The sequence below is a fragment of the Cryptomeria japonica genome, chromosome 7, assembly GCF_030272615.1.
Source record: "Cryptomeria japonica chromosome 7, Sugi_1.0, whole genome shotgun sequence".
NCBI lineage: Eukaryota > Viridiplantae > Streptophyta > Pinopsida > Cupressales > Cupressaceae > Cryptomeria > Cryptomeria japonica.
Genome location: NC_081411.1, coordinates 235,974,726 through 236,046,814, shown reverse-complemented (window position 1 = coordinate 236,046,814; position 72,089 = coordinate 235,974,726). Strand labels below are relative to the sequence as shown.

The window sequence follows — 72,089 nt, the reverse complement described above, 5'->3', positions numbered from 1 at the left end:
TCTTTTTGGCTTTGATGGAGGAGAGCTACTTCTTAGGGGGAGTAGTTGGTATTTGTAATTAGTTCTATGAACTGGTTGTATATGGTTTTTGTATTGCTTTGGCATTTTATGTCAAAGGGGGAGAGATATCTATGGACAAACTTTGTATTTAGGAATCACTATCCTAGGGGGAGAGATATTTTGTATTTTGATTTCTGGTAATTGATCTCTTCAGGAGATTGTTGGTTTTTTTATTTTTTGGCATTCTAACTTTGGCACTCAGATGTTTTTCCATCTTGTGTTGCCATCAATGCCAAAGGGGGAAATTGTTGGTATTATGGATGTGTTCCATTGGTTTTTTCATTGATGTCAACACTTATCGACACTTATCTTTGTAGAGATCTTTGGTTATGTTGAACCGACACATTATGTTCATTGGCATGTTCAGTGACTTATGCATAGTCACTAGTATTTATTTCATTGGCAGGTTTTATTGTTCACCAGCACTGATGATGATCTATTATCATCTTGAGATTACTTGGCTATGTCGAAGACATGGTTTGGACACTTGTTTTGGTAATTTGGTTATTGGTCTAATCGAGTTGGCACATTTCTTGTAACTGGCAAATTGATCTAGGTTATGGACTGGCATGTGTTATCTATTCTAGATCAGCACGACATGTTATGGAGATGATTTATTGATCTGTTATCCTTGTAAATGCATTAAGCCGACATGATGCATCGCATATTGATACATTTCTAATTGATTCAATTGTAATATTCTTAGTGAGTCGACCTACACATTTGGTATTAGGTTTTGGTATATATGTAAGATCCCATTTGTGAGATTATGTGAAGAGTGGAATGTAATATGGTATGGTAAGGTTGGGATATTTGGTATATGAAAATATAAGTAGAGCTACTCATGCAGACATCATTTGAAGATTCAAAGAAGGTATGAAGGAGATAATCAGAGCTTAGCTAGTACTAAATCCAGCATAAGAAGATGCTATTTTGAGCAGTACATTATCTAGGATTTAACCATCCTATTGTAGTCATTGTGATTTGCATTTGAGTAGTGAGCTCTAGGTAGTTGGCCTTTTCTGCTTGTCCAGACCCTATTTGTATACACATAATATCTACAGTAGTATCATCTCATTGTAGGTAAGGTTTCCCACCGTAGCTTTTCCCCTTATAGGGTTTCCACGTAAAAATATATGTGTTATGTGTTGTGGATGTTATTTATCTTTCTGTTTCATGCATTAAACTTCACCGATAGTATTATTAATTGTTAAATTGTCAACCGACAGTAAGTTTGGTTTACTAGTATTATACATCAAGGTTGGTTAAGTTATATTTGGGTTGAAATTAATAAACAACTGATTCACCCCCCCCCCCCTCAGTTTCCTCCAGGTCCTAACATTCGCTATCTACTGGTCACCAACATAAGGTTTCAAAACCCTAGCTAACACCTAGTGTATGGCCGCGATGAGGTTCTCTTCTCTTTTTGGGATCGGATGGAGAATTTTCTTGGAGATCTTGCCACTCTCTTTTGGTTTAACATGTAAGTCTTTGCATATAATAAGTACCAAAACTACAATAGCTTTAAAAATCTATATATATTTGACCGTCCATTTTGATTCTTGTTTAAACTCAAAAATCACTGAGTTCATTCAAAAAATGCGATCATTTTTTGCTATCTTTCAATGATGTATCTCAAAATATTCGTAAAATTTTTATTCACTACCCATGATAGAATGGGTTCTCTATTTATCATGATTCGCGACCCTCTATTCTTTGCACAATTTTACGGTATTTTTTGGGGGTTTTGGAGCTCGAAATGTAGCTTTACTAGGTATTTGGATCTTTTCCTCTTTGATGAGATTATGTCTACTATGTGTATCTTCATGGCATTGTGATACCATTCTTTTGAGACTGCACTATACGTGTATGTGATTGTTATTTTTATATGCTTGTAACAAGTTCTTTTGTATTGACCATACTAGGTATACTAAAGCATGTTTGTTATATTTTTACTTTAGACTTACCACTGTTGTCATTTGGTAACTTGTGACTGCCATTGTAGACTTGCAGTAATTAAGTATGAGCATCATCCTACACTCAACTCACAGTGATTGATGCCAATATCTTCATTTTGTAATTTTTCCATTGATATTATTCTATTACTTAAAACTATGATCTAAATTCTTTTCATAACCCTACAGGGGTTGTATTTGCATTTACTTAGGATTACACTTTTATTTATCACTATTGAGAATGCTTTGTGATAGTCAAAATGACTGTTCTCTTCATTTAGCAGACCCTCTAGCTTATGATTGTCTATCATATTCATAATGGCTCTTCATTGCAAAAAGCATCGGATTTCTTTTAAGATGGCTCATCACTTGAACTGTGAACTATCCTCATTATGATCTTGAGGTTTATAAGGCGTAAGATCTTGAATGCTTAGTGATGCAAATTGTATTTTCTTAGACAATGATCTTCCTTTTGGAGCTATTTCTTTGAAGACCATGACAATGAAATTACCTTGGAAGACCATCTTTTCATGGCTGCACTATGCACATTGTTTAATAAAGGTTACCCTCTTGTATCAAGATGTAAAGAAAAGGTTAGCATTTGTGTCTTATACCTGTAGCTATCTATTTTCTCATATAGACCCTTCATTTCCTTGTCTTCCATGGCTTGGTCTCATTGATCCCCAAGTTCTCCATTGATTCCTTCATGGTCATCTAAAAATTTATCTATGCATTAAGTGCTCTTTGTGTTTTCATTGACTATTGATAAATATTATAAATTTTTCACAATCCCTTCCTAGTAGGCTACAAATATGCCCCTTTTGTCCACTGTGTATGACTGCTAACTGTGGGACAGTCATTTCATCACTATATACTCTTCTTGTGTACATATTAATCACAAAAAAAAAATCTCTATCAAGTTGATAACCTCACCAACCTAGCATGTCCCAACACTTATTATCAAATTTTCAATAATGATTGTCACATAACCCAGCTCACTGACCTCTCATGGTCATAGCTTTAAAATTGTTATATTTAGAGAGTATGACCTTTAATTACTCTATCATTGTACTTTTCCATGATACCATGTTATGTGCCAGCCTCTTCATTAAGCTCAAACTCTATTCACTGTCACTGGTTGACATTCATTGCTAACTGATACACTCATGTAGCTCATGATTGATGTTATGAAATCACTGTAACTGAGATTGTTGTTATTAAATCCTATAGCTATCTCTTGATTATCTTTACACAAATGACTGAATTGGTTGTAGCATTATGATTATGAATCAATCACAACTATCTGGCTTTGACTATACTATGTCTTGATATAATATCTTCCTCTATGATTCCTACTTTGAATATGAACATGCTTACAATCTACGAGGTTAGTGTATACTGTCTTTGATATCATATTATCATACACTTGATGATTTATCATTCTATTAGTCTCATATCTTGAATCAACATGTTGGGCTCAACCCTTGTGGTAGCCACACTTTACCCCACATACTTAAATAAACATGATTGCACCTATTACTACACATGAAACAAAACCAGTTAGAAAATAAAATGCACATAGGGGCTAGCTTATGCATGTACGTGTAAATCTTCATGTTTACTGTGTAACCTTTGATTGCTTTGAACCTTTCTCTAACTCATTATTCACACTCTATGTAAGAAACATGAAACCTAAGGACCAAGGGAAGCTAGGAGAAGTGAGAGAACACCATCAGGAGGAGATCAGACAAACTCTACCAGTCATTGATGAAATGACTAGTTACATCCTTTACATGTTCTATTTCTTAATGCTTACTCATTCATGTATAAATAATCCTTATATGCATTTATTTGAGTAAATTCAGTCTCACGACTTCTTGTGTGAGACATGTATTTTATCATCTTCAATAAAGATTACATTTCTTCAAAAAGAAATTCGATCTTTTTATCCTTCATACATTTATATCAATGAAATGAATTTATTATTCAATCTTTTTTTCTATAATCTCTTAAGTTTATTTCATTGGTGCACTTGTATGCTACGTAGAGATGTTATAAAATGTACCATTTGCTTGAAAAACTTGGTGGCTCTACCTGATTGAGCCTGTAGGTTAAAATATGGTAACATTTTTAGTGATTTCGGCTAGATGTTTGCCTACTAAATATCAGAAGTTGTAGCCTTGTCTATACACTGAGCACAAATTCACTTAGCAATCATGACTGAAACTCAAAAAACTTAGCTTAGTGAGGGCTATTTCTTGCATTAGGGTAACTCAAAAAAATTCTTGCATGGACTGCTGCCATTTTCCTAACTTATTGGATATGGATGTAGGATTTGTGACAATAAAACACAAGTGTTACTATCATAAACTGTATCTGTATGCTCAATTAGTTAGTAAGGGTGACAACAATATAACTTAACAAACCCTTACAACCTGACAGATTGAAAACTTGGAGACTTGCTAAAAACATGAAACCTAAACTAAGACTATTCTAATGTGCATGGTGACACTCAGGAAAAGGAAACATGCGATTATAACCTACCCTAAACTAACAGCAAGGCAAAACCATGTAAACAAAACCATTTACTCAAAGACTAAAATAAGTACCCTTCCACCTCAGAATGCAATGATTTACATGCATGATGGCATTTAGGAAAAAAAAATATACTGAGAAATGGTCAACTAGTTGATGCACCAACTTATGAAAAAGATAAAAAATATTCACTTACCTTCCTAAACTGATCATATGCAATGTTATTGAGGGGAGGATAAGTGAGTTGATCATACTCTTGTCTAGCTATTAGTGCATCAACAATACCATCTCCAATTAAAACTTCATGTGTAGGTATGTTATTGGGCTCCATACTATCTAAATATCTGATAGGGAAGCCTCTTGAACAAATAAAGCTTGGGATCTCCTTGATTATCTCTTGGTTCTCAAACAACCACGGCACATGCTCACACACTTGCTTTACATATTTCTGCTCCAAATGATCACTCATTCCTTCATTAGAGGAAGGAAAATATCCAAACAACAAAGTAACTTCTTCCAGCACACTTTCATTTAAAACATCAACCTTAGGATCTTTTATACACTAGAAAGGAAGTTGTTTATGGTCCTCATTCTCACTCAAAGGACACTCTAATTTAGGATTATCTTCCTCAATGAAGGAAGGAAAATTCTTAAACAATAAACTAGCCTTTTGAAACCAACCTTCAATGGGTATATCAACTTCCAACTCTTCTGTATAGTAGAAAGGAAGCTCCTCCAACTAGCTATGACCTTGCAACTCATGTTCGTGATGTTCCACTTGTTGTTTCATTACCTCTACAAGTTGTTGTTCTATATTATCATAACTATCAACCTTTTCTAGGTCTTTGACATCCATCTTAGAAAAAATATGCTCAATAATGTCAGAGCACAACTCTTCATAGAGCTCAACATTAGATTTCTCTTTTGTAACATGCTCAAAGACATCAAAACTCATATCCTCGAAGAATGTATTAGATTCAGTTCTATGTTGTTCCTCCAAGTCTAATGCTCCATTGTCCTATTGATGACCATTGGTATGTTGGTATTATGGATTTGTTGCCTTAGTTTTGTCATTGATGTCAACACTTATCCTTCAGGAGATGTATGGTTATGTTGAACCGACACATTGTGTTCACCAGCAAGATCAGTGACTTATGCATAGTCACTGGTATATTGTTCACCAGTAGGTTATATGGTTCACTAACACTAACCATGACTTGTTATCATCTGAAGATCAGTTGATTATGTCAAAGAAATGGTTTGGATACTTGGTTTTGGTATTTTGGTTAATGGTTTAATCGGGATGACATATTTTCTGTTACCGGCAGATTGGTTTAGGTTATGGACTGGTATGAATTATCTATTCAAGATCAGCAAGACATGTTATGGAGATGATTTATTGATTGGATATTGTTGTAAATGTATTGAGATGACGTGATGCATCACATCTAGACTTGTTTGTAATTGATTTAATCATAATATTATTAGTGAACTGACCTACACATTTGGTCTTAGGTTTTTTATAAATGTAAGATGAGATATGGTATGTTATGTAAGGTTATGGTATGGTATTGTAACATGGTATGTGCGAATATTGAAGATCATATCAGCAAACCATAAGAGAACATTCAAGGAAGGTTTGAAGATGTTTATCAGAGCTTAACCAGTACTGAATCTAGCATTGGAGATGCTATTTTGAGCAATACATTATTCTAGGATTTAACCATCCTATTGTAGTCAATGTGACTCCCATTTGAGCAATGTGTTGTAGGCAGTTGGCCTTTCTGCATGTGCAAACCCCATTTGTATACACATACTATCAGCAGTAGTATCATCTGATTATGGGTAAGGTTTCCCACCATAGTTTTTCCTCTTACACGGTTTGCACGTTAAAATATTTGTGTTATGTGTTGTGGATGTTATTTATTTTCAGTTTCATGCCTAAAGTTTCACTGGTATTGATATTTACTATAAATCCATTAACCAAAATTAAGTTTGGTTTACTCGTATCAAGTATTAAGTTGAAGTAATTTATAATTGGGTTGAAATTCATTGACAACTAATTCACCCCCCCTCTCAGTTGCCCTTCCAGTTCCTAACATGGTCAATAACTCACCACAATGTCTAATGTCTTCTTGTTGCCTTCAATCCTCATCCCTGTCAACAAAAGTAGGAAATTCATCAATCCAAGTTAAAGGTTGGACCTCTGCAATAGCCTTTTCCACTTCATCAACCTGTTTTTCTTGAATAGCATTCTCTGGAACAGTAGGAGCTTTTTGAAGCTTCTCTTCTTTCACAAAAGCTTCTATTTTTTAAAACTCTCCATATGGAGCTAGAAATGATACTCTGAGTAATCCTGACTTCCTTGCACCTGAGCAAACAAAAACTTTATTTGTTCCTCCCTAGCTACTATCTCCTCCTCAGTACCTTCTTCAAACTGCATCCTCTGCATGTTCAATTCTTGACCATGGAAATAGGCTTGATCAGCCATTTCTTGCTACTGCATAATGACCTTTTTCTTCTTCTTGATGTCAACCAATATCCCATACATGTGTGAGAAAACTTTATTGATATCATTAAGCTTCATATAATCAATGATTTGGCTCAGATCCCACAATGTGCGATCAAATTGTTGGATCATATCCAACACATTTTGGTAAGGATGCTCTTGAGGCTGATTATGAGAATAATCATGACGGTTGTCATAAAAAACCTCTTCTTGATGTTGGTTTTGATCATATATTGGTTGATAATAAAATTGAACAGGGATGAGAGGGTGGAAAAAATGACGAGAATGTTGGTAATTTGTGGTTACATCGCCTATTTGAATAAAACTTACAACATCCTTAGAATGATATGATTGAGAGGAAGGTACATGGGCAACACCTTCATAAAAGGAAGGATGATATTCCATACTCCCATAACATGAAGACATATTTTTTTATTCAAGAGACTGAAAGTCAGAAAAATAAATTTTCCTTCAATAAATTTTGAGACATACTAGAACTGGTACTACTGAAATGAGTAAATTCAAATTCAGAGTCACCATGTTCATGAAAAGATTGCCTCCAAAGACAAAAACTACTATTACTACACATGGAACAAACCAGTTAGAAAAATAAATGCACATAGGGGCTATCTTATGCATATATGGGTAAATACTAATGTTTAGTGTGTAACCATTCATTTCTTAGAACCTTGTTCTAAATAATTATTCACACTTTATGCAGGAAACAAGAAACATAAGGACCAAGGTAAGCTAGGAGAAGCAAGGAAACACCATCAGGAATTGGCTATGGCATAAGAGGTTGTGTCATGTAAATTTTGATTGCATTGTAAAGATCAATTCAACTAAGGTTGTTAGAGATATTACTAACATTGTGAAGCCCTATAATCTGGTATATAAGGAATGTCAAATGAGAAACCAGGTTAGAAATTCTTTTAAGAGTATACAATACAAATTTAATGATGTTCTTGACCTTCTTCATATTGATTGATGTGGTCCTACTAGAATTAAACTTTTTCAGGGTGATAGATATTTTATGCTAATCATTGATGACTATTCTAGAATGATGTGGGTTACTTTTCTAAGGGAGAAATCTGAAGCTTTCAAAATGTTTAAGATCTTTAAAGCCAAAGTTGAGATAGAGACATGGTTGAATATTCAATACTTAAGGTCATATCAGAGTGTCGAATTCATATTTGGTGAATTTAACAGTTATTGTGAGAAGCATGGGATAAGGAGACAATTGTTTGCACCCTAGACACCTTAGCAGAATGGTGTTGTGGAAAGAAATAATTAAACTATCTTGGATGTAGCTAGAACTATGATGATGGAAGCTAATCTTCCTCATATCTATTTGAGAGAAGTTATGAGCATGACGATCATACACCTTCAGTTAAGTATTTTAGAATATTTCATAGTAAATGCTATCAAAAGAGATGGTTCCAATGGAAAGTTTGATCTTAGATGTGATGAAGGGATATTTCTTGGTTATTCTAATGAAAGCAAAACATATAGATGTTATAAGAAAAGATTGTAGAGAATTGTGGAAAGTGCTAATCTCAAAGTGGATGAGTTGTAGAAAGGTCAAATAAGATCTTATGCGAGAGAACTAAAAGTGGAGATGATCATAACTAAACCGGTATCACTTGTATCAGAATATAATGTTGAACCAGTTACTCTGACAGGATCAAAATATTCAACAGTGACCGGAGATCAGAGGAGGGAATCAAAAAGTAAGAAGATTCCTTGGTATGTAAGGTTAAATCATTTAGAATATTAGTTCTTGGAGACAAGAACAAAGGAGTAATGACAAGAAGAAGGTTGGCAGCTGATGAAGTATGTTTAATTTCTCAAGTTGAACTGACATCAATTATAGAAACTTGTAAGGATGAATGTTGGATGAAAGCTATGGAAGAGAAATTAGATTAGATAGAAAATAACAACACATGGACTTTAGTTACTTGGCCTAAAAATAAGAATGCTATTGGAACTAAATGGATTTTTAGGAATAAATTGAATGAGGATGGATAAGTTCTGATGAAGAATGATAGATTGGTATGCAAACAATATTACCAGATGGAAGGAATTGATTATGATGAGACTTTTGCTCCAATATCTAGGATTTAAGCTGTGATCTTACTTCTTCCTTATCCTGCTCATAAGAAATACAAGGTTAATGAGATGGATGTTAAATGTGCACTTTTGAATGGAGATACTGAAGAGGAATTTAATATTTAGTAACTTGATGGTTTTTCACTTTCAGATGATAAAAATTTGGTTTGCAGGCTAAAGAAAGCGTTATATGGATTGAAACAAGCCCCTCGAGCTTGGTATTCCTAATTGGAAGAATATCTTTTGAAGCTTGGTTTCACTAATAGTAATGTTGATAGTAAATTATATTATAAGATCACTGATGATGAAATATTTATTGTTGAACTATTTGTTGATGATATCATTTTTGGAGGTGAGGATAAGTTATGAATAGAATTCTTTGAAAATATAAAGAATTAATTTGAGATGGCTATGATTGGGGAGATGAAATTTTTCTTAGGTTTGCAGATTACTTAGAATGATAAAGGTATTTTCATCTATCAAACTAATTATGCTAGAGAGTTGTTGAAGAAATTTGGTATGGAAAATTCTAAACTGGTTGGTACCCCTATGGTTACAAGTGAGAAATTGACAAAGAAAGATTTATCAGCTCTGGTAAATCCTACAAGATAAAAATCTATTATTGGAGGTTTGTTATATACAACTCAAGCTAGACCAGATATAATGATTGTTGTTTGTATTATATCAAGATATCAGAATGATCCTAGAGAGAATCATGAGTGTGTAGTAAAAAGGTTTTTTAGGTATTTGCAAGGAACAACTAAGTATGGTTTGTGGTATCCTAAGAATGATGACTTTACACTATTTGCATATACAAATGTGAACTGGGCTAGAGATGTTGATGACCAAAAGAGAACATCTAGTGGAGCTTTATTTTTTGTAAAGAAACTTGTTTTATGGATCATCAAGAAGCACTCATGTACTTCTTTATCTACTATTGAAGTTGAGTATGTTGATGCTGCTTCTAACCATACACCAATTTTACGGATGAAGCAAATGTTGAAGGATATAAGGGTTGACTACAATGAACCTATAGTTATTCACTGTGATAACTCTATTGCTATTGATGTATCAAAGAATCTAGTATTTCATTCTAAGACTATGCATATTTCTATCAAGTATAATTATCTGAAGGAAAAGGTGGAAGCCAATAAAGTCAGACTAGTTTATGTGAACACTAAAGAGCAGATTGCAGATATCCTTACTAAACCTTTGCCTAAGGAATCATTTGAGTACATCAGAGACAGATTGAGAGTTTATGCCCCTATGGTAGAGACTTGAGTGATGTTGATTGGCATTAGTCCAGTATGCATTTATTAGTGATATCCTTCATTCTGGATTAATGTGTTGATACTAATACTCAGGGGGAGTAGTCAACTATGTGGTCAGCTATATGATTTTTCCTTGATATATATGTCAGATTTATGGCATTGATGTCAAAGGGAGAAAGATATATTTGAAAAATATAGATTTACAAAGATATCATTCACAAGGGGAGTTTGGTCTTTTGTTTAGACCTTCATTGTCATATCATCTTGGTGCATTTGTTGGATGTCTTCCATTGGGGGAGACTTATTTGGCTTTTTCTTGGCACTTGGATGTTTTTCACATCTAGTGTTGACATCAATGCCAAAGGGGGGGATTGTTGGAAATTTGGAGGAATTCATTATGTATTGCATTAATATTTTCCCATTGATGTCAACACTAGTTGTTTTGTTATCTATCGGCTTCTAGTAGAGTGGTTGGATTTTGATGTTGATCTCAAGATTGGTGTTCGGTTTGGTCTAGCTATTGGAATTGGCTTAGATTGGTTATTCATGTGTTTCTGATACATATCACATCTAGTTGGTTCAGGATTTGATGATCTGGATGCTATCACTTGTTCTAGTAAACCTTGTGGTCAGCAGTAAGGGTTTTTCCAGCAGTGCTTTGATGAAGATCATTTGATCAATCTGATAAGTGGTTTTGGTGTGGCTTCTAGAAGGTTATCATGTTCATGTTCCAATTTTTTTGGTGTTTCATTTGGCTTATGGTGACCTATTTTGCATTCAATGTTATTCTTCTAGGTTAGTTTGCATAAAATGTTGGTTGATGCTTCCAATACATCATTGATTGGATTTATTGTTTGGCTTATGTTATTTCAGAATTAGGCGGACTTGGTTTATCATTGGTTTGTGTGATTATGTAAAGAATGTATTGTATTATCTTTTAGGTGGCAGACCTAATTGTTGAGGTCCCCGATTGGTATAAATATTATGTAATATCTCTTTGTAGATCGGTGGTCATGGGTTATAAGATTATCAGTGTGTGAATAAATTTGTAATTATATGCAAAGGTTTTGGTCTATCATAGGTCATTGAATTGGGTTTGTGAAAGAGGTTCAATACCACTGGTATTGATCTTAACCAGAACTATACTTAGGCATAGGAGATGTTATTCTTCCAGTTCACTCATATTTCCATATTGTAGTCTAGATTTCTTTGTAGCCATTGAGGCTCCTTTTGTTATAAGCAGTGTTTCTTCCTGCATGTGTAGGCCCCTATTATTGTAATCAAATGTAAAGGGGATCCTTAAAGGAGAAGATATAGTTTCTCAAAAGACATCTACCTCCGAGAGGAGCTATCTTGAACAAACATAACATCTTCTACCAAAAGAAGAGAAGAAGAATAAGAATTCATACCTTCCTCCTATTTCTAGGTGAAAAGAGATTCTTGATGAATGATGACACAATTTTTGTCCAATGTGAGAGGTAATTTAATGATAAATGTACATTGCCAAGTGAAGAAGAGGTTGTAGCCAAGAACTTACACCTCTTCTTTAAGAGAAAATCCTTGAGAAAATAGTAACTTCACACAAGGAATGACACCAAATCTTGAATAAACATAACATCTTCTACCAAAAGAAGAGAAGAAGAATAAGAATTCATACCTTCCTCCTATTTCTAGGTGAAAAGAGATTCTTAATGAATTATGACATACTTTTTATCCAATGTAAGAGGTAATTTAATGATAAATTTACATTGCCAAGTGAAGAAGAGGTTGTAGCCAAGGACTTACACCTCTTGTTTAAGAGAAAATCCTTGAGAAAATAGTAAATTCACACAAGGAATGACACCAAATCAAGAACAAACATTTCTCAAAAAAGAGAAAGTAGATCCTTAGATATAAGAGAGGGAAATAAATCAATCATTTCCCCCCAAGTGTAAGGACAATGAGAAGAATGGATATTCAATTCCAGAAAAGACATTAATTTATGTAAAATGCATCTCAAAAGAAGTGGTAATTTTCAAAGAGAGAGAGAGAAAGAAAGATCACATATTCCCCTGAGGAGGGATTAATCATAAGAGACATACCATTACAAGGAAGGATGTCAATTCATGAAAATGCAACCCCTAAATGGAATAGTGATACATTAGATAGAGAGGGAAAAAAGCCATATTTTCCCCCCAAGAAAGAGGACAAGGAGAAGATCTACATATCTTATAAACATAGGTTATTAATAAGAGACATGACATTTTAAACAAGGAATAGATCACAACCAAAGAACAAACATGTTCTCGCATCAAGGATAATCTTATGCAAGAAAGGACATCGCATTATAAATAATGCAAAACAAGAGAAGAGGTAATATTTTCAAAGAGAAAGAGCAAGATAGAAGAGGGATCACATATCCTCTCTAAGGAGAGATCATTCATAAAATATGTTCCTTTTCAATAAAGGAATAGGTCCTAACCAAGGAACAAACATGTTCTCACATCAAGGGTAATGTCATGCAAGAAAGGACATCAACTTATGAAGAATGTAGTCCAAAAGAAAGGAAATGGCGAAAAGAGATTTTATAGGGATATAAGAGAAGCATGTCGCTACCCCAAGATATTTGATATTAAAAAAGAACCACCTCTAATGAGTCAATGACAAATATCCCCCAATTAATTTAACTACTTATGTCATAGGGTGAGGAGCAACACGAGGTGAGAGGAGTGCTAAGGCACTACCTTTTCACCTAGAAAGAGAGAAAGATCTCTTGAAAGACATATATGAGAAAGATCGTATAGTTATCGAAACAATTCCTTAAATGCTTAACACTTTCCAAAAGAATGAGAACCACAATTATGGAAAAGACAATAGCCATTTCCTTTTTTATGTTTATTGCTAAATTTCACAAAAGGAAAGACAATATTCTTATCATACTTGAATCTCCAAAAGATTATAGTTGCTAACTTTTCTTGATCTTTCATGAATATGGGCTTATTCTTTTGAGATTGATTACAATATTTTTTATTAGAAGAAGAAGGATTTTCTTCAATGAGTCTAAGATTTCCATTATTGACTAACTATTGTATACCTTCTTTAAAATTGAGACAATCACTAGCATCATGATCATAAGTTTGATGAAATAAACAAAAATGACTCTTTAATGAAGAAACCCTTTTAGCTTCTTGATGCATCCTTTTTCTTGCAAGATTATCTTTGAAGTCATGAATCCTAAGGGGATAATCCATAGGAGATTTATTATTATTTCCTAGGACATCTATGGTAACTTGTGTAGGAGAGTTTATAGGGACTTAAATGCCTTGATCAAATTTCCCAAGTTTTTGTCTTCTAAAAACTTGTTTTGATATTGTGTTAAAGCCACTCCTATAAGATTCTTTTGATTGATAAGGTGGGGGTAAAATATAATAAATTTCTTTAGAGTTTGTAGTTTAAATATGTTTAGAATGAATGAAAGGATTTGTAGATGAAGAAGGAACATCTTGTGAAGGAGGAGGATTTTCCTTTCTTTCATCATGCATATCCTCTTTAGTAGATTGGGAAGGGATATCCTTATCATCTATGAACACATATTTAAATAATATTACATGGGGAGAGAGATCGTGAATGAAATTTATGACATCATCTTCTCTAAAAATGGTTTGATGTAAAAAGAAGGGCTCTTGGAGAATAAGGAAGATCTATGGAGATGGAAACATCGATATTTTACCCTCCTTATACAAGGGTATGTGGGTGAGAAGAAGATGGGGCCATGTTTCTCTTCAATTATTTCTCTCCATTAGAGAGATCATTGATAGGAGGATTATCTTGTTCATCATTCTCATTAGATATCCTAGGAGAGGTACAAGTATGAAGTGTTCTATGGACATTTCAAGGATTCTTTAAGATCTAGTCGATGAAAAGAAAGCAACTTAGAAATTCTAAAACAATAATATGTCCAAGTGCTCTTAATGAAAAGAAGTAACATGAAATGAAAGAAGCCATTATTGGACACATGATTCTAATAAATGTATGTAAAAAACAATGTAATCATATGTTAAATAACAAATAGATCAAATTCATTGATTGTCATGACAAAAATGAATTAGGATTTTATCAATAAAACCTCTTAATTTGTTTAAATTAATGGGATTGACAAATTTAATGATTAAATGAGAATTTGGAAATTATAATTTGCAAAATACTTTTAGAAAATTATTATCCTAGTTGAAATTTAAAATTAGGGCCTTATGAAAGTAACCTCTTAATTTTAAAATTAAAATTTAAAATGTTGAAAGAATTAATTTAAATTAAAAAATTAGGGTTCTTTTAATTAACATCTTAATTTTTATATTTAAATTTGAAATTGTGCAAAACAAAATAAAATTTAAATTAGGGTCAAAGCACCACTTAATTTTAAAATTTAAATTTGAAAATAGATATAAAATTGCAATTTGGAAATTGACAAATTGGAAAATGTACAAGATTAATTAAAATTGAAAAATTAGGGTCTTTGTAATTAACCACTTGATTTGCAATTTTAAATTTGAAATTAAAATTTTATCCAAGATTTTAATTTTGATTTTGAATTAAAACAAATTTGAAGAGGGAAATTCAAAATTTAAACAACCCACAAATTCAATTTTTAAAATAAAAAATTAGGGTTTTGGATTAACCAATTAATTTTACAATTTAATTATGAAATTTGACTTGTATATTGATATATGTTTGGAATGTGTTTGACCCTCTTTTGTAAGTTGAATAAGTAAAGTGTTGGAATTGAACATAGAATAAGAAGAAATAGTGAGCTACAAATTCTAGATTTAGTCAAGCACCTGGATCTAAGAAGTTTGAAATGATTCGAAGCTGCTCTCCGAAATTTGCCAAAAGTAGCACAAATTGTGTTCAGACCAGGGCACCCACCCTCTCAGTCCTTCAAACATTTTGCATGCAAAAAAGGGTTTTTCCATCTCTGTAAATAAAACTTAATTATAAAATAATAGTTGTGCACCTATTTCTTGCACACCAAAAGAGAGGTAAATGTGTTGGGAATAAGGGTTTGCCTAAGTAAAACCCCTATTTGGTATAAACCTTGAATTAAATACTACAAATGCTTAAAATAAATGATGGAAAGGTATAATTTTAGATCTGCAATACATGATGATGATGCTTTTCTTATTAGATGTAATCACATATGTTGTATGAAATGGCATGGACATGACAAAACCCTAAGGCACACATGCTTGGAAATTAATGATGTAATAATGCTCCATAATTGATAGATGAGGAATATGTAGCCTTGAGGAATGCTTAAATGTAGTCTCCTTTCCTTCACCTTATGATTCTCTATCATGTTCTTGCATCCTCTTCTTCTCTTCTTCTCTTCTTCTCTTCTCTTCTTATCTTATTATTATTATGCCAAATGAGAGGGGAAGACCTCTTTTTATACTTGCCTATTGTCAAACTTATTATTTTTTAAAAATAGGAGAACATGTAAAATGTTTTCTCGTTCAAATTTGGGATAGGGCCTAGTAGCCAAAATAGGTCCTAATTAGGGAGGACCAGGGCATGGAACCCTGGTCCTACCCCAATGTAGGATATGGACACGGGGAAAACTGGGAAAAAGAAACTTAGTTGCATGGGGGAGGCATAAACGGGTCCCGATCAAGCATGGGGATGAAACCGCTAAGGAAAGGGCCTCTAATACGGTAAAAATTGCACAAGGTGCAATTTTAGGATGCTACAAGTGGGTGCTTCAAGTAGTTTAGTTGTTGTATGGAATCCTTGGAAGATGGACATTATGATAATAGAACGTAATTGTTGGATATTAGGAAATTGTGAGATGCTTGATAGATAATAATAACCTGCAGAACTTATCGGAAAGGAATGGTATTTTTACATGGACAAACAAGAGGAAATATTTCACTAACATCACATAAAGGATTAATAGATTCCTACTATTTGATAACTCGGATGACCTAATATAATTTTATGATTTCATTATACTCATGTTGGCTGGTTCAAACCATTTCGTAGTCCAAATATATTAGATCCAAGGTCAAACCCTTACAGGGATACCCTTCAAGTTTGAAAATATTTGGTTCAGGGACCCAATTTTGGAAGGCCTTATAGAAACATTGAGGAAAGAGGTAAATTGTAAAGAACACACACAAATATACAAACTAAATAGTAACCTAAAATATAGTTAAAATAATGGAATAAAAACTACTTGAGAAATAGTTTTCAAGAGAAAAAGACAATAGAAGTAGAATTAGAGAATCTCAATGAAAAATAATAAAGGGATGGGAGAAATAGAATGTGAGAAAAAGACATGCCTCAAAGAAGATTCACAAGAAATTATAGCAAGAGAAGAGTGATACTTGACATAAAAATCAAGGGAAGTATGGCTATAAGAGGGGGATAGGATTACAAAATTGTTTCATGGGGCCTTAGTTGCTAAAATGGAAAGAAGTAGATTCACACAAATAGATAGGACAAATGGTACAAGAACCTAGAATATGGAAGAGACTAACAAAGAGGCACTAAACTTTTTTGAATCAATGCTTATCGCAGTACCACAAGAGGATAAGCTAATAAGGGACGAGTTATTAAGTGCAATCTCTAAAGTTATAACAGACCAAAAAAACCAGGATTTGCTTAGATCAATATTAGAAGAGGAGGTGAAAATAGAAATCTTTCAAATGAATCTAGATAAGGCCCCAGGCCCTGATGAGTTTCCTCCTAGTTTCTTTCACAAATTTTGGAATATAGTGGGCCAAGATATAAATAAAGTACTGGAGGAATCAAGGAAAAAGAAAACAATCCTAAAATCCATAAATCATACTACTTCCTAGTCCTGATACCAAAGAAGAAAGTGGTAACGTCCATGGTGAAGTTTCAACCAATTGAATTATGTAATAAAACATATAAGATAATATCTAAAGTAATTTCCAACCACCTCAAAAATGTTTTAAATATTCTAATATCAAAATAACAAAGTTCCTTTTCCCCACTAAGAACAATAGAAGAAGGTATCATTATAGCTCGTCAAGTAATCCATTCAACAAGGAAATCAAAATAGGAAGAGATGATTATAAAACTCGACATTGTGGAAGCATTTGTAAAGGAATGGATTCAATGGCTATATGTGTCCATATAAACTCCATTGTTTTTGGGTTTTAATGAATGGTGCAAGTCATGGTTATTTTATCTCAAAAAGAGGCATAAGGCAAGGAGACTCAATATATCCATTTTTGTTCAAAATCATGGATAAAGATTTGGGGAAAGGTATAAATAAAGGGAAGAGGGAAAATGGTATAGAATCAAGGTATTTGAGGGAGTGACCCTTGTATCCCACTAACAATTTGCAGATGATATTGTTAGACACAATGTGCCATTGAGAGGGGGGTTGAATCAGTGGCTTATAATTTTTACCTTTTTGAAACTAAGAATGATTAGCGGTTAACACACTATAGCTATGTTAACCTACTGGTAGGATAAAGAGAGATTACACAATGTAATCCCACACAAGGGATCACCACATAACACCAACATATATAGAAGGAAAACCCAAGATTGGAAAAACCTCGGTGAGAAATGTTGCTAGAGTTTACTGGTCCAATCCATCCTCACATTGAAACTCTAATTACAATATTTAGGGCACAAACCCAAGGATCGCAAACCCCTAATTTAGGACACCAACCTAAGGAGTACCAAACCTTGATTTAGGGTACCAGCCCAAGGAGCACTAACCCCTAAGTTAGGGAGCCAAACCAAGGATTACCAACCCCTGCACTAAGCTCTAACTCAGTGATTATAAAAACATATTTTGATACTAAAGTTATCTTCTTGTTACAAAATTTTTTTGTAACTCTCAAGTATGTCTCTCCATTGGTTCTCCTCTCTATAGATCTCTATTGGTTCCCTTTTCACCTTTTCTCTGCAGCAACCTTATCTCTTGCTGAAACCCACTCTCTATTCAACCTCACTCTCTATTGTACCCTTGCCGGTTTAGCCTCTTCTCCTTCTCTGCCAGTTCTTCTCTTTGTTGGGTATTCTCTATGTTGGTTCTCTCTTCTCTCAACTACACTGCTTCTCTCTATTGGCACCACACCCTGCATGTTCTTTGCTTGCCTTCTCTGCAATCTTTTGTAAATCTTCACTCCCACTAAGAGGCGGGGGTGAATCAATGGTTTAAAATTTCTACCTTTTAGACACTAAGGATGATTACCGGTTAACACACTAGAGCTAAGTTAACTTGCCCGTAGGATAAAGAGAGATTACATAATGCAATCACACACAAGGGTACACCACATAATGACAACATATATGAGGAAAACCCAAGATGGAATAAACCTCGATGATAGATGTTGCTGGAGTCACCTAGTTATCTTCTTGTTACAAAAAAAATTAGTAACTCTCAAGTATGTCTCTCCACTAGTTCTCCTCTCTACAAATCTCTGGCAGTGTTCTATTCACCTTTTCTCTGCAAAAACCTTATCTCCTGTTGCAACCCACTCTCTGTTGCACCTCACTCTCTATTGTACCCTTGCTATTTCAGCCTCTTCTCCTTCTCTTTCGGTTCTGCTCTCTATCATTTATTCTCTGTGTTAGTTCTCTCTTCTCTCAGCTGCACTGTTGCTCTTCACCGGTACCACACTCTACCAGTTATGTGCTTGCTTTCTCTACAATCTCTTGCAACTCTTCACTGCCCATTCTATTACTACCAATTTACTCCTCTATCAGACTCAATGGCTAATCATGCACATGCTAATAAAGAATAATCACTTGCCTTCTACTCTTCTATCTTATCTCATAGAACTATGATGCACACTTTGCATAATAGGAGATAAGCTCCACTTACCGGTGGGAGTGGATCCTTGTCATCTGCCTTCTTCAATGTACCAATGTGGCTTCCCTATTTGAGCAACATATCCTCAAATAGGCATATGTGATCTAGTTGGGGCACACTTACTGTTAGTATTCTCTTCATCCGGTTGGAGTCCTCCTATTGTACATCCACACAGTGTACCCATGTCCTGCACATACTTTTCCTCCGATGTTGATGTGATTTAGGTAACATTTCACCTCTTCATCATAATCTACAACCCAACATCTTTCCCACTCACAAATGTCATCATTTACTAGTTATATTATACACAGGAACCTATTCAAAACAAGGGAGAGTCACCAACTGAAGAAATCACTACAACCCAAGGAGAAATAGTGTATGAACAAATGAAAAGGGTAAAAGAAGGCTTTGATTTGGAATAAAAAAAAACTACAAGAATAGTATCAATTATCAGAGATCTCTTCTCACCCTAGAACATACATGTCAGCAACACTGAAAGACTTTGGGAGAGTACTTTTGAAATTGATTGTAATGACTATGAATGGGGTAGTTATTCAAATACTATTGAGGATGTTGCAAAAGGTTCTATACATTCAGACACACCCCTTTCTCAGGGGGGACAAGGTAGAGATTCAATTACTTGAATTTGATCCACAACATATCTATAAAGCTAAGGAAAACAAGCATCAACATTACAAACAAGTCTACACGGAAGCTGATACCATCGAAGATCTTGAAAATATCATTAACCTAACCAACATCCTAGACAACCTTAATGATACCTCTATGATGACACTTACAGCAACTGACCTTGACCCACCAAATGAGTCTCTACTGCTCATATTTCTTGACTTGATAGACTAGGACAAACCTGAACACCATAATATACCTATTTTCCCAAATTAAGAATCCATTGTCCATTACCTATAAAGAGTCAACCTGAAAATAGGCTCTACCAACAAACAAAATAACAGTATTTGCAATCAGGAGAGTGTCAAGTCTCTCAGTCACAAAAATGAAAGAAATAAAGGATCTAATGTTGAAAACTAGTCAATGGCACCACTAGATCACAAAAAAGTCAAAATAAAGGATGTATCTGAGGGTGAAAACCTTTTTAAGGAACCTAAGGATGGGAGACTTGACACTCTTCCCCAACACTATTAGGAGAAATCATCCATATTGATTGAGCCAACTCAATCAATTAATATCGGCATAGAAGCAGAAGTTAAAAATATACACCTAGAAAAATCACTAATAGAAGAGGAAAAACTAGTTTATCATATTCTTCACAGAAAAGCAAATCAATTTTGTTTGGTTCTATGCTGATATGCTCAGAATAGATCCAGACCAATTCATGCATCATTTATCTATTTCTCCAAGAGCTAAGCCAATCAAACAAAAGTTAAGAAAGGTAAATCTACATGTAGCATTAATGGTCAAAGATGAACTAAAGATGTTATTAGATGTTAGATTCATTCGACCTATAGAATATGCTAAATGGATTTCAAACATTGTACTAGTTTCAAAACCAGATGAAAGCATCAGAATATGCACAAATTTTAGAGATGTCAACAAAGCTTATCCAAAGGATGCCTTTCCTTTACTCAACTAACATAATTGTGGACCTCACATCGAGCCATGCAATGCTATCATTAATGGATGGTTTCTTTGGCTATAATCAAATCAAGATAGCTCCAGAGGATCAAGATAAAACAACATTCACCTATCCTTAGGAAGGTATTGTTGGAACATCATGCCTTTTAGCTTGAACAATGTTGGGGAAACTTGTCAAAGAGAAATGACGATAATCTTAAATGATATTATGCATACCTTCATAGAGGACTATATGGATGATTTACTACCTAAGTCATTCACCCGAGTAGAACATCTGGGCATATTAGATAAAATCTTTAAAAGATTGGAACACTTGTAAGTCAGGATAAACCCTAAGAAGTGTGTCTTCGGGGTGACATCAGGTAAATTATTGGGCTACATTGTATCTGAAAATGGCATTGAAGTAGATCTAGTGAAGGTACAGAACATCATGGAGATGCCTCCTCTTAGTAACATTAGTCAACTCAAATCTCTACAAGGATGGCTACGATCAATCAGGGGATTCATAGCCGAACTAGCAGATAAAAGTGTAACATTCAATCATCTTCTACATAAGAACATACCATTCAGATGGGAAGCCAAGTTTGCATAATCATTCTATCAACTCAAGTAATATCTAATAAATCCACCATTTCTGATACCACCAATAGTAGGAAAACCACTCATTTTGTACATATCAACAATCAAAGTATCATTAGGGACACTATTAGCACAAGAAGATCAAGAAGGAAAGGAATGAGCTATCTATTACATCAGTCGAACATTAAACAGATATGATCTAAATTACACATTCATTGAGAAGGCTTGTTTAGTTGTGGTATTTGCCTCTCAAAATTTTCCACAATACATGCTAGCTCACACAATCAAGCTAGAAGCAAAAACTGATCCTGCCAAGTATTTACTCAACAAAGCATCTCTTACAGGCAGACTAGCTAAATGGGTCATGACTCTGAGTGAGTTTGATATCCAATACATAGAGTGTCGGGCTATCAAGGGACAAGTAATTGCAGATTAATTAGCTGAAGCACCACTACTAGATAAGAAACCAATGAAAGTGGAATTTCTAGACATGGATGTCCTTACTGATACACTCAAGCAATTGACCCTATACTTTGATGGTTCCTACACCCAACATGGATCAGGTGCCAGCATCTTGTTTGTCACCTTCAAAGGACACACCATTCCAAGACCATATAGACTCATGTTTCCATGCACCATTAACATCACTGAATATGAAGCCCCAGTCACAGGAATCAAAATGGTAGTGGAATAGAGAATCACAGAATTAAAAGTCTATTAAGATTCTCAACTAGTTATAAATTAGATCAACAATGAATATCAGACAAAGAATGACAAGCTTCTGCCATACAAAAGAATGGTGGATGACTTCAAACAGTACTTTGTACATATCACGTTCAAAAAATACCAAGGTTGGACAATAGAGAGGTCGATGTAATGGACACTATCGCTTCACTGCTACAAATTTTAGAGCAACAAAGTCATTATGATTTTCTAGTAGAGAAATTGTTTTCCCCAGCCTATGACAATTTTTCCTCCCACGTCATCTATATGGGAAAATCTATGAATATCTTAAAACCAATAGCCGACGCTTCGACCTATCTCATAACGAAAAACACAACTTGATCTGGAAAGTCACCTGTTATACCTTAACCATTGATAAACTTTACCGTTGAGGTCTACATGGTACTCTTTATCCTTTCCTTGATTGTAATAAATTAGACTCTTCTTTACATGAGCTTCATAAGGGTATCTGTGGCATGCATTTAGGTGGTCCTACTCTCACTAAAAAACTTATGATAATGGGATATTACTAGCCGGCAATGGAAAAAGACTCTTATCAATTTGTAAAAAAATGTCTTAAGTGCCAAGTTCATGTCAATCTTATCCATGCACCAGCATAGGAGTTGCAACTATTTACAACATCATGACCTTTCTATTAGTGGGGACTTTATTTAGTAGGGAAAATCCATCCTTCCTCTTCAAATGGACACAAATTCATTATCACAACGACACAATATTTCACAAAATGGATTGAAGCAATCCACATAACCATAGTAACTAGAAAATAGATTGCCTCATTTATTCTCAATTATCAAATTTATAGATACGACATTCTTAGTTCTATCATCACAGACAATGAGCATCCCATTAGAAATTAGGATGTGCGAGAACTATGTGAGAAATTCAAAATCCAACATCATTTCTCTACACCTTACTGCCCACGGGAGAATGGTCAATCAGAGGCATCGAATAAAACAATCTTGAAAATCCTAAAGAAAATAGTAAATGATGCAAGGATTGGAATGTACAAATCAATCCGGCACTCTGGGCATATAGGACTAGCATCAGGACACCTACACGGGCTATGCCATATTCATTTGTGTATGGATCAGAAAAATTTTTACCTCTTGAGGTAGAAATTCCATCACTCAGAGTATCTTTAAAAGGCCTCATACCAGATGAGGAGTATCGGGTAAATAGCTGGCAAGAACTAGAGCTTTTGGATGAAAAATGACAACATGCCTATAATCATCTCAAAGCATACCAACAACGCATGTGCAGAAGCTACAACCATAAAGTCATCCCTAAGATTTTTAAAGTTGGTGATCTTGTACTCAAAGAAAATCCCAGAAATCAACATGATCAAGAAAAGAAGGAAAAGTTTGAACCTAACTAGTTAGGTCCCTATGTCATCATATCAGCCTATGGATCAGGCACATATCAGCTAACAACTTTAGAAGGATATTTGGTCAATGAACCAACCAACAACATCCATCAGAATTAATTCTACACTTAAGTTGTCTAATGCATGAAAAATCTAAAAAAATACAAAAAAAAAAATTTGGAAAAATACGAAAATGGTGCAATAAAAACAAGTGGTGAAAACCTAGCAACAAACGCTATTTGTGAGGGAATGAATCCTCTATCTATCATTACACATATATTTTACATCCAAATTCAAAGCTAATGGGCATCTCCCAACACTTTTTACGCAACATTATCATGGACATACTTAGCGTAGTCATTGTCCTTGATTATCTGAAGATCATTTCATCATATCCCACCATGGCTTGGTAATCACTATGAATATCAACATCGATAGCTATCTATAACTAGGGGTAGCATTCCTCTAACTTCAAGCATTGCAACAACAAGTAAACAAGAATCGCAACATGCTAAGAAAACCTTATCAAACAACAACTTGTCAGTCGAGAAAACAAGACATTGATCCAATTAACAAATTCATCACACACATGATGGATGATTTTATGAATTAAAATTTGTTTATATCTCACATGAAATTTTGACTATTTTGTATCCTAAATTTTTGAATCATTTAATCTCTTGGCAAAGGCACACTCCAATGAGAAATTGTAGGTGATTTAAGGTATTGTCATTGATGGAAACCTTACAATCATATGATACTGACAGGCATTGGCACCAACAGACTCTACACCAACATACAAATTCACCGGTACCGAAAAGATTACTGACACCTTGGCCAATAGGATTTTTGTTTAATTATATTTTGTATTTATTTGTAAAATCTTTTTGTAAGCTGACATGGAAGATTGTAATATGACTCATATAAGTATGAGATCTTGTAGATCATTTATAATGTATGTGTGGTTAAAAAAATGCAGATCTAATGTGCGAATTGTAAGGTAGATTTTGGATAAGGGTTTATGATTATTATAGAGCTTAAACCGGTACTGAACCTAGCAAAGTAGATGCTAATCTAACACAATACATGACATTGGATTTGTATAATCCATTTTTTGTAAGTCAGTGAGACTTATTTTATAACTGAGCAGTGAGCTCTAGGCACTTGGCCTTCTTGCATGTGTAGGCCCCTATTGTAACAATAATATTCTCTTATTGGCCAATAAGAAAAGATTGTGGGTCAGAAATCCCACCAAGGTTTTTCCCACACTAGGTTTCCTCATTAAAATATTGTGTTATGGTGTGTCTTTCATGTTGTGTTTATTGTTCTTATTTACTGCATTAATTTTGGTTAATCAGTACACTGTTTTGGAATACTTTTCATATAATAAGTTCTGAAAATTCAGTAAACAATCAAATACTGATTCACCCCCCCCCCCTCTCAGTATCTTTGGGAATCCTAACAATTGGTATCAGAGCTTGGTCCTCTATTTTCAAATTCTTAACAGCTTGAGGAAGATGTTGACACCGGTAGGGATGGAAAACTTGAGAAAGCAACTGGAAATAGCTCTTTCAAACTATGATGTAGAAAAAGTGAAGAATATCAAACTTGACGATGATCTGAAGGCTGCGCAGGATATCATTCGAGCAATTCAAGAGAATCTCACTATTGCAACAAACAAAAGGAGAGAACTTTGTGAAAAGATGCAGAATGATGATGATGAAAAAGAAACTCTTAATGATTTGGTGAACAAACTGAGACAAAAAAATAGTATAATGAAGAAGGAGATGTAGGATATGACTATGAGATTTTGTAAAGAGACTACAAATTGGAAGAAGAATGAAGATGACTTGACTAGAAGAATCAATGATGCTGCAAATGAAAATCTATGACTCAGTCATGAGAATGATATGCTAGAAACAGATCTAATTCACTTAGAACATGACAAAATTGAACTCATGAGACAAAAATATTTCTTGGAAAATGAGTTGGCTACTACAAATCAACACAAGGATAAATTCAAGAAAAGTTAAGAACTTGATGACATGCTGAATAATCAGAAACCTAATGGTGATACAAATGGCCTTGGCTTTGAAGTTGGTAAAAGCTTCGGTACTGCAAACAATCATGATCACATCAAACCAGTAAGACAACCTAATGCTTACAAATTTAATGGGAAATTCTTTAACTATAAAAAGTATGGTCATAGAGGAAATCAGTGTAGATCTAGAAATTATTAGAACAGTAATATACCCACTGGTCAATGTTCTAAATGCAACAAAGTTGGTCATAATTCATCAAATTGCAGAATGAATGTATGATGTTATATTTGTGGAAGATTTGGACATCTATCTAATCAATGCAGAACACATACCGGCATATGATATGGGAAAGCTATTCAGAAAAACAATGTGACTTTTCATGCTTGTAACAAGATTGGACACATTGCAAAATTTTGTAGAAGTAAGGCATCACTGACAAACAACAAAGGACCCAGCTTGAAGGGACAATAAAAGCTTGAAGAGGTAAAGAAAGAATTTTCAAAACAATGGATTAGAAAGTCATATCATAATATTGATGGGAATACTCCTCCACCAGTAGAATAGAGTATCACTCCACCGGCAGGAGATTCTTCATCTAACTGAAGAAATATCCCTTGGGGGTATGGCAACAAAGTGAAAACATGCTAGTTTACCCTTGATTGTTGATGAGAAGTTGAATTACTTGTTTACTGGCAGATGAGTTATGTTTGACTTAACCGGCAAGCATTAAATGTGGAAGTTGGAGGTTATAACACTATATAACAATTGTTTTGGCTCTATTTCATTCACCAAACATTCAAATCTCTAGAGAGTGCGAAAATCCTGAGTGAAGGCGTCCATAGCGAAAAGTGAAGCAGTTCATACAAGAAAATCATCCTAAAGGAAGATTAAGGTATTTATAACTATGGCTTCTTCATCAGCGCCTGAATTTATTGCAAACCCTGCTTTGATTGAAGTTATCAAGTGCCCTAGACCTATGTTCAAACTTATTCCCAAAATTGCAAAGAAAGATGATACCCTAGGAGAATTTCTGAAAATACCTAAGGCAGTAGTTTTTGCAGAAGATCCTAGAATATATATACATTGTCATATTGAGGAGCTAGGAGATGATAAAATCAAGAACATGTATAGGACTGCAATTTGTGATGTAAATGGTAATATTAAACCAGAACACAAGGTAGTAGAAACACTAGGTTTTGTGGACATTCTTAACATCCCTAATTTTCTGAAAGATGTGATAAGGATAGTCCTAAGTAGAGTCCATGTCAAATTCTTTTGGTTGGATTCCATCCATAAGATCATTAAAGAAGCGGTTAGGGAAGTAACAGGGTTACCTTCCACTGGTAGTAGGCCTGACAAAACTAAAAAGGTCTCAATTGACACTGTGATGAACTTAACTAGTGCAACATTTGACAAAAGATCCCTAAGAGTCAATGATGTGAGGGACATCAATGTTAGATTTGTCAGTATGATTCTTGGTTATAAGGCCAAACATGCAGATAGATTAAACTCAGTATCCAGCTTATGTATTAAAAGTGCATATGACATGGTGAATGAAAATGCAAGAATTGATGTGTGTGAATGCCTTAAAGATGAATTGATAGACAACCTAAAGAAAATTAAAGGTGATAAGAAGGGAACTTTCAGATTTGGTAACTTTCTTGTATGCTTAATGTTATACATTACCAAGGAAGTACTCGGTATTGGTAAGAAAGACTTTGATTTTGATATATCGATAGGAAAGCAACCGTTAGACATATTCAACAACATGGGAGAAGATAGAGAGAAAAACATAAATGAACATTTTCAAGCACTGAAGGCTAGAATGAAGACAAGAATAAGGCTATCTCAAGCAATTGTTGATAAATATCAAAAAGAGATATGCTTTGTAATTAAGAAAGATGAAATCTAGATGGAGGTAGTTGTCCCTAGGAATATTTGGGTTACCGAGATGGGATATGAGGCAGATGATAATATAATTGAAACTTATGCAAAAGCCCTCTTAGAAGCACTTAAGGAACCAACTGAATTTTTTTTGGAAATGTTGAAACAATTGAAAGTGGCATTCAATCCCAAAAAAGAGTTAAGAAAACTGAACAGATAGTGAGGAAGGGAACTAGACAGGCAAAAGGAATAAAGGAAGATGTATTTAAGAAAACTGGTATTAAGGAAAGTGAACTGGAAGGACTTCAACTAGAAGCACATCTTTCACTTGTTGCAACTTCTTCTGACAGTGAGATACCAGACGAGTTCAAAAGGTTAGAAAGGAAAGAAAACCCTCACTGGCACCCTCTCCTACACCTAGAAAGACAAGACAAAAACAATAGGTAGTGAGGCCCCCAGTTAAAAAGATGACACCTAGAAAGAAAAAGAAAAAACAAGTTATTCCTCCTCTTGACAACCTACTGAATGAAATAACAGATGATGGAAACTTATCAAATGTAAGAAAATTGTATGATATTTATAAGAAAGTTTTTATAGAGGTTGTAGATGATTCGCCTAGTGATCTATATAGGTAGCTTGATGCTAAAAGATTAGCCATTATGGAACTAGACAAGAAAATCAAGGTTGAGAAATTGCTAGTTGTTCATCTAGTGAAATCAGTTGAGGAAATTGATGAACTGATTAGTGAAGCAAACAAGACAGTCTTTTCTAGTGGTGACTGGCATGTAAGTCTAATTGTCGGCAAAGTAAATAAAATCTCTGAAGAAATAGTTGATAAATGGGACATCTTCTTTGTTGAAAAAGAAAAAACAAGAAGAACTAAAAAGACCAAAACCCTTTAAGGTATACCAAAAGGATAAGGAAAAAGGAAAAGGAAAAATAGGTGGACCACCAAATATAAAAGTGACAAACAATTTGCCACCACCTTCAGTCACTTCACTAGTACTAACTGATAGTTCACTGGCTACTAAGAATATGGAGACTCCACATGAGGATATAAATCCTGAGTCTAAAATTTTGTATACCATGAACATAGACACTTAGGAGGTCAATATTGTGGTTGATAAGGAGACCACTTGTGAGAATAAAGATGTGGCTACCGAGCCACCGACTAAAAATATTGAGATTGGAATGGTGACTGACACCATTGATGCAAACAATGAAAAACCAACAGAGACTGAGAAACCGATTACAGAAAATATAGAGAAACCTACTAAGTCACTAGTAGTGGATAGTGCAGAGATGTAGAAAGAGAAACCGACAGTGGATACCATAGAGAAACAATCAAAAAAACTAGAAGAAGAGAGTACAGTGAAATCAATAGAGACAAAAGCAGAGAAATAGTTAGAGTCACAGGTTCATACAGAGATAGTGCCATCGGCAACTAAGAAGCCTAAACCTTTGCTGATAGAAATGCAGTCACAAATCGACCCACTAGAGGTCAAGGTAATTAAAGTGGTTACTACTATCGACAGCATGGAGATTGTGAAGTCAGTTGGGTAGACATCCAAACCAACAAATGTAACTAAGGTACTTTTGGATTCCATTAAAAAGATAACAGATTGCAATGTATTGGCATATAAGGCTATAGATGACACCATCCCCATTCTTAAATTGATTGCACCCAAGGCCAATGTAGATAATATATATTCTTTGAGTCAGTTAGACACATTGTCTAAATACATAACCAACAATATACTGACTGTGGATAAAATAAATGAAGAGACATTTAAAGAGAAAATGGATAAGGAAAAACAAAAATTATTTGATGAAACAATAAAGAAGTGCACGAAACACATTGATACCCTCATACCCACACTAAGCACAAAAATAATGAAATTTAAGGAATGATGCCATGAGATCTGCAAGACTAATCTTCTAACAGCAGATATTGACAAAGAAATCAACAAAGTGCAAAAAGAAATTGATGATATAGTTGACAAAATCATTAGTTCATCTCAACCTATGTCAATTATGGAACAAGAGATAGCAGGATTTGAGGAGAAACTTGAAAAAATAGAGAAAGAGAAGGATAGAATAAAAAGGAAAGCAAAGGAACTCAAATGTATACTCAATCCTAAATTGGATAACCTCATCTCTTTGAAGAAAGAGATCTCAGTGGCACTTATTCAGGGAAAAAAGACACTGGAAGAGAAAATGCATTACCTCACCAATACAATTCAGAGAACAGAGGCCGCATTAAAGGATAGAAACATGTTTACTCAGAGCCTAAATTTGGTATTAGCATACTTATTCTAGATTGAAACCAACTAGTTACATGGTTCAAGTTGAAACTGCACTCAATTGACATTTTGACAACCTTTGTCATTGATGTCAAAGGGGGAGTAGTAGAACTGAGAAAAATAACTTACAGAAGAGATAATTAGCTTAGAGAGAGCACACATATTTGATAACATAGTTTTGGTAACACATTTTGGCAAATTGTTTTTGGACATCATTTTTGGACATGTTTTGGATTTTTCTCGTGAGTGTTGCCATCAATGCCAAAGGGGGAGATTGTTGGAAAATGCACACTCCAATGAGAAATTGTAGGTCATTTAAGCTATTATCATTGATGGAAACCTTACAATCATATGATACCGACAGGCAGATTCTACATCGGCATACAGATTCACCGACACTGAAAAGATTACCGACACCTTGGCCAACAAGATTTTTGTTTAATTATATTTTGTATTTAATTATAACATCTCTTTGTAAGCTGACATGGTGGATTGTAATATGACTCATATAAGTATGAGATTATTTAGATCATTTATAATGTATGTATGGTTAGAAAAATGCAGATCTAATGTGCGAATTGTAAGGCAGATTTTGGATAAGGGTTTATGATTATTACAGAGCTTAAACCGATACTGAACCTGGCATAGTAGATGTTGATCTGAAGTAGTACATGGCATTGGATTTGTATAATCCATTTTTTGTAATTCAGTGAGACTTCTTTTGTAATTGAGCAGTAAGCTCTAGGTACTTGGTCTTCCTGCATGTGCAGGCCCCTATTGTAATAGTAATATTCTCGTATTGGCCAGTAAGTGAATATTGTGGGTCACAAATCCCACCGCGATTTTTCCCACACACGGTTTTCTTGTTAAAATATTGCGTTATGGTGTGTCTTTCATGTTGTTCTTATTGTCCTTATTTACTGTATTAATTTTGATTAACTGGTACACTATTTTGGAATGCTTTTCATATAATAAGTTCAGAAAATTCACTAACTGGTCAGATACTGATCCACCCCCCCCCTCTCAGTATCTTTGGGAATGAATTTGTCAATGATGCATCAAGCTAGAGAAAGTTGCAGGAGAGTCTGATATTTTTTTTTGTTTTTTGTCTATGAGGCGATCACTTGTACAGTGTAAATTTGTCTTGCGACATGATTGGAAACATATCATTGAAGGTATTCATCCACTTTGCGCATACAAATGGTTAAATCTTATCTATTTTACATAAGAAATACTCAGGTCATCTTGGTTTAATTATACCTCAAATCTTGTGTCATCTCGCAATATCAAAATCCATGTATGTTTTACTCAGGTTATTATGGTTCAATTATACCATTATGCTTGTATAAAATTCCTTCATATCAAAAGCTCAATGATGACAAACAAAAACAAAGCAAAAACACTTGACTAAAAAGGAATGACAATGAGAAAATGAGGGTGATCATTTACTTGCCTATCATTTTATACTTGCATTTAGTTGCATATCATTTGATACTTGCATTTAGCTGCATATCATTTTTAACTTGCATTTAGTTGGGTATCACATTTTTATCGTACATTAATTTCACATTATTATCATACGTCTAATTTTAAAGATACATCTCACATTGTTATCATATCATACATCTCATATCATTATCATTATCATACATCTCACATCATTATCATATACTACATCATTGTAGCTCATACATCATAAACAAAATCAAAAGCATTACCATCGAAGCACTAAATCATCGTCATAGTAGCATCATATCAATGCATATCATAAATCATCATCCATAACAAATCATATGTGAATCAGAGAAATATGTGCCATATATATATATATATATATATATATATATCAAAATCATCGAAATGTTTGAAGGGGTATCATGTCCATCAAAATACAAAATGATCAAAATACAACAGAGACATGTCTCTCAAGTATGACTATCTCGCAGCAGATGTCCCAGCTTTTGGATCTCCCCCAAGTAGATCATCTTGAGGAGGCTCTATAGCACTTCTTCTCTGTGACCTTGTTTGACTTCAAGCAGAACGACTGCCTGCATAGCTAGAAGCTATGTGCTCTCTAGGGACTAGCTCCTTGTATAATAGCCTATAGTATTCGGTCTCCTTGGTCATATAATGTATCTCTCTTAGTGTGTCCCACATTGAGGCACCACCTTTCACTCTCTACAATCTCTCTGCAAGCTCCTCTACTCGGCCCCAATTCTCTCTCTTCATATCACGCTCTGCTGTAATCTGTGTAATTTGGCACTATTGTGCTAGCACCTATTCGTGTGGCTACTACATTGTTACATGTAGGGATCTAATCTGTGAGTCCTGTCAATGGGTGGGTACCCTAATATAAATGAGTACCTATATCATGGTCCCATCTATACCTATCCCTATCTGAGGCATAGGTTGAGGTATAAAATCCGATCTCCTCTTTTGGGCAGGTCGCCTATCATCCTCTATACCCCCAATCGCCACTAACACTGCACCTACCCTACCAACACCACCAATACAAATGAGAAGTCCTCCTCTCCATCCATCCACTCATCCTCTATCTCTTCCTCCATCACCCCTCATCCTCTATCTCTCCTGAACCTCCTCTATCACCTCCATATCCTCCTCCTCCTCCTCCTCCATCACGTCCTACATCATCCCCACTTCCATTTCTGACCTCCTCTCCCTCCTTATTTCTCTATCTAACTCCTCCTCACCTATCTAGCTACTCATCCTCATCATTGTAAAAAGAAATTAACATCTCTATTGGATCTGATATTTGTACAACCGCATGTTCCATGAGATAGGTCTAGAACTCTTATTTCATCCCCACATCAACAACCCTAGCTCTGTATCCCAGATTTGGCCTGCCAATGTCATGTACTCCTCTACTACAGCTACACTATCCACTGTTGGCTCCCACTCAAGATATCATATCTCCGATGAGCATATAAGTAAGCTCCCTATGGTATCCCCTCCTATCTCCCACACAGCCGCTGCACACGGCTATGCAAAAATCACTCAATGACAAAGGGTGTCTGTTCGATCAAATATTTAGATATATACACATAGGGAATCTATATCTCACCCTCAACCCACACCTCACAATCTATATACGGTCACAATCCATATATGGTCTCTTCCACACTAATACTAAAGTGTGTTTGTTTAATAAAGCAAAAGATAAACAAATTAAGAATTCCGAGGTGATTTATATAATTATCACTCTTGTGACATCTAGTGGCAATGTTCCTCATCTTCAACTCTTTTTTTAGTGAAAAGAAATCGAACACTGCTCGATTAATGGATGGTGCCATGTCTTCATCTCGGTTTATTTCAGCAATAGCTTTTCCCTTGACATAGGCAAACTCATTTTGCCACTGTTCTAATGATATCATCTCTCCTTCCTTGCAGATTGTTGACACTTTTGCAATGCCATCTTCATCCAATTCCTAGAGATCTTTATTAAGTGCATATGCATATCTATCATGTTCTTCTAAATATAGATCTTGACCTTTCTCTTCTAGTGACATGGCCTCATGATTGTTCATTACATCCTGCAACCTTTTCTTCAACCTTTCATGCTCCTCCAAGGATTTTATAGTCCCATACTTGTTTGTGTATACCATCGTATCTTTAAACCTATGTTCAACAATGTCATTAGCAAGTTTGTTAATTCTCACATTATCATTATCTACTTGTTTTGCAAGGTTTCCATTTTTTGTTCTCCAATAAATGGCATTTGTTAAAGCTTCTATAACCTTTCGGTTAGTTTGGAGGATCATATCCAATTGATCATTCTCAATAACAAGAGCTAGTTGTAGCAATTGTTTTTGTAACTTCTGGATTTCTTTAGTGGCCTTCTCATACAAACCCTTGTAAGTGTTATTTTCTATGACCAAGAACTCTGTTTGATCTTGGTTCAACTTTTCTACATACAAGTTCAATCTGGCTATGATCCTAGGATCAGTCTTTCCAGTTTGCTGGATCATCAAGTGGCTAAAAGCATGATCTATGTCAACAAGTATAGGTCTCTTTTCCTTTGGATATAAATCCCACAACATGAGAGCCTTTATATCAGGGTCATACCCCGAACCCATAAAGACTTTGTCAACTTCATTAGGAATGATTTGCCTAGTTGGATCTTGTTTTCTGAGAAAGCTATCAAATAATAATGCGGATCTCATGTCCCATCCAGAATAAATCAACACATCAGCATCCTTAAGGAATTGTCTCCCCTTTTCAGCTGTCATCTCCCTCATGGCTAGGTCTACCTCTTCTTGCAATTTATGGATCTTTTCTTCTTTTATTTTTTCCTTCATAACATCCCTGATTTGGATTCCTTTATGTTGGCACAAAAATGTATTGAATTCCTTACAAGAAATAAAATCATTATCATCAATAAAATCAGCATGTTCTAATAGTCTTAAATCTCCAATCTCATGGACATTGTATTGTCCCTTTATCAAATTCAATTGCACATCACTTTCAAAACCAAGTGGGTAATCTTCCTTGGGAAAATCAATTGGAATAAAATCAGAGGTGGATTGGGGAGCCATTTGAATCAAAGGCTCTGTATCCTTAATGTGATGTGTTTTGTCTTTGAAGACATATGCAGGGACACCTTCTAAGATTTCAATTTCATGCTCCATGAGCTTGTTCTCTTTATCCAAGGGGTCATCTATCCCCTATAGAACATCATCATTAATTTTTCCTCTGTTTAGTTTCCATGGATAGGCCTTTGAGACCTTATCATGTTGTGTCATCTTAGCAATGGTTTTCTCTCTATCCAAATTTCTTATAAAGTCATCTGGCATGAATGGCTCATGATCAACTACTCACAACTTTTGTGATGCCTTTTCTTCTCTTATGTAACCCTTGGGGTCAAAGTTTGGTCTAGGGTCACCTTCCACCATTTTATAATAGTTTAATTTGTTCTGCAGCAATCCATAACTCTTAGAGCTCTTAACAATAAAATCTAAGAACAATAGCAACCCGGGAACAATGGATTTTTTTCCATGATCTGTTAAGTGTTGGGCACTTGTTGTTGACAAATTTCTAACAGTCTCGAGGCGCACCACTCTATTAGGAATTGTAATAGACAATATATAAGGTTTTTCTTCAAACCCATATACTATTATTTGAGTGTAATCTAGAAAGCAATACCAATCTCCCCTCTTGTGCTCAACTGAGGTGTCTTCACCATACTCCTCTGGTCTAAAAAATCTCTAAATTTTAGGAGATAAGGCATGGTCACATGGATATCCCAACAATCTGTATAATGTATTAACAAAGAACTCCTCAAAATACCAGTAGTGGTAATTACTGTATCTCTGGTCCCATGAAGATATCCACAATTGCACAAGGGTATATGCAACAAGTTGTGGTACCAAAAGGGGGTCTTAAGAAGCCACTTTTTTTTTCTGAAATCAGCAAAGTCTGAATTTCAACAACAAATTGAAGATAGTTACACTCCAATTTTGAAGATGCAACGAAAACAAGAGTTAGAGTGCTTCGAGTCTACTTTCCAAAATACTATTTTTTTTTGAAAATGGTGGAGATTAAGGACTTCAAAAAGGGGGGCCACAAAAAGTGGTCCTGTTTTTATGCAAAAAACATAACATAGCGTCTTTTGTGGCCCCCCTAAAATGTTAACTTTTTTTTTGAATTTTTAAAATCGCTTCAGTGAGAAATTAGCTAACACCTTTTAGTTTATGCCAAATCTTTTAGCTAATTTTTTAATGAATATATGATTTTTTACTAATTTTCCAAGTGTAAACATCCTAAAAAATAGAAATTTGAGCATGATCCCCCCCTTAAATCATTGAAAACTAATAAAAAATAAAAACCTTTTTTTTTAAATTGTGTATAATGGAGTCTAGTTTCTAAGAATGTAATTTTTTTCAAAATTTGATGAACGTGTAAAAATTTATACTCAAAATAGTGCATGTTGGTTTTTCACAAAAAATAGACACACTGACAAAAGAAATTATAGATGAAAGACATAACGAAATCAAAATTTGAAATACATTACATTGCTGGATAGCTAAGAGGGAGCTCAAGTTTACCACGATATTTTTTTAACTTCATTGAAACACGTGCAAACCTGATGGAGAGCACGACCAAAAATATGTCAAAATTTTTAATATTCTTATAAAAACACATCTCTATCCTGAAATGGTCATCCAAACCTTTGGGTTGGATTCCCAAGGCAAATCCAATGCATAGGTTTGGTGTTTCCCAAAGCGGGCCATTTGGCACTCACCCTATTTGGCGTGCACCAAATGTGATGAATGGATTTTTTCATTTGGTGGGCACCAAATGTGGTCCATATTCCACATTTGGCACGGGCCAAATAGGGAGAGTGCCAAAAGTGTACATAGAAACGCCCATCTCACTTCTCCCTTCTTTATCTCCCTTCCCTCATAGTTCCATCTCTCTCTATGAACTAGATTTCATATTCTCTCTCTCCTGCTACCTCTTCTCGGGCTCTTCATTCTTATAGATACATACTCTTCTTTGTCCCTCCCCTCTCTAGCTCTCACAATTCCTTTATTCTCCTATCCCCCGAGCTATCTCCCTCTTCATCCTAACACACATCTAATTCTCTCTCTCACCTCTTTCCCTCAGTTTCTTACTCACTCCCTCCTCTTTGTAGGTCCTAAGGGGTTATAGGACACCATATGACCCCTTAGGACACAATATGACCCCTAACAATACTTAAGGGGTCATATGGTGTCCTAAGGGGTCATAGGATACCATATGACCTCTTAGGCTACCATAGGACCCATAAGAACACCATATTCTATCCTAAGTGGTCATACGACACCATACAACCCATAACAACACCATATGGTGTCTTAATGGGTCATAGGACACCATAGGACCTCTTAGGTGTCGTTAGGGGTCATATTGTATCCTAAGAGGTTATATGGTGTCCTATGACCCTTTAGGACATCATATGACCCCTTAGTACACTATATGGTGTCAGTATGGTTTCTATGCTATCCTATGACCCTTTAGGGCACCATATGAGCCCCTAGTACACCATATGGAGTCAGTATGGTCTTATTGTGTGTGATGATCCCTTAGGACACCATATGATCTCTTAGGACACCATACGACCCATAATGACAACATAAGGTCTCATAAGGGGTCATATAGTGTCTTCAGGGGTCACAACACACCATATGATCCGTTAAGACACAATATGATCCCTAATGATACCTAAGGGATCCTATGACCCCATAGGACACCATATGACCCCATAGGACACCATATGACCCCTTAGGACACCATATGACCAATAATGACACCATATAGTGTCCTAAGGGGTCATATGGTGTCCTAAGTGGTCATAGGACACCATATGACCCCTTACAACACCATACAATCCATAACGACACCATATTATGTCCTAAAGGTCATATGGTGTTCTAAAGGGTCATAGGACACTACATGACGCCTTAGGAAACCATGTGACCCCTTAGAACACCATATAGTGTTGTTATAGGTCATATCTTGTCCTAAGGGGTCATATGGTATCCTAACGGTTCATATAGTGTCCTATGACCCCTTAGGATACCACATAACCCCTTACATGTCGTTTGGGTTCACATTGTGTCCTAAGGTGTCATATGGAATCCTATGACCCCTTAGGACACTATATGGTGTCATTATGGGTCGTATAGTGTCCTAAGCGGTCATTAGGTGTCTTATGATCCCATAGGACACCATATTACCCATAATGACAACATAAGGTGTCCTAAGGGGTCATATTGTGTCTTAAGGGGTCATAAAACACCATATGACCCATTAAGACACAATATGATCCCTAACGACACCTAACGGGTCATATGGTGCCTTATGACCTCATAGGACACCATAGGACCCCTTAGGACACCATACAACCCATAACAACACCATATTGTGTCCTAAGGGGTCATATGGTGTCCTAAAGGGTCATAGGACACCATATGACATCTTACGACACCATGTGACCCCTTAGAACACCATATAGTGTTGTTATGGGTCATATGGTGTCCTAAGGGGTCATATGGTGTCCTAACGGGTCATATAGTTTCCTATGACCCCTTAGGATACCATATAACCCCTTCCATGTCATTAGGGTTCACAATGTGTCCTAAGGGGTCATATGGTGTCCTCTGACCCCTTAGGACACCATATGGTGTCATTATGGGTCATATGGGGTCCTAAGGGGTCATATGGTGTCTTAAGGGGTCATAACACACCATATAAGCCATTAAGACACAATATGATCCCTAAAAACACTTAAGGGGTCATATGGTGTCCTGTGGCCCCATAGGATACCATATGACACCTTAGAACACCATACAACCAATAACGACACCATATTGTGTCCTAAGGGATCATATGGTGTCGTAAGGGGTCATAGGACACCATATGACCCCTTAGGATACCATAAGACCCATAACAACACTGAATCATGTCCTAAGGTGTCATATGGTGTAGTACGGGGTCATAGGATACCATATGACTCCTTACAACAACATACGACCCATAAAAAACACCATATTGTGTCCTAAGGGTACATATGGTGTCATAAGGGGTCATAAGACACTAGATGACACCTTAGGACACTATGTGACCCCTAAGAACACCATATAGTGTTGTTATCGGTCATATGGTGTCCTAAGGGGTCATATGGAGTCCTAACAAGTCATATAGTGTCTTATGACCCCTTAGGACACTATATAACCTCTTACGCATTGTTAGTGTTCACATTGAGTCCTAAGGGGTCATATGGTGTCCTTTGACCCCTTAGGACACTATATGACCTCTTGGGACACCAGATGGTGTCATTATGGGTCATATGGTGTGCTAAGGGGTCATATAGAGTCTTAAGGGGTCACAACACACCATATGACCTGTTAAGACACAATATGATCCCTAACGATACCTAAGGGATCATATCATATCCTATGGCCCCATAGGACACCATATGACCCCTTAAGACACCATACAACCCATAACGATACCATATTATGTCTTAAGGGGTCATATGGTGTCCTAAGGGGTCATAGGATACCATATGACCCCTTAGGACACCATATGACCCATAACGACACAATATTGTGTCCTAAGGGGTCATAGGATACCATATGACCCCTTACGATATCATACGAGCCATAATGACACCATATTGTGTCCTAAGGGGTGGTCTCCTAAGCCATCATATGGTGTCCTCAGGGGTCATATGGTGTGCTAATGGGTCATATAGTGTCCTATGACCCCTTGTTATAACATATAACCCCTTACATGTTGTTAGGGTTCACATTGTGTCCTAAGGGGTCATATGGTGTCCTATGACCCTTTAGGACACTATATGACCCCTTAGGACAACATATGGTGTCATTATGTGTTGTATGGTGTCCTAAGGGTCTAGATAGTGTCTTAAGGGGTCATAACACACCATATGACCTGTTAAGACACAATATGATCCCTAACAACACCTAAGAGGTCATATGGTGTCCTATGGCCCCATAGGACACCAAATGATCCCTTAGGACACCATATGACCCATAACAACACCATATTGTGTCTTAAGGGGTCATATGGTGTCCTATGACCCCTTACAACACTATTTGACCCATTAGGACCCCATATGGTGTCATTATGGGTCGTATGGTGTCATAAGGGGTCATATGGTGTCTTAAGGGGTCATAACACACCATATGACCCATTAAGACACAATATGATCCCTAACAACACCTAAGGGGTCATATGGTATCCTATGGCCCCACAGGGTGTCCTATGACCCCTTAGGACACCATACGACTCATAACGACACCATATTCTATCCTAAGGGGTCATATGGTGTCCTAAGGGGTCATAGGACACCATATGACCTCTTAGGACACCATACGACCCATAACGACACAATATTGTGTCCTAAGAGGTCATATAGTGTCCTATGACCTGTTAGTATACCATATAACCCCTTACGTGTTGTGAGGGTTCATATTGTGTCCTAAGGGGTCATATGGTGTCCTGTGGTCACTTAGGACACTATATGACCCATTAGGACACCATATGGTGTCATTATGGGTTGTATGGTGTCCTAAGGGGTCATATGGTGTCTTAAGGGGTCATAACACAACATATGACCTGTTAAGACACAATATGATCCTTAACAACATCTAAGGAGTCATATGGTGTCCTCTGGCCCCATAGGACACCATATGACCTGTTAGGACACCATACAACCTATAACAACATTGTATTGTGTCCTAAGGGGTCATATGGTGTCCTAAGGGGTCATAGGACATCATATAACCCCTTAGGATACCATACAGGCCATAACGACACCATATTATGTTGTAAGGGGTCATAGGATACCATATGACCCCTTACAAGATCATACTACCCACAACAACACCATATTGTGTCCTAAGGGGTCATATGGTGTCCTAAGGCGTCATATGGTGTCCTAATGGGTCATATAGTATCTTATGACCCCTTAGGATACCATATGAACCCTTACAATACCATGTGACCTCTTAGAACACCATATAGTATTGTTATGGGTCATATGTTGTCCTAAGGGGTCATAGGACACCATATGACCCCTTAGGACACCATGTGACCCCTTAGAGCACCATATAGTGGCGTTATGGGTCATATGGTGTCATAACGGGTCATATAATGTCCTATGACCCCTTAGGATACCGTATAACCCCTTAGGTGTTGTTAGGGTTCACATTGTGTCCTAAGGGGTTATATTACACCATATGACCCCTTAGGACACCATGTGACCCCTTAGAACACCATATAGTGTCATTATAGGTCATATGGTGTCCTAAGGGGTCATATGGTGTCCTAAGGGGTCATATAGTGTCCTATGACCTATTAGATACCATATAACCCCTTACATGTCATTAGGATTCAAAGTGTGTCCTAGGGGGTCATATTGTGTCCTGAGGGGTCATATGGTGTCCTAACGGGTGATATAGTGTCCTATGACCCGTTAAGATACCATATAACCCCTTACATGTCGTTAGGGTTCACATTGTGTACTAAGGGGTCATATGGTGTCCTAAGGGGTTATATGGTGTCTTAAGGGGTCATAGGACACCATATGACCCCTTAGGACACCATACGCCCCATAACGACCTCATATGGTTTAGCATATTGGGTTATCGGGTGTATGGTTATTATATACGATCGAGGATTTATCATATTTGGTCATACGATCTAGGGTATTTGTTATAGGTTTGAATGGTTTAATTTTTATGGTTGTGGCTATCAAACTATAGGGTATAGAGTATAGAGTATAGGGCATAGAGTAGAAATTTATCAAAGGTTAAAATTTTTTAATGGAAGTCATTTGGCTAGCGCCATATTTGGCACTAGCCAAATGAGCTGCACTAAAAAATGGTTATATGGGACCCTTGACTCGTGATCCAAGTCCACATTCTCTCATAAGGTGCACACCTTATAAGGTCCATGCACTATAGGGCGCATGCACTAAAGGACATGTACCCTATAGTGTGTGCGCCTTATAAGATGTGCACCTTATGAACATTTTTCATTTTTTTGAAGTGTGGCACCTTTTTGGTACCACAACTTCATGCATATACCCACAAGTTTTCTAATCCCAACCTTATCATATGCCCTGATGCATAACTCACCTAGCCACAACCCTTTGTCTTGGCCAACATACAACATCATATGCATAAGAATAGAATAATAATTAAAATGTACATTAATCACATCTTCTTTCAGTTTCTCTAAACTGTGATTAATGACTTAAGTAAGAAAAGTGGCAAAGTCAAATGACCTGGGATCGTTAGACTGTAAGTCTACACAAATAACCATGACCGCTATATCTATCAAAGAATGATTCTCTATTCCTAGAGCCTGAGCAACACAATAGTATGTATATTTGAAGGATGCAAAGAATTAACATCATAAGGAACTTTGTCTTCTTTGCCCAATGGAACTATCAACCCCGCAACTTTAGGCCTATGGATGGGAAGTCTCCATCTCTTATTGATGTCTTCAATATTGAAATATTCTTGTGCCAACTTCTTGGTATCAATCGGTTCCTCGAATCCCCAATCTAAATCAAACATAGTGTCGATAATTTCTTTTGTAATTGATAATATTGGTTTCCCCATATAATCATATATGGTCCAGGTTTTTCGATCATAATTATTGGCTAGGGATTTCATGAGTTCAACATTCATAAATACATTAGCCACTGCCAGTTTCCCTAAATTTAATCTGCATAAATTATTCATAGGCTCAGGTGCATTCCTTTGTGTTTATCCAAAAATAAATAGTTCATGACCTCTTATTTCTATCCATATATCTCCTAGGTCCCAAACCTACCCTCCAAACCTTCCTCGTCTATTTTAATTTTCTTAGACCTAAGGATTGATGAAGGACATTGGTCAATTAGGTCTTGGGTTAGTGAGCGCCCTTCCTTTTTCTACCTCTTAGGTTTATCCTCCACGGGCTGGGTTGTAAGGAAGTTAAGTAGCGGAAACAACTTCCTACACTAACCTTGAGAGGAGGGTAATGCAAAACTTTTTCAGATCATTACAATAGTTACAGAAAATGGAAATAGATATAATAGCATTCATACCACAACACAATGATTTACGTGGGGAAAACCCTTTCGGGAGAAAAACCCCACCCTCCAAAAGCAGCTCAATATTTTATTCAGCAATCAAAAACAGATTATGAAATACTTGCCGAGCAAGCTCTTCGCAGGAGTATCACTAATCAGAGATTTAGAGGCAACTCAATAGCCATAAGACTCTTCCACACAACCTCTATCTCACACACCTCATAAATAGGAGATACAATACAAGAAACCGTCAAACGGTATTACAAAACCATGGGCTAAAACCACCCAATAAGGTGTAGCCGACTTTATCTCCCTTCTGGATGCCCTATGACATGTTAAAGAACACATCAACACATGTCGCTCCCTTTTACCGCTCATTTATGTATCCGATACAAATTATTTTTCCTATTTCAGGAGTACAAACTTCCGGAGGCCATAACTTGAGAACCGGGTGTCCGATTGACGAACCGTTTGAAGCGCCGGAAAGCTCGCGAAGTGCTCTATCACCTCGTAACCGGCTTTGCCAGTTACGGCCACTTTTCAGGGCGTTTCGGAGCCTCTAAAGTCCCCAAAATTAAGTTTAAATATTTTATTGCACCCCTCCAAGACGAAAACTTTAATATCTTCAAAACTAGCTGTGACCTCGCGACGAAACTTTACCGGAATGCTTATCTAGCCAACCAGAAGCTTCAGGGAGAGTTTCGCACCATTTCGTGCTCAAATGAAAACTTACTATAAATAGTAACTTCACATAAATGCAAGGTTGAGACACCATTTTTCTCAACAAATCTCCCACTTGTCGAACACTTTGCAGGAGCGGAAGGGAATGTCAACACAATGAATCAATTGCTAGGGGCCACAAGGCCCATAGACTCTGAACACCATCTGAACTTCTCTGTGCTCACAGCCTTAGTTAAAGCATCTGCAACATTCATCAAAGTTTCCACCTTAACCAGCTTCACCCTACCATCTTCGACCATATCTCTAACAAAATGATACTGAATATCAATATGTTTGGTCCGGGCATGAAATGTCGGGTTCTTAGCTAGGCTAATTGCACTCTGACTGTCACAGTAAACTGTCACTGTACCTTGTTTTATTCCAATATCCGAACACAGTCTCTTAAGCAAAATGGCCTCTTTACAAGCATGAGTAGCTGCCATATACTCTGCTTCAGTAGTGGATAAAGCAACCACAGCCTGTCGCTACTCATCCAACTAATTGCACCACCAAACAAAGTAAACACATAAGCACTGGTGGATCTTCTGCTATCAATATCACCTGCCCAATTTGAATCCACATAACCATGGATATCAAGGGAAGTCATGTCTCCAACTGAATTACCATGATAACACAAAGAATACTCTGAAGTGCCCTTCAAATATCTGAAGACTCTTTTGACTGCATCCCAATGAACTCTACTAGGATTAGACATATATCTAGAAAGTACTCCCACTGCTTGGGCAATGCATGGTCTAGTACAGACCATAGCATACATCAAGCTTCCAACCACACTCTGGTAAGGCACTCTGCTCATGTCTTCCATCTCCAATGGGGATGTAGGACAATCTGAAATAGATAGTTTCATTCCAACTGTAAAAGGAACACTCAATGGTCTACAATTCTGCATGTTGAACCTCTGTAACACTGAATTCACATACTTACTCTGGCCTAGCCATAGCTTTCTGTTCACCCTATCTCTTCTAATTTCCATCCCAAGAATGTGCTTTGCTGCACCAAGATCTTTCATTTCAAATTTAGCAGCGAGCTGAGACTTCAGTTCTGAAATCATACCTTTCCCTTTACCAATGAATAACATATCATCAACATACAATGCAATGAATAAGAAATGATCACCATCAGATTTATAATAAACATAGTGATCTGATTTAGAACGTTCAAATCCCAAACTCAACACATATGTATCAAATTTCTGGTACCACATCCTAGGACTTTGTTTGAGGCCATACAAAGATTTCTTCAATTTACAGACCAAATTACTTTTGCTTTTCACCACATAGTGCTCCGGCTATGTCATATAAATATCTTCCTCCAAATCACCATGAAGGAAAGCAGTTTTCACATCCATTTGCTCAACCTCTAAATCATAAGCAGTAGCAATAGAAAGCAAAAATCTAATGGACGTCATTTTTGCAACAGGAGAAAATATCTCACCGTAATCAACACCCTCAACCTGAGAGTAGCCTTTTGCAACCAACCTTGCTTTATACTTCTCAATGCTTCCATCTGAACCAATCTTTTTCTTGAACACCCATTTACAACCAACAGGTTTTCGTCCTTCAGGCAATGGTACAAGATCCCATGTATCATTCTTTTTCAAAGCTGCCATTTCTTCCTCCATAGCAATCTTCCAGGATTCTGCATCATTCATACCTAATGCCTCTTCTACAGATTTCGGTTCATCCACACTAGTATTCAGAGCAAAAATACATCTCCAATCATCAGGTGAATACCTTTCAGGTGGTTGTCTATGTCTTGTAGACCTTCGAACAAGCTGAGTTGGAGGTTCTTCCTCCTCTTCTGAAGATTCAGAGCTAGATGAGCTCTCCTCAAATTCTTGCCTATCTAGGGGTCTCGATTCAACTCTTTCAGGTGTAGAAGGAAGTTGAATCACATCTTCTTTTTTAGTCTGTTCTGGCTGCAATGTAACAGAAGGAGACTTAATTTCTCTAAAAATAACACTTCTACTGTGAATTACCTTTTGTGCAACAGGGTCCCAAAGCTTGTATCCTTTCACACCATAACTATACCCGATGAAGATACATTTCACAGCCTTGTTCTCCAACTTTGTTCGCTTCTCCTTTGGCACATGTGCATATGCCTCGCAACCAAAAACTCTAAGATGTCTCAATGAAGGCTTGTGACCTGACCATGCTTCCATAGGCGTTTTATCAACAAGAGCTGATGTAGGAGACCTGTTAATCAGGTAGCAAGCAGTGGCAACAGCTTCAGCCCAAAACTTTTGTTCGAGACCAGCACCACTCAACATACTCCTAGCCTTCTCCATCAGTGTCCTGTTCATTCTTTCTGCAACTCCATTCTGCTGTGGAGAATACGGAGTTGTCTTCTGCCTGTTAATTCCACAGTCTTTACAGAATCTATCAAAATCATTAGAGCAAAACTCACCGCCATTATCAGTTCTCAAACATTTTATTTTCTTTCCAGTCTGCAACTCAACCATTGCTTTAAATTCTTTAAAATGACTAAAAACTTCAGATTTACTCTTTAGAAAATATACCCATGTCGTTCTACTAAAATCATCAATAAATGAAACATAATATGTGGATTTTCCAATCGAAGAGACATCTACTGGACCAAACACATCAGAATGGATAAGATCCAAAACACCACAAGTTTTATGAGAACTCGAGTAAAACTGAACGCGGTTTTGTTTTCCATAAATGCAATGCTCACAGAAATCAAAGTCAAGATTACAATCATTCAAACCTTCAACAAGATTTTTATTTTTCAAGGTCCTTAGACCCTTTTCTCCAATGTGGCCAAGTCTTTGGTGCCATAACATAGTCTTCTCTGCAGGTAACTTTGCTTCAGACGAAAGTGCACCCTTAGGTACCCAAAAACCATTTCCATCTACTGAAGGTGAAACCTTCAAATCTTCCAGTGAGGTATCCATAGATTTACTTTTTACAGAAGTGCTATTACACTCAACAGTGTATGCTTCAAGCTTATACAAAGTGCCAAACCTGACACCTCTAGCAACTACCATAGCTCCCTTAATCATCTTACATCCTGTTTCAGAAAAGACTACCTGCACACCTGCATCTATTAGTTTGCTCACAGATAACAGGTTTCGTTTTAATCCAGGGATATGCAGCACACCATTAATCCTTTTTATTCTACCATCAGAAAACCTGATTCTAACTTTACCTCGACCAACAATGTCTAGAGGTGAATCATCACCCAAGTACACCTTACCTCCATTAAATCCTTCATATTCAGAAAACCAATTTCTATTGGAAGTCATATGAAAAGATGCACCTGAGTCAATTAGCCAGGCATCATTACCTGCATGAGTCGCCAAAGCCGCAATAAATGCATCACCATCTTCCTTGTCGGACTCAGAATCAGAATCGAACTTTTTCTTTTTCTTCTTCTTTTCTTCTTTGCAGTCCTTACGGATGTGACCCGGTTTACCGCAATTCCAGCAAATGACTTTGGACTTTCCAGGAGATTTTGATCTCCCTTTGGATTTGGACTTGCCGCGCTTCTCATTCTTCTTACCTTTCTCCTTAGGTCTTCCACGAACGGTTAGGGCTTCCTTTGAACTGATGGATACCTTCCTTCGCATCTCTTCACCGAGTAGGGCACCCACCACGTCTTCAGATTTCAAAACAACAGAAGTACTACCGATAGCCATAACAAGAGAATCCCACGAATCAGGCAAAGAACAAAGAAAGATCTGACATTTCTCCTCCTCATCCATCTTAACACCGACGGATACTAATTGAGCCACAATCATATTGAATGCTTCTAGGTGGTCTGCAATTCGTCCACCCTCTTCCATCTTCAAGGAATACAATTTCTTTCTAAAGAAAATTTGATTTAATAAAGATTTCACTTGATACATCTCACCAAGCTTAGTCCATAGCTTCTTTGCAGAGTTTTCTTCATGGACATTGATTAGAACAGAGTCTGCCAGGCACAGTTTGATTAGACCCTTGGCTTTTCGGTCCATAACATCATACTGAGCTGCCGCAGTAGGATCTAAGGGCCTTTGGACATTCGCATCAACAGCATCCCAAAGATCTCGATCTATTAGCAGATCTTCCATCTTTAGCTTCCACATCTCAAAATTACTTCCATTAAATTTCTCCACCTCTATTCTCCCTGACGAACTCGCCATCTGAATATTCCTGCAACAAGATCAAAAAGTGTCTTCTGCACAAGCTCCCACTCAAAACTGGATTAGTTCAAAAAACCCAACTGCCCACAATTGAAACCAAAGGTGATCAGGCTCTGATACCACTTGTAAGGAAGTTAAGTAGCGGAAACAACTTCCTACACTAACCTTGAGAGGAGAGTAATGCAAAACTTTTTCAGATCATTACAATAGTTACAGAAAATGGAAATAGATATAATAGCATTCATACCACAACACAATGATTTACGTGGGGAAAACCCTTTCGAGAGAAAAACCCCACCCTCCAAAAGCAGCTCAATATTTTATTCAGCAATCAAAAACAGATTACAAAATACTTGCAGAGCAAGCTCTTCGTAGGAGTATCACTAATCGGAGATTCAGAGGCAACTCAATAGCCATAAGACTCTTACACACAACCTCTATCTCACACACCTCATAAATAGGAGATACAATACAAGAAACCGTCAAACGGTATTACAAAACCATGGGCTAAAACCACCCAATAAGGTGTAGCCGACTTTATCTCCCTTCTAGATGCCCTATGACATGTTAAAGCACACATCAACACATGTCGCTCCCTTTTACCGCTCATTTATGTATCCGATACAAATTATTTTTCCTATTTCAGGAGTACAAACTTCCGGAGGCCATAACTTGAGAACCGGGTGTCCGATTGACGAACCGTTTGAAGCGCCGGAAAGCTCGCGAAGTGCTCTATCACCTCGTAACCGGCTTCGCCGGTTACCGCCACTTTTCAGGGTGTTTCGGAGCCTCTAAAGTCCCCAAAATTAATTTTAAATATTTTATTGCACCCCTCCAAGACGAAAACTTTAATATCTTCAAAACTAGCTGTGACCTCGCGACGAAACTTTACCGGAATGCTTATCTAGCCAACCAGAAGCTTCAGGGAGATTTTCACACCATTTCGTGCTCAAATGAAAACTTACTATAAATAGTAACTTCACATAAATGCAAGGTTGAGACACCATTTTTCTCAACAAATCTCCCACTTGTCGAACACCTTGCAGGAGCGGAAGGGAATGTCAACACAATGAATCAATTGCTAGGGGCCACAAGGCCCATAGACTCTGAACACCATCTGAATCTTCTGACTTTCCGAGGAACTATGAATTATTCAAGCGTTGCCCAAAAGTGTTTCCTTTCTTGTCAGTTTATTGAGCATTCATGGTGATCTTATGTTAACATTACCAGTTGCAAAACGGTCATAGAGGCATTCATTTGAATTTATTATGAGGTGACATCATTAAGATTTTTATTGATCTTTGCAGCAGAATGTAATCATTTATCTAGCAGAACGACATATTTTCTATCGATGCTCATTAATTTTAAAGCTGCACAATTTTTTCAATGGAATCATACACTTCAATGGCATAAATTTATCTTCCTTTGAAATGTCATGTTTCATCGATGTTACCTTTGTTTTGATAAAACCATCATTATCATCAATGAGCCTTGTGGTTTCATCGATATCCCCATTTTCATCGAAATCTTTACCTTACATTTTTGTGTCGATGTAATCCTCCATCGGTTCAAGGAAACCCTATTTTTGATAGGAATCCTTTTATCATTGCATTTCACAACCGTCTTATCGATCTTTCAGTTTATCGACAATGGTTCCTCATTATCTAACTTTTGCATTGGCATCGATGAAATTCCTTATGTTGGTGAAAGAAGAATATCTTCCTTCGACCTTTTGTTTTTACCGATGGCATGTTATCAATGAAAATCTCTTATGTTTTATTGACCTTTTTTCTTTCAATAAATCTGTCACTATCAGCCAATTACTTTAGTATCTCTTTGACACCCTTCTTTTCTCAAAAATTCCTATCGATGAAACCTTCCCCAGTTTTTTCGATCTCATCATTTCGGTAGAACTATCTTCTTCAGTGAATTATTTGCATGTCCTACCGATACCATAGCTTCTTCAACAACCTTGCTTCATCGATGAAATCTCCTTTGGTTTCTTCAATATACCTTCTATCGATGAAAAATAATGCTTTCGATAAGACCCTTTTGAAGCTCATCAAGGGCCAAGTCTATTCGATAATTCATCTTACCAATGAAACATTGATACATTTCTTCGATACTGTAGGTGTACCATTTTGGTCAAACTAGACATTTCGGTGAGAGGTTAGTCTATATATCCGATGGCTTTGGTTTGGGCGATAACTTTTAGGATTCTAATTTTGGTGGAAGTTTCAAGGGTTCTATCTAAATTCTTAAGGGCATGCTTGATTTCATTTTTTTAAGAAAACTTTCTTAGCTTCAATTAAAACCATGGAAGTCTATTGATTTAAATTTGATGCTCAGTACCACCCCTAACCATAATTCTAGCCCTAACTCTAACCAATATTTAATCCCTGACCCTAATATTATACACTTAATAACTATAAAATAATATTACAGTTTCAAAATAAGAATATAATAGTATTATACTTATCATATGGCACTCTATTAATATTATATTACTAATAAAACTACAAAAATAATATTATAACTAAAAATAATATAATAAATTTCAAATCTTTCAAATTTATATTTTGAATATTATTTTCAATAAATTATAAAATAATATCATAATAGTGAAAAATATATAAATTAATAATAACAGTATATAATAATATTATTACACAAATGAATAGAAAATAAAAATAATAATAATTGTAATAATAATATTACATATTATTACAACAAATATTAATAATATAATATTATATAGTTCTATTTTGATTTTTTTATTGTTTCCCATGTTGTGCTTCGACTGCTATTATTACACAAATGAATAGAAAATAAAAATAATAGTATTTGTATCGTGTAATGAGATTTTGTAATTAAGCTTTTTTGAGTTGAGTCGACCTTGTTGTCAAGGTTGATGATCGGTATATATGGATGCATTATTGATGTAATTCATATTTTGGTAAAGTTTCTACATTACCAAAGAATTGAGAAGGTGCAAACAAGTGATTACATCTTTCGGTGCTATGTTTGAGCAGAGATTGAAGAGTTATAGAGTAGACATATGTGCTTAAGAGGAAGTATCATCAAGCATTAGTAGATGCTATTCCTTCAGTTCACTTGATTTCAGATAGTTGTCTGAATTTGTTTGTAAGTTAGTGAGACTTCTCTATAAGGTAGTGAACCTTCCTTGAAGGTTGTAGCCTTCCAGGGTATTATATCTTGAGAAGTGAACTCCAGGTAGTTAGCCTGAATGCATCTGTGTTCCCCATTATAATTATTTCACATACTACTATAGAGTATCATTTAATTGTGAGTAGGGTCCCACCGTGGTTTTTTCATTGACTGGGTTTTCAATATAAAAGTCTTGGTGTTATGTGTTGTGCTATTGTGTTTGTTTATCTTTTTTGTTACTGCAGTTAATTAGATTTGCATTAAAGGTTGAAATTGATCAATGTGGTGACAACTAATTCACCACCCCCCCCCCCTCTCAGTTGTCCTTCTTTTCTGTTGCCAACAATATCTAGGACTCATGAACTTTTTTCTTGGTTTGTAAGTACAAAAAATAGAAAAAGATATATATTTTCCATACCAAGCATGTAGCCAATTTATTAAAAAAATTTATAATGGTGGCATGAAAAGTACTTGCAACCCCCATAGCACTTGGTGATAAATTAATAAAGATTTAAGCCCCAAAGTTGATGCTACTATGTATTTAAGTTTGTCATGCAACCTCATGTACCTAAAAACCACTAGAATTGATATTATGTATGTTGTGAGCCATATCTCAGTGCATGAAGGATCCACGTGAGTCTCATTGGATAGATGCCAACTTATACTTTTTGTAAGTTGTATGAGTTCTCCGACAATTTTGCCCTATTAAGTATTAATAGTAATTTCAATGATTACTAAGAAATGCTAACAATTTTTCCTTGTTGTAAAATTCCTAATATGGTTTTATGCCACCTATTTGTATGCACATTGATTCATGTTTTGGTAAGATGTGTAGGGAGCCCTTTCTACGAGGTTAACCATGGAGGGAACTTTAGTTGCACCTCATTCATAGTAACTTTTTTTGGACCCATGAAAAATTCCATCATCCAAATCATGGTATAAAACTAAATTGTTTGATGCTTATAAAGTTGGATCTCTTTTCTTCATAGTAAGGATCAAGTTCTTAAATTGATTATTTTTCTAAATTTCTCATATTTGGTGAAAGCAATTTTTTTAAAACTTGTAATTGTAAGAATTAATTATGATAAGGCATATGTCAATAATCATTTCATTGGTTCTTTAAAATAATATTGTGTTAATCATGAACTAAGTTTTTCCTATACACCTTAACACATTAGTGTAATGGAAAGGAAGCATATTATATTAGTTAGTTTGTAGATTCATCTCTAAATCTCGGCAAACTCATTTTGAATTTGCAAATAGAATTATAAAATATAGTAAAAGATATATTCATAATGTTGGTCTCTTAATGATGCAAAATATGAAATTATTTAAAAGGATATATTGATTGAGATCTAGGGGAATATCCCAATAATGGGAGATACACTTGTGGATATTGTTTCTTTGTTGTATCAAGTGCAATTCCATGGAATAATAAAAAACCAACAATCTACTTCTCTTGGCTCTACCCAAGGTGAATATACAGGTTGTACCAATGCATCCAAAGATGCATATGGTTAATAATATCAATTAAATACTAAAGGCTACCTCAAGAGTCTCCTTCACATTTGCATAGTGATGATCCAAGGGCCAATTAAGAAAAATAATTTTTTCTATTGTATTCTAAAGATTTAGATCAAGTTTTAGATATTCTCATCAAGTCACTTGGTAAAGATAATTATCTCCATCATTGTTATAATCATGGATTAGACCCCATTGAAGGCTTTGAGGTAAAATCACTAAGGCAAAAGGGTGGGTGTTAGGAATTAATGTTAACGTCATAAATTTAATCTCATTTTATTTGTTACTTGTAGAAACATTCTAAGAAATCCTTAAAAGTCCGTTATCTTATTTGAGTTCACATGTGTGTTAATTTAATTCATTTAATTTATTCCAAACATGTGGAATATGAAATCCTTTCTATTATAAACCCAGTTTCTATTTATCTCATTGTATTTTCTTAGGATTTATGTCATATTCATAATTATGAGGGTTTTTGCTTTTCTTTTTTCCCCCTTAAAAATAATATGTTTCCTTGTTGGATGTTGGTCTAGTTGCTCTAAAGAGAAGGACAATGAACTATCTAAATAAATTAAACCAAAATATCACCAGTAAAATTACTTACAAAACTACCCTTGATAGGTTTTGATGGAATACCATATGATTTAAAATATCTACTCTTCTGCTCTTTCAAGATGTATATTTACTTGAAGGTGGTCTCTAAAAATATTATGTAATACCTCACTAACTTGATAGCTGAACACATAAAAACTAGGTCAAAACCCTTAATTGTCTTAAATAATAAAAATGATCAAGATCAACCATCATTTATAGACATGCTATTAGACTATATGATGATGATGTGTGCTATATTCTTTAATTTCCATTTAAAATTAATGTATGATATAGATATTTTCCTCTCTGATCTTTCTATATCTTGATATGTTTATGAGTATATTGTATGTTTTGATTAGTTTAAGATAATATTTTGCATAAATTGTGTTCTAAGTCAGTTCATAATATCCAATATAATGAACACGAAAGTTTCAATCTAAACTTAAATATTTGCATTTTAGGGATCCTTGTTATACCCACTGCGATTTTAATAAATATGTAATGATAATAATATTTTTAAATGACAAAGTGGTTAGCCTAGGACAAGGAATATATGTATCAAATTTAATTGACAGAAAAGGATCTAAGATATAAGGATCAATAAAATAGGAATGAATAATAAGTTACATATGTTTAAAAGTGATTCAAATTATATTAATCTTAGATTATATTATAGTTGAACAAATCATATTATAAGTGTACTATAGATAATAATAATAGTGTGGATTTTCTCCTTTGGAAAAGCATATCAACATTAAAGAATACATCTCAAACTATAAAAGTATTAGGTCGACATCTAGTGATTGTTGATCTTCGTTGATCTTCATATAGAATCCTAGAAAGCTTAATTGACGTTTAGTTTGGAAAATTTGGAGATTGTTACTTGCTATGTTCTTGTGGAATAAATATGGAACAAAATATTTCATACTTTTTTGTAATAATTCGTTCGAAAATAAATAATCAAATGGTACCAAAGCACTTTAAAACTACAATAAGCTTTTTATCCTACACATCAGATATTTTCAATTATAAAATACACATGTTGTAAGTTGTTTGATGTTCATTAACTTTAGAGCATAACAATTATTACCCTTAATAATTTAAAATTATGCTTTGCAAAGTAAGTATGATAATATTAAGTATTCTAACCAATTTCTAAAATTCAAAGTAGAGTTTATATAACATCAATGGAACAAGAGTGAAACATGATAAACAACGGTCAAATTATGATCCAAGACTAACATAAGCATGTTTTATTTATTAATTTTTTATTACAAATCAAGACATCCTCATTGAGGCTCATAAAATAAATAAATTTGGAACAACCAACAACAAATATTTAATAATGAGAATTGCTTTTATTTGTATGTTGTATAATTTATAATTTATACTATTTTATAAATAATTGATTTTATAACATGACAAGTGATGTTGGGTTGACATGCTCTTCGATACCATGTGGAATCCTTTTGACTTAGAGCTACAAAGTGGTGAGGTCACAAACAAGGGGAGCATCCCCATATGACAAAGTTGAGGCTCAAACCTATGAGCACATTGGATCAGCCAACATATAAGCTTGTGATGATAATGACTAAGTGCAGGTTTGAACCATACTAAACACAAAAAGAAAATCACCACTTTAAAATTTGTACAAATTATTATATAAAACGGAATGATTTACAATGAAGAGGTGAAGTTTCATTTAATGTAAACATTCAACATCTTTAAACAATGATAGTCAGCTCACATCATGAATGAGATTTAATTGAAAGAGTACTCCCAAACACATAATATGGAAAACTTAAAAAATTGGTTCCTTGCGGATCTCACATAAAAAAGAAATTAAAAAATTGAACGGAAATACTAAAAATGGGGCAGCCTTAAACCGCACCCACTAAGCAACATATTAAGCCTAGAGCATGTTAGTCAACTCTAAGTGTTTAACACTTTTAAGCCTAGAAGTATATTCTTAGTGTGACCACACACATTAAGCAACATATTAAGCCTAGAAAATATCAGTCAACTCTAAGTGTTTAGCACTTTTAAGTCTAAAAGTATAAGCTTAATATGTGCAATTTAAACAATTCCCTAAAAATGCCCATGAAAATTCAATATCATGTCCCTAACCATCACTAGCCAGTTTTGCATACTCCAAGAAACATAATTAAGTAAAAACTCTAATTATTGAAGAAAAGACATAGCAAGGATAACAACAGGCGCAGTTTTATATTTTCGCTCATACGACAGATGATACATAGATACGAAGTGCAAGGCTTATTATATCAACGTAATATATATACGAAGTACAATGCTTATTTTTTCAACAAATGTACCGAAAGATTATGAGTTGGTGCACTGCATTATTACATTTCTATTATCACATAACCTGGCGACTACGGTCACCATGGAGGGAGCAAGCAGGGGTGTTATGGCACTGGTAACCGCACTCCAAGCTATAAAACACTGTTTCCACATAATTAGACTTGCAATAATCCTCCGGAATAGTTAAGGGGCGTTCCTCGTGAGCGAAGCACTCGGTGAAACCGGTCACAGAGTCCACTACGTATGGCTTGTACTTGTATGCTATTCCCTTCCTCAATGTCTTTTAACAGAACGAAGATTACGATCAATACATTTATGAAGCTCAGCTAAGCTCCTTCGGTAAAACCGATTAGAGAAGACATAAAAAAAGAGAAACAAAACATACCACAGCGCTGGCCCAGACATCTACAGGAGTCTGTGTCATGTTCTCCACTTTAGAAAGGACCCAACTGCCCATCTCAGGAGCGTTTCCAACGATCTTAAATTGTCGCCCAGACATCACCCTTTGAACCAAGACAAATGTTACGATGACATCTTCTCCCTGCAAACGCACCTAATGATGGCAAATTTCTTATGATTCTTATATGCACTACATTTATCAAATTTATAGTAAGTAGCATTTAGTTAAAGACATAAGCTAATCTAAAATATTAATGAAATGTATAGTTAAAAAATCTAATCCAAATTTGTTCCAAGCTATTGTGTAGTATTATTATTGACAAGAGAAGAAAAGAGTAATTAAAAGTTACAGACCCTCCCTTGGTCGGAGCAAGCATTGTTTTCATGGCAATCGTAACCGCAAGAGATGCTCCAAAACACTGTTTCCACATAATCAGACTTGGAATAATCTTCCGGAATAGTTAAGTGGCGGTTCTCGTTCGCCGAGCACAAGGTGTTACCACTATCAGAGTCGACTACTATTGGCTTGTACTCGTATGCTGCTCCCTTCGTCAATTTCTGTTGAAAAAACCAAGATTAAGATCAATACGTTTAGAGAAGACAGTAAGAAAGAGAAACAAAACATACCACAGAGATGGCCCAGGCATCGCCAGGAGTCGATGTCATGTTCTCCACTCTAGAAGGCTCCCAATTCCCCAGCTTGTCACTGTTTCCAACGATCTTAAACACTTGCCCGATTTCGGCACGTTGAACCATTATAAATGTTACTATCACATCTTGACCCTGCAAATAAGATATAAAATTTCATTGGATTCTCACGCGAACGACATTTACAGATTTTATAATAGTATTTAATTAGAGACATGAGATCTTCAGTCTATGACAATTATTCGCAAGAAAATTTAATTAGACTATGTATATTTATAATCACAGCAAGATAACTAGAGAAGCGAATTCAGAGATAACTAATCGAACATGAGACAGACCATGTTGATGAGGGGGGTGAAGTTAACCAGAACCAAGAAAAACATGGTTTTGCTAGTTATTTCTCAATTTTCTCTTTAAGTAAATTATCATCATGAATGAATATGAATGTGATCCTAAATATTGAAGAAAAACATATATTTAGATAATCTAATCCAGAAAACTTAGACGCTATTGTGTGGTATTATGATTAAAGAAGAGAAGAGTAGTTCAAGGTTACAGACCGAAGAACGGACTGCATGAAGGCAGAGCGCACCCACAAAGAGGAACAGCAGGGCAAGGCTTTTTAGCTGGACAGCCATGACTTTTTCTTTGCTCGGAGCAATCAGAGAAAGAAGGATGTTCAGTAAATGATAAGGGAAGGACCTTCATATAGAGGGATTAAGATGGTGACAAGAATGGACCCACGTTAATTGAAAATGACGTTTGCCTTACCCATTTGTGAAAGGGCACCTAGATGTTTGGACCCACGTTAATAATAAGAACGTGGGAAAGGAAGACAAATGTTTTAAACATGTGAATGTAAACAGGGTGATATCCTAAAGATTGGATTTTAAAAAATTCCTTTTGATTTCAACGGGACACCTATTGTCTCAAAATTTCAGATAAAGAGGCACGCGTCTATTCTGGTTCTAAAACAACAGTACGGATTGACTAACATGCGTGTTAGTGGCATGTTTTACACCGTCGATTTTGCAATAAACGACTGTGATTGACTAACCTATTACTAACACGTACGAAAGATCTGTTTTAGAACCAAAATAGCTTCAGCCTATAAAAAGCCTCTACATAAATTAATATTAATTTATTGTAATATTTTGATGACTATAAATCTGGTTGTCAAGACCAGGAAAAAGCTAAGCAACGTGAACTCGCGAATAAAATATCATCAACACAGCTATCAACAGAGCTATTTATCATGTTGATCTTAATCATCGCAGACAGAAAAGAAAAAACATGAACGACTATATTTTACGTGACATCCGTAATTATTTTCATGACTAACCTTATCTCAATGTTTCCTTTCACGCTATCAAAATGAGTTGTGTATAGAACATTTGGGACGGCGTTCACTGAGATGGAAATTAAATATAAAATTTACGGCATTCGAATTTCAACGACCACATGCCCTTGACAAAGACTAATAAAGCACTTCCTTTGCGTACATCACTCAGGTTATAAACGTTAAACTTACAGTCAATCAGATAACAAGAGTAGTTATTTTTTCCCTTGTAAAAGAGAACCATGTATAATCATAATTATCTTGAATACAGTAACAAAGCTCTCACTCTCTTACAATAATATTTATTTTACAGGGAGGCTGCACCATGGGCATGAGCAAAGTCGTGGGAAAGCAGGGTTGCACCATGGGTCTATTTAGCAAGGAACGATTATCGCTCACAATAAGAAAGAAATGGAATGATCCTGCAATGGGGGTAAATAGGATAGCCATTGGAAAAAGCACCAGAACCAACATTCAAAGCTTCAGGAAGCACTCAAATAGCTGGCAAAACGGAAAGGAGAAAGAAGCATATGAACTCCATAACAGGCAGGAAAATATGAAGCAATTTTTCAAACCCTCTCGACAACCATTTAAGATAGTCTAGAAAAAAATGAACCTAAGAAGCAAGCCATTTGTAATCCCATTAGAAATAACATCGATAGCAGTAAACAGATTAAATGAGATTGCTCTGATAGTCAAGTGAGGTGAACACGAATTGGGGGAAGGAGATTCAGAGGATATAATCAAATGGTGGAAGGAGAAATTGGGTACCAAATTTTGACACAAGTAGCTTCATGACTAATAAAACCCTAAAATGGTTTATACTGGAGGGCTTGCTGGCATAATATTAGGGTGAAATAGAAATCATCAGAATAGGAGATGCTTTGGGTTCATTCATAGGAGTAGACGAAGAAGCAAGCTATTTGTAATGCCATAAAAAATAACATCGACAACAATAGACATATTAAATTGATATACACAACTCAGTAAAGATATTCATTTGCATCAATATTTTGTAAGAAGGCTACTATACATGTGGATTTTGAAGGAAAGAAACTTTCACAACTCAAAACACCTACAACTTAACTCAACTTACAACCTAAAACTACATATACTTTTATGTCTAAAGATGCTAAAAAGGAGACACAATAACTAGGAATCAACAAATTTACAGCTTAAAGCATCGATCACTCAAAAACAGATACAATAACACAAAAATTTGAGAAGGTAAAATAGCTAATCTTATTGATTTCCAAGGTTCCCACTGTAATACATGACCAAAAGAGTTACATAAAAATGGCAAAATCTACAGAAGGACTTCAAGAGTCACTAGACATGAATTGCATAATCAGAACTGCTTACAAAATCTGTCATATAAGTGACTATATCTAACTCTAACTAAAAATCCACCAAAATAGGACCTAAAAGCTCAATTGGTCGGATATACTCTTTCACCCTAGAATCTAGCCCCTCAATCTCCATGAAATGAGCCCATAATGTATGGAAAATTCATACAACACTAATTCCATCACAAAGAGTCACGAAATAAACCTCAAAATGCTCAATACTTTTTCAAAAGGCCTAAATTTTCCCGGACAAAAAATGAAACATCCCCTAGATGCTCTCCCTATGTTTGTAACCAACTCATTGACAATTATATATGCTCTCAAATGCACCAAGTCACCCTTCATTTGCGCTTAAGAATAACAAAATGAATTAAAAGGTTTATAAACACCTTAAAGTCAATTCCTTTACAATGAATAATATGGAAAAAAAGAAAAAAATCAATTAGGAGTCAAAAGCACATATATGTGTTGTATACTTGGTCTTCCTTCATAGGTTTAAACTCAACTCCTAGGGTGACAAGGCACTTGTCATTAATCTTATTCTTATCTCCCCACCTTGACTTGGCCTCCTGGTAACACTTGCCATCATTTTGATCAATAACATCTTTTATTGTTAACGATGCTATGCAAGGTAAACACAATACCTACGGGGAACTTCAGAAGTAATTTTTAAAAGAAAAAAGAACAAAAGTCTATTGGTATACTCTAGGGTAAATGTAATCCTAAGTTGAGGTATTTTTATTTCATTTGTTCTATTCATTTTTTGATGTTGGTATGATGGATGTGTTGCATTGGTTTTGTCATTGATGTGAACACTTATCAACACTTATCTTTCTAGAGATCTTTGGTTATGTTGAACCGATACACTATGTTCACCAGCATGTTCAATGAATTTATGCACAGTTCACTGGTAGGTTTTATTGTTTAGTGGCACTGAGGATAATCAGTTATCATCTGGAGAGTACTCGGTTATGTCGAAGACATGGTTTGGACACTTATTTTCATGATTTGGTTATTGGTCTAATCGAGTTGGCACATTTGTTATTACCGACAAATTGATCTAGGTTATGGACTGGTATGCATTATCTATTCCAGATCAACACAACAGGTTATGGAGATGACTTATTGATTGGTTATTATTGTAAATGAATTAAACTGACATGATGCATCACATATTTTTTAATTTGTAATTAATTTAATTTTAATATTCTTAGTGAGCCAACCTACACATTTGGTCTTAGGTTTTGTTATATATGTAAGATCTCATTTGTGAGATTATGTGAAGAGTGGAATGTAATATGGTATGGTAAGGTTGTGATATTTGGTATATGTGAATATAATTAGAGCTAGTCATGCATACATCATTTGAAGATTCAAGGAAGTTATGAAGGAGATAATTAGAGCTTAACTGGTACTGAATCTAACATAAGAAGATGTGATTTTGAGCAATACATTATCTAGGATTTAACCATCCTACTGTAGTCATTGTGACTCCCATTTGAGTAGTGAGTTCTGAGTAGTTGGCCTTTCTGTATGTGGAGACCCCATTTGTACACACATACTATCTCTAGTAGTATCATCTGATTGTGGGTAAGGTTTCCCACCATGTTTTTTCTCCTTATAGGTTTTCCATGTACAAATACATGTGTTATGTGTTGTGGATGTTACTAAACTTCACCGATACTATTATTAACTATTAAACTGTCAACCGACATTAAGTTTGGTTTACCAATATTATGCATCAAGTTTGATTAAAATTTATATTTGGGTTGAAATTAATAGACAACTTATTCACCCCCCTCCTCTAACTTGCCTCTGGGTCCTAACCATTGGTATCAGAGCCAGGTCCTCTTTTTTGCAAAATTTTAACAGCTTAAGGAGATTCTATGGCAACTATCTTTTTTAGGAAGGACACTCTGAAACTTGATGGAACTAACTATGTTATATGGAAGATCGGAATGGAGACACATCTGAATTGCATTGGAAGAGACATATGGAATATTACAAAGAATGGCTATGTTGGTCCTACACAAAGTCAACCTAATCCAGCAAACTTGGTTAAAACTCAGGAGAATGATTGCAAAGAAAGAGAAGTACTTTTGAGCGCCTTGTCATATAAGAAAAGCATGAGATTATCAGACTAATCTACTGCTAAAGCTATTTGGGATAAATTGGAGATATTGAATTAAGGAGATACCATTGTCAAAATTGCAAAATTGGAATGCTTCCGAGTCAGGTATGAAAATCTGAAAATGGAAGAAGATGAAAGAATTTATGCTTTTAGGGAAAGAGTTATTAAAATTGTTTTGGGTATACAATATTGTGGAGGATCCTTGAGTGAAGATGAGATTGTTTGTAAAGTTTGAAGAGCATTTCCACCGACATACAAAATGAAAGTAACTACTATTAATGAATTGAGAACAATGCCTAATACATCAGTATCTAGAGATACTTTGGTTAGAAAACTTTTAGCTTTTGAGCTTGAGGAATTTGGTCTTATTGCTACAATTAAGACAAATTTAGTGTTCAAAATAACACCATCTGCAACATCATCAGCATCATCTGAGAAACCTGATTGGAAAGCACTTTATACAAAATAACTTGAAGACATCAGAAAGGAAAATGAAGAACTAGAAGAACTTGAAGCACTATTTGCAATGAAAATGCCTAGAGGTCCAGTTGGAAGTAAGTATGAAGGTAAAGCACCATTTAAATGCTTTAATTGCAATAAAATTGGTCATATGACATCTAGGTGTCCTGATAGACATGCATGATTGAGAGAAGAAGCTAAAAGAACATATAAGCCTAACCCTGAATATCAAAGATACAAATTTAAGAAGAATAGAGATAAATCATGTTACTATGCTGATGAAGGAGTTATTGATGATTCTAATGAGGAATCGATAGAAAATGGATAGGCTTTTGTTGCAATAATAGAATATCAACTAGCACCTACTATACAATCGGTAGAATAGGCTCTGTTAGCTAAAATTGAAGAAAAGGGTGAATGGATCATTGATTTCAGATGTTCACATCATATGACTTGTGATAAAAGTAAATTTTAACGTTACAGGAATACAATGGAGGTCTAGTAAAATTTGGGGATGATAAAGCTTGTTTGATTAGAGGAAAAGACACTATATCTTTTGATGGTAAGCACAATATTGACAATGTTTATTATGTTGAAGGTTTGAAGCATAGTCTTTTGGGTGTTGCTCAATTAGTTGAAAAGGGATTTCAGTTACAATTCAAGAATGGTAAACGGAAAATCTTGAACAAAAATGGGTTGGAAATTGCAACTAGTAATCAGACTAGAGGTAATATCTTTCATTTGAATAACAATGAGAAGACATGCTTGATTGCACATATTGATGAAGGATGGTTATGGAATAAGAGACTTTGTCATGTAAATTTCAATTGCATTGTAAAGATCAGTACAACTAAGGTAGTAAGGGATTTACCTAAGATTATAAAACCTCACAATCTAGTATGTAAGGAATGTCAATTTGGAAAGCAAGTTAGAACAAATTTTAGGAGTACTCTAGATAAATCCAATAATGTTCTTGATTTAATTCATATTGATTTATATGGTCCAAAAAGAACTAGAAGTCTATATGGAGATAGATATTTTATGCTAATCATTCATGATTATTCTAGAATGTGTTGGGTTACTTTTCTCAGGGAGAAATCAAAAGCTTTTGGGAAATTCAAACTATTCAAGGCAATTGTAGAGAATGAAACTGGTAAGAAAATCAAATGTTTAAGATCAAATCAAGGAGGTGAATTCACATCTAAGTAATTTAATACATTCTATGAAGTGAATGGAATGAGAAGACAGCTATCAGCACCTCCCACACCCTAGCAAAATGGAGTTGTGGAAAGGAAGAACAAAACTATTATAGATGCAGCTAGAAGCATGATATCAAAAGCAAACCTACCTCATGTGTATTGGAGACAAGAAGTAAGTTCAACGGTTTACACATTCAACAGAGCTCACATCAAAGGTGAAACCGGTAAGACCCCTCATGAACTATGGTTTGGTAATACTCCTACTCTTAAATATTTCAGAATATTTGCAAGAAAATGTTATATTAGGAGAGATGAGTATGTTGGTAAATTTGATCCTAAAAGTAATGAAGGAATATTTCTTGGTTACTCATCTAAGAGAAAGGCATATAGATGTTTTCATAAAAGATTGCAGAAAATCATTGAGAGTGCAAATGTGAAGATAGATGAACAGTTTAGAGGTAATTCAAGATCTATAGATTCTGAACTGGCAATTGAGATGATCATAAAAGAACCTACACTGAGTGCACCAGTACAAAATGTAGATCCTGTCACACCGGCATCATCAGAGAATTCCACAGTTACTAAAGAACAACAACAAATGAATAAACCTAGCTATGTAAGATTGAATCACTCTGAAAGTCAAATAATTGGGAATATGTATCAAGGTGTAATGACAAGAAGAAGACTAACAAATGAAGATATATGCTTAATTTCTCAAATTGAACCAGCATCTATTTTTGAGGCATGTGAAGATAAACATTGGATTAAAGATATGGAAGAGGAATTGCAACAAATTGAAAATAATAAGACATGGACATTGGTTGGCCGACTTAAAAATAAAAATGTAATTGGAACTAAATGGGTATTCAGAACTAACTTCATGAAGATGGTAAGGTAATCATAAATAAAGCAAGATTAGTGTGTAAGGGATATTCACAGAAATAGTGAATTGATTACAATTAAACCTTTGTATCGGTAGCTAGAATTGAGGCAGTCAGACTATTTCTTGCATTTGAAGCACATAAGAACTATAAAGTATATCAAATGGATGTTAAATGTGGATTTTTGAATGGTGATCTTGAAGAAGAAGTTTACATTGAACAACTTGATGGATTTTCTTTGACAAATGACAAAGATATGGTTTGCAAGTTAAGGAAAGCTTTATATGGATTGAAGCAAGCTCCTAGAGCTTGGTATGCTAGATTGGACAAATATCTTTTGAAGCTCAGTTACATTAAAGGTAATGCTGACAACAACTTATATTTCAAAGTGACTAATGATGACATCTTAGTTATTGAAGTTTTTGTTGATGACATCATTTTTGGAGGAGAAGATGGATTGTGTAAAGACTTTTCTAATAAGATCCAAGAAGAATTTGAAATGTCTATGACTGGGGAGATAAAATTCTTTTTGGGATTGCAGATTTCATAGACTGATAAAGGTGTATTCATATGTCACTCAAAGTACTTGAAGGAACTACTAAAGAAATTTGGTATGGAAAACTCTAAACCAATAAGTACTCCTATGACTACAACTGATAAACTATCACTAAAGGATGATTTAGCCTTTGTTAATCTGAAAAGATATAAATCTATGATTGGAGGTTTGCTATATTTGACACAAAAAAGACCTCATATTATGAATGTAGTATGTATTGTTTCAAGATTTCAGAGTAAATCCTAAGGAAAATCATGAATCAGTAGTGAAAAAGATTTTCCGGTATCTATAAGGCACAACAAATCTTGGCTTATGGTATCCTAAAGATAAAAAATGTGATTTATGTGCATACATCAATGCAAATTGGGCAAGAGATGTAGATGATAGAAAGAACACCACCAGCGGAGCATTCTTTCTTGGTAGCAGATTGATTTCTTGGTTGAGCAAGAAACATAGTTGTACATCATTATCAACAACAGAATCAAAATACGTTGTAGCAACCACTAATTGTACTCACGTATTATGGATTAAACAAATGTTGAAAGACATAAAGGTAAAATGAAAAGAGCCTATAATTATTAATTGTGATAATTCAACAACAATTGATATATCAAAGATTCTGGTATTTTCCTCTAAAACTAAACATGTTTCTATCAAATACAATTTTCTAAAAGAGAATGTTGAAGAAAAGGAAGTGAAATTGGTTCATGTGAATACTAAATAGCAGATTGTAGATATCTTTACAAAGCTTTTGAATATCTCAGACAACAACTTGGGGTAATACCCTAACCGATAGAGACTTAGACAATTGGAGATTGATATCAAATTACCACAAATTAATAGAGAAACCTTTTTTCTTTCTTTGATGGAGGAGGGCTATTTCTCAGGGGGAGTAGTTGGTATTTGTAATTAGTTCTATGAACTAGTTGTATCTGGTTTTTGTATTGCTTTTGCATTTGATGTCAAAGGGGGAGAGATATCTATGGAAAAATTTTGTATTTAGGAATCATTATCCTAGGGGGAGAGATATTCTGTATTTTGATTTCTATTAATTGATCTCATTGGGAGATTGTTGGTTTTTTGGTTTTTTGGCATTCTAACTTTGGCACTCAGATGTTTTTCCATCTTGTGTTGCCATCAATACCAAAGGGGGAGATTTTTGGTATTATGGATGTGTTACATTGGTTTTGTGATTGATGTCAACACTTATTAGCACTTATGTTTCTAGAGATCTTTGGTTATGTTGAACTGACACATTATGTTCACCGGCATGTTCAGTGACTTATGCATAGTCACTGGTATTTTGTTCACTGACAGGTTTTATTGTTCACCGACACGGACAATGATCTATTATCATATGGAGATTACTTAGTTATGTCGAAGACATGGTTTGGGTACTTGTTTTGGTGATTTGGTTATTGGTCTAATCGATTTGGCACATTTCCTGTTACTGGCAAATTGATCTAAGTTATGGACTGGTATGCGTTATCTATTCTAAATCAGCACGACATGTTATGGAGATGATTTATTGATTGGTTATTATTGTAAATGTATTAAGATGACTTGATGCATCCAATATTGATTTATTTGTAATTGATTTAATTGTAATATTCTTAGTGAGCCGACCTACTCATTTGGTCTTAGGTTTTGGTATATATGTAAGATCTCATTTGTGAGATTATGTGAAGAGTGGAATGTAATATGGTATGGTAAGATTGTGATATTTTGTATATGAGAATATAAGAAGAGCTACTCATGCAGACATAATTTGAAGATTCAAGGAAGGTATGAAGGAGATAATCAGAGCTTAACCGGTACTAAATCTAGCATAAGAAGATGATATTTTGAGTAGTACATTATAAATGATTTAACCATCCTACTGTAGTCATTACAACTCACCTTTGAGAAGTGAGATCTAGACAGTTGGTCTTTCTGCATGTACAGACCTCGTTTGTACACACATACTATGTGTAGTAGTATCATCTGATTGTGGGTAAGGTTTCCCACCATATTTTTTCCCCTTAGGATTTTCCACATTAAAATATATGTCTTATGTGTTCTGGGTGTTATTTCTTTTCTGTTTCATGCATTAAACTTCACCGATACTATTATTGACTATTAAACTGTCAACCGACATTAAGTTTGGTTTACCGGTATTATGCATAAGGTTTGATTAAGTTATATTTGGGTTGAAATTAATAAACAACTAATTCATCCCCCCCCCCCCCCCTTGATTTCCTCCAAGTCCTAACATTCACTATCTATTGGTTGCCGACATAAGGTTTCAAAACCCTAGTTGACACCTAGTGTATGGCTGCGATGAGGGTCTCTTCTCTTTCTAGGATCAGATGGAGAATTTTCTTGGAGATCTTGCCACTCTCTTATGGTCGAATAGGTAAGTCTCTATGTATAATGAGTACCAGCACTACAATAGCTTTAAAAATCTATATATATTTGACCATCCATTTTGATTCTTGTTTAAACAAAAATCACTGAGTTCATTCAAAAAATGCCATCATTTTCAACTATATTTCTATTATTTATCTCAAAATATTCATGAAATTTGTATTCACTACCCGTAATAGAATGGGTTCTCTATTTATCATGAGTCACGACCCTCTGTTCTTTGCATAATTTAATGGTATTTTCAGGGGGTTTTGGATCTTGAAACATAGGTTTACTGGGTATTTGGCTCTTTTCCTCTTTGATGAGATTATTTCTACTATGTGTATCTTCATGGCATTGTGATACCAATTCTTTTGAGACTACACTATGCCTGTATGTGATTGTTATTTTTATATGCTTCTAACAAGTTCTTTTGTGTTGACCATACTAGGCATACTGAAGCATGTTTGTTATATTTTTACTTTAGACTTATCATTGTTGTCATTTGGTAACTTGTGACTATCATTGTAGACCTGCAGTAAATAAGTGTGAGCATCGCCCTGCACCCAACTCATTGTGATTGATGCCAATATCTTCATTTTGTACTTCTGCCCTTGATATTGTTTTATTACTTAAAGCTATGATCTAAATTCTTTTCATAACCCTACAGGGGTTGTATTTGCATTTACTTAGGATTACACTTTTTTTTCTCACTATTGAGAATGCTTTGTGATAGTCAAAATGACTGTTCTCTTAATTTAGCAGACCTTGTAGCTTATGATTGCCTGTCATATTCATAATTCCCTCTTCATTGTAAGAAACATCAGATTGCTTTTAATACTGCTCATCACTTGAACTATGAACTATCCTCATTATGATCTTTAGGTTTATAAGGCATAAGGCCTTGAATGCTTAGTGACGAAAATTTTATTTTCTCAGATAGTGATCTCCCTTTTGGATTTATTTCTTTGAAGACCATGACAATGAAATTATCTTGGAAGACCATCTTTTCATGGCTGCACTATGCACATTGTTTAATAAAGGTTACCCTCTTGTATGGAGATGTAAAGAAAAGGTTAGCATTAGTGTCTTAGACCTGTAGCTGTCAATTTTCTCATAGAGACCCTTCATTTCCTTGTCTTCAATGGTTTGGTCTCATTGATCCCCAAGTTCTCCATTGATGCCTTCATGGTCATCTAAAAATTCATCTTTGCATTAAGTGTTGTTTGTGTTTTCATTGATTGTTGATAAATATTACAAATTTTTCACAATCCCTTCCTTATAGGCTAAAAATATGCCCCTTTTGCCCACTGTGTATGACTGTTAACTGTGGGACAGTCATTTCATCACTGTATACTCTGCTTGTGTACCTATTAATCATAAAAAAGAATCTCTATCAAGTTGATAACCTCACCAACCTAGCATGTCCCAACACTTATTATCAAATTTTCAATAATGATTGTCACATAACCCAGCTCACGGACCTCTCATGGTCACAACTTTAAAATTGTTATATTTAGACAGTATGACCTTTCATTACTCTATCATTGTACTTTGCCATAATACCATGTTATGTGTCAGCCTCTTCATTAAGCTCGAACTCTATTCACTGTCACTGCTTGACATTCATTGCTAACTAATACACTCATGTAGCTCATGATTGATGTTATGAAATCACTATAACTGAGATTCTTGTTATTAAATCCTGGAGCTATCTCTTGATTATCTTTACACAAATGACTGAATTGGTTGTAGCATTATGATTATGAATGAATCACAACTCTTTGTCTTTGACTATGCTATGTCTTGATATAATCTCTTCCTCTATGATTCCTACTTTGAATATGAATTTGCTTGCAATCTACGAGGTTAGTGCATATTATCTTTGATATCATTTTATAATGCACTTAATGATTTATCATGCTATTATTCTCATCTCTTGAATCAAGATGTTGGGCTCAAGCCTTGTGGGAGCCACACTTTACCCCACATACCTAAATAAACATGATTGCACCTATTACTGCACATGAAACAAAACCAGTTAGAAAAATAAATGCACATAGGGGCTATCTTATGCATGTATGCGTAAATCTTCATGTTTAGTGTGTAACCTTTCATTGCTTTGAACCTTCTTCTAACTCATTATTCAGACTCTATGCAAGAAACATGAAACCTAAGGACCAAGGAAAGCTAGGAGAAGCAAGACAACACCATCAAAAGAAGATCAGATAAACACTACCAGTCATTCAGGCAATGACTAGTTACATCCTTTACATGTTCTATTTCTTAATGGTTACTCAATCATGTATAAATAATAGTTATATGTATTTATTTGAGAAAATTCAATCTCATGACTTGTTATGAGAGACATGTATTTTATCATCTTCAATAAAGATTACATTTCTTCAAAAAGACATTCAATCTTTTTATGCTTCATACATTTATATCAATGAAATGATTTTATTTTGCAATCTTGTTTTCTATAATCTCTTTAGGTTATTTCATTGGTGTACTTGTATGCTACATAGAGAGGTTATTAAATGTACCATTATCTTGAAAAACTTGGTGGCTATACCTGATTGAGCTTGTAGGTTAAAATCTAGTAACATTTTTAGTGATTTTGGTCGGATGTTTGCCTGCTAAATGTTAGAAGTTGTAGCCTTGTCTATACACCGAGCATAAAGTCACTTAGTAGTCATGACTGAAACTCAAAAACTTAGCTTAGTGAGGGCTATTTCTTGCATTAGGGTAACTCAACGAAATTCTTGAATGGACTACTACCATTTTCCTAAATTATTGGATATGGATGTATGATTTGTGACAATAAAACACAAGTGTTACTATCATAAACTATATATGTATTCTCAATTAGTTAGTAAGGGTGACAACAATACAACTTAACAAACCATTACAACCTGATAGATTGAAAACTTGGAGACTTACTAAAAACATGAAACCTAAACTAAGACTACTCTAATATGCATGATGACACTCAGGGAAAGGAAACATGAGATTATAACCTACCCTAAACTAACAACAAGACAAAACCATGTAAACAAAACCATTTACTTGAAGACTGAAATAACTACCCTTCCTCCTCAGAATTGAATGATTTACATGCTTGATGGCATCTAGGAAAAAAAATTATACTGAGAAATGGTCAACTAGTTGATGCACCAACTTATGAAAAAGATAAAAATATTCACTTACCTTCCTAAATTGATCATATGCAATGCAATTGAGGGGACGATAAGTGAGTTGATCATACTCTTGTTTAGCTATTAGTGCATCCATAGTGCCATCTCCAATTAAAAATTCATGTGTAGGTAAGTTATTGGGCTCCATACTAGCTAAATATCTAATAGGGAAGCCTCTTGAACAAGTAAATCTTGGGCTCTCCTTGATGATCTCCTGATTGTCAAACAACCAAGGCATGTGCTTACACACTTGCTTTACATATTGCTGCTCCAAATGACCACTCATTCCTTCATTAGAGGAAGGAAACTATCAAAACAACGAAGTGACTTCTTCTAGCACACTTTCATTTAAAACATCAGCCTCAGGATCTTTTATACACCAGAAAGGAAGTTGTTTATGCTCCTCATTATCCTCATAGGACACTCTAATTCAGGCTTGTCTTCCTCAATGAAAGAAGGAAAATTCTCAAGCAATAAACTAGCCTATTGAAACCAAACTTCAATGGGTATATCAACTTCCAACTCTTCCGTACAATAGAAAGGAAGCTCCTCCAACTAGCTATGACTTTGCACCTCAAGTTCGTGATGTTCCACTTGTTATTTTAGTACCTCTACAGGTTGGTGTTCTATATTATCATGACTATCAACCTTTTCTAGGTCTTTGATATCCATCTTAGAACAAAAATGCTCAATAATGTCATAGCACAAATCTTCATAGAGCTCAACATTAGATTTCTCTTTTGTAACATGCTCAAAGACATCAAAACTCATATCCTCGAAGAAGGTATTAGATTCAGTTTTATGTTGTTACTCCAAGTCTAATGCTCCATTGTCCTATTGCTGACTATTGGTCTATTAGTATTATGGATGTGTTGCATTAGTTTTGCCACTGATGTCAACACTTATCCTTCATGAGATCTGTGGTTATGTTGAACCAAAACATTATATTCACTAGCAAGATCAGTGACTTATGTACAATCACTGGTATAATGTTCACCAGCAAGTTATATGGTTCACCAGCACTGAGGATGACTTGTTATCATCTGGAGATCACTTGATTATGTCCAAGACGTGGTTTGGATACTTGGTTTTGGTATTTTGGTTAATGGTCTAATTGGGATGACATATTTTTTGTTACCAGCAGATTGGTCTAGGTTATGGACTGATACGCGTTATCTATTCGAGATCAACACGACATGTTATGGAGATGATTTATTGATTGGATATTGTTGTAAATGTATTGAGTCAAGATGATGCATCACATCTAGACTTGTTTGTAATTGATTTAATTGTAATATTCTTAGTGAGTGGACCTACACATTTGGTCTTAGGTTTTGTATATATGTAAGATCTCATTTGTGAGATGAGATATGGTATGTTATGTAAGGTTATGGTATGGTATTGTAACATGGTATGTGCGAATATTGAAGATCAAATGAGCAGACCATAAGAGAAGGTTCAAGGAAGATTTGAAGATGTTTATTAGAGCTTAACCAATACTGAATCTAGCATTGGACATGATATTTTGAGTAGTACATTATTATAGGATTTAACCATCTTATTGTAGTCATTGTGACTCCTATTTGAGAAATGTGCTCTAAGCGGTTGGCTTTTCTGCATGTGAAGACCCCGTTTGTCTACATATATTCTCTGCAGTACTATAATTTGATTGTGGGTAAGGTTGCCCACCATGGTTTTTCCCCTTACAGGGTTTCCACATCAAAATATTTCTGTTATGTATTGTGGATGTTGTTTCTCTTTCTATTTCATGCATTAAGTTTCACTGGTATTGATATTTACTGTAAATCTATTAACCGACATTAAGTTTGGTTTACCTGTATCATGTATTAAGTTGAAGTAATTTATAATTGGGTTGAAATTCATTGACAACTAATTCACCCCCCCTCTCAAATGCTCTTCCAGTTTCTAACATGGTCAACAACTCAACATTGTCTGATGTCTTCTTGTTTCCTTGAATCCTCATCCTTGTCAACAAAAGTAGGTAATTCATCAATCCAAGTTAAATGTTGGACCTCTACAACAGCCTTTTCTAGTTCATCAACCTATTTTTCTTGAATAGGCTGCTCTGGAATAGTAGGAGCTTTTTGAAGCTTCTCTTCTTCCGTAAAAGATTTCTATTTTTTAAAACTCTCCTTATGTAGTTGGCAATGATACTCTGAGTAATCCTAACTTCCTTGCACCCGAGTAGACACAAACTTTATTTGTTCCTCCCTAGCAACTATCTCCCCTTCAATACCTTCTTCAAACTGCATTCTCTGCATGTTCAATTCTTGATGATGGAAATAGGCTTGATCAATAATTTCTTGCTATTGCATAATGAACTTTTTTTGCTTCTTGATGTCAACCAATATCTCAGACATGTGTGAGAAGACTTTACTGATATCATTAAGCTTCATATAATCAATGCTTTGGCTCAGATCCCACAGCATGCGATCAAACTATTGGATCATATCCAACACATTCTGGTAAGGATACTCTTGAGGCTGATTATGAGAATAATCATGATGCTTGTCATAAAAGACCTCTTCTTGAGGTTAGTTTTGATCATATATTGGTTGATAATGAGATTGAGTAGGGATGGGAGGCTGGAAAAGATGATGAGAATGTTGGTAATCTGTGGTTACATCGCT

The 72,089-nt window shown here is 35.3% G+C and overlaps 2 protein-coding genes across 2 annotated transcripts; both read right to left on the bottom strand.

Moving 5' to 3' along the window:
- Positions 1 to 54,865: 54,865 nt before the first annotated feature.
- Positions 54,866 to 55,418, bottom strand: LOC131856318 (uncharacterized). The gene is made up of 2 exons (XM_059207948.1): positions 55,284 to 55,418; positions 54,866 to 55,178 (listed from the first exon to the last, which is right to left on the bottom strand). The coding sequence occupies exons 1-2, from the start codon at positions 55,395 to 55,397 to the stop codon at positions 54,954 to 54,956; spliced, it is 339 nt and encodes a 112-aa protein (XP_059063931.1). The 5' UTR covers positions 55,398 to 55,418; the 3' UTR covers positions 54,866 to 54,953.
- A 218-nt stretch (positions 55,419 to 55,636) lies between these two features.
- LOC131856619 (uncharacterized) lies at positions 55,637 to 56,583 on the bottom strand. Its single transcript, XM_059208466.1, has 3 exons — positions 56,506 to 56,583; positions 55,925 to 56,080; positions 55,637 to 55,855 (listed from the first exon to the last, which is right to left on the bottom strand). Exons 1-3 carry the CDS (start codon positions 56,581 to 56,583, stop codon positions 55,637 to 55,639), a joined length of 453 nt encoding a protein of 150 aa, XP_059064449.1.
- Positions 56,584 to 72,089: the final 15,506 nt, after the last annotated feature.

Coding starts and splice junctions, on each gene's coding strand:
- LOC131856619 (XM_059208466.1), bottom strand. CDS start 56,583: ATGGCTGTCCAGCTAAAAAGCCTTGCCCTGCTGTTCCTCTTTGTGGGT. Junction 56,081..56,505: donor TTCATGCAGTCCGTTCTTCG/GTCTGTAACCTT, acceptor TCTTATTTGCAG/GGTCAAGATGTGATAGTAAC. Junction 55,856..55,924: donor ATGCCTGGGCCATCTCTGTG/GTATGTTTTGTT, acceptor TTTTTTCAACAG/AAATTGACGAAGGGAGCAGC.
- LOC131856318 (XM_059207948.1), bottom strand. CDS start 55,397: ATGTCTGGGCGACAATTTAAGATCGTTGGAAACGCTCCTGAGATGGGC. Junction 55,179..55,283: donor ATGTCTGGGCCAGCGCTGTG/GTATGTTTTGTT, acceptor TTCTGTTAAAAG/ACATTGAGGAAGGGAATAGC.